This window comes from Cupressus sempervirens, chromosome 9, assembly GCF_028749045.1.
Source record: "Cupressus sempervirens isolate cs-2001-9-10 chromosome 9, ASM2874904v1, whole genome shotgun sequence".
Taxonomy (NCBI): domain Eukaryota; kingdom Viridiplantae; phylum Streptophyta; class Pinopsida; order Cupressales; family Cupressaceae; genus Cupressus; species Cupressus sempervirens.
Genome location: NC_143126.1, coordinates 545568679 through 545640767, shown reverse-complemented (window position 1 = coordinate 545640767; position 72089 = coordinate 545568679). Strand labels below are relative to the sequence as shown.

At 34.3% G+C, this 72089-nt stretch overlaps 1 pseudogene; it reads left to right on the top strand.

Annotated features, from left to right (window-relative positions):
• The first annotated feature begins 25773 nt into the window (after nucleotides 1–25773).
• Nucleotides 25774–51271, top strand: LOC149539800 (kinesin-like protein KIN-5A; annotated as a pseudogene).
• Nucleotides 51272–72089: the final 20818 nt, after the last annotated feature.

Below are 72089 nucleotides of genomic sequence, written 5' to 3'. Positions count from 1 at the left end.
TTGGGTTTCATTGCAGCCTCCAGATGATCTACCGCTTCCCCTTCCTCCTTGACCGTGCCCTCTTTGTCTTCCTTCAAACCTTTTATTCAGCTTCTCTTCAACTCGTAGGGCAAACTGGTATGCCTCTTCAACGCTGGTCATTCTTACCAGACTTAATTCCTCCTGGATGCTAGGTCGCAACCCACTGATATAATGAGCAACCTTCTCCTTATTTAATTCTGCATGCCCCACTCTAATCAAGAGTCGGTAAAACTCCTCTATATATTCTTGGACTGATCTTCGTACTTGCTTTAACCCATGCATCTTCTTAAACAGACCAAGCTCGTAGTCCATAGGAATGAACTGCTTCTTCAATTTGTCCACCATGCGATCCCATCTTGTGATCTTCTCCTTTCCTCTTCTAAGTCTTTCCAGTTGAACCTCTTGCCACTAGATTTTGGCATGGCCTTTCAGTTTGGCCTTTGCAAACTTAACCCTATCTGGGTCCCTTATATCCTCATACTCAAAGTATTCTTCCAGTTCATTGATTCAATCGATCAACTCATCTGGTTTCAGATTTCCTGAAAATATACCCACTTCAATTGTAGGTCTTTTCCCAAACTTAGTAATGGCCCTAAAAAGCCTTTCCTCTATAGGATTGAGAACTTCCCCGTCAACTTCCTCTTCTGGTCCCATTACTTCCTCTTCATTGTCATCCTCACTATTGTCACCTGCGGCAACATTTTCTCCTCTACGAAGCTCCTCTTGCAATGCTTGTACCTGCCTCTGGAGGGCTCTAACCTCCTCAGGATCAATAGCTCTAGCCCTTCCACCATGCTCTCTTTGTGGAGGCATCTTCTAACTCGAACCCACAACCACACAGTCCTAGTGCAAACTGCCTCACAGTCGGTGCTCTGTCTACACACTCAGGAAAACCCGCTCTGATACCACTTGATGGAGACACAACCCAAGAAAAGAATGGAAAAAACATAAAAGGGAAATTATATTAACTAAGAAAATAAGCTAGTACAACCAGTATAGGAAAATAAACTTCAAAACATGCCCTAAGGGCTTACAATAGCATAAATCTAGAGATAATTTCTCCTTATGGTACCTCCTCTCAAACTCCACTCTGAACTGCCTTTTACAATGCCAAAAATCTCCTTAAATAGACCCCGAAGGGTTAAGGACTAGGAGTATATTCTAGAAAGTGCTAGTAGGCATCCACCAACGAAATAGAAGGTTCCGGAAGCTGCGTTAGAAGTCGGTGCAAATCTAGAAGAATCTAGAAACAGTAACCGAACTTTCGGGAGGCATAACTTTTGAACCGTAGCTCCGATTGACGAACCATTTACATTTTCAAAAAGCTCTCTAAGCGCTCTATAGCCCTATGGACAAGCTTTGCTCGTCCCCCATTTTTTGACCCTTTTCGAGGTCATTTAATGCCCCAAACCTAACTTTGAAGCATTCTTAGGAGGTCTCCAAAACCCAAAAAACTGTAATAACTTTCAAACCGTGGGGCCTATTGACTTGATTCTTTTTCTAGAATGCTCTAAATCATGATTACATTCATCTGGCCAATTCACACCTTCTAGTTTATCAAAATGATTGCCCAAATACATGCTCCTATTTTTTAGGATTTTCAAACGCACTGATAGTTGAACTATGAGAGTTGGAACCTTTATTTGAGCCAAATGGGTATCCAAAAATGTAAAGACATGAAACAGAAACTAAGTCTAAGTACATTTTTTTGGGTGACACAGGATTGTCCTTATACCTCTGGATGCTCCTGCATCAAGTAGATTAGAAGAATGAATGATTTATATGGTTAAGTTTTGAATTAATTTAAAATTTTTTGAGGTTATTGTTTCACCCCTCCACTCTCAGTAACCTAGCTAGTCTTGATTATTTCCAACACCAATGTCCATCTAAGTCTCGAATAACTATCAAAATATCAAAGTCTTGAATATCAAAATATAAATAAAATATCCATGCTATGATGGGTTGAGGTAAGGCCTCACACATACATAATGCTAAGGTTTTTTTTGTGAGAAAATATTGTTAGAGGAAAACCCACAATGGGAATGAACCCACAAGATGATGTACTCTACTAAAATCACTATACTCTTTTAGGAGTATGACAATGGGTATTTACATGCATTCAAGACATTTCCTAGAGCTCATTACTAAAATTCAAAAATATGTTTTTTCCCTAGGCAGGCTCATTTCCTTACAAATACATATGGACAAAAATTCATAAATCATGAACTATACACTAGCATCTACAACATGACTAGATTAGTTTTATTAAAACATTATTTCCCACAATTATATCTACCTTTCTCTGCACATCCATACTCTCACATGCATGATTTCAATATCATTACATTAATTTACAAAAATTCATCAACCTTGGAAGAATCAACAAGTTTAGCTTTATTCTTACCACCTAGTTACATAAATATAATAATACATAATACAATATTTAAGGCGAACCAAGAAATGTTTCCAAAGACATAAAATAGTCCAAACTCACATACCTCAACATGAAATGACTCCAAGAATTATGGCTTGATCTATGTTACGTTCTATAATCATCATGTCCACCAAGAACATGAAGAACACAAACTCAACAACCAAAGTCATCAATTGTGAATAATACAATCATTGCAAGCCAGTAATATAATGGGAGCATGATCTAGAAACATCCACAAGTTGTTAGATAACTAATAGGGGAGGGGGTGTGAATTAGTTATGTTTAGTTATCCTACAATAACTTTTGCCAATTTTGGGACCAAACAACATTCATAATCATCATAAACTTTCACTCCTTGTATTCATTCATCTTTACAATTAACACATTCAAACATTTTTCTCCAAACTTGTCATTTACTATTCTTTTTTTAATAGGCTAGCAATAATATCTCTTAATTATTACCAATCATAAAATTAGTTGTTACCAAGTTGCACTAAAATGAAAATTAAAAGTGAAAAAAACTTACAACATAACAATGCCAACTCATTTGACACCAAGATTTTTGATGTGGAAACCCTATGAAGGGAAAAACTAGCTAGGATTGGCAACCCAAAAAAAATTCACTCTTTTAAAGTGAGCTCTATTAGAAGCCAACCTTGTAAAGGGTTATAAACACATTATTAGTGTGACCTTGTTAGAGGATTTAACCAAAAATCATCTATACCTTATTACTCCTTGATCCTGTCTAAAGAGTATCCTACTCTAAGGGACTTACAAACACCACTAATCAATGTTACCATATAGGATTTCAAAAAGTTTTTAGTTCTGATTGCTCTACAAGATTTTTTGCTACAATGATTATAAAGTAATATTATAAAAATTATATATTTAGGTATAAAAATACCTTGATTATTTAGATCTATGTTATGTTCTTGTCTCTATCCAAACTTTTTCTTTGATATATTTTCTCTGTTCTTTCATTTGGTTTGTTCAATCCTTTTTCTCCTTCCTCAACTCTACTCAGTTCACCTGGTCATAACTTGATTAGCTTCTAACTAGAAACCTAAAATTATCTTATCATCACTTGATCAACTTCTAACCAAAAACCTAAAATTATCTTAAACATCTCCTTAAATAGTCATATCTGTACTTCTAGATTCTTCCATTTATTGTCACTTAATCACAATCATTGATCTTAGATTCAATGAATTTAGCCACATAGAAAATAGAACTTTCATAGAACTTTTTTCTCTCCCTTATCTTTCTTTAATTTTCATCATTAGATCCTTATTGAATTTTCTAAGTCATTGATGTTGAAACAAACTTTGACTCGTGTCTTTGAAAATCTTGAACATTCCATATTTCTATCAAAAGTCAGCCTTTGGTTCCATTTCTTTCAACTTTTCCTTCTAGCTATCACTTGGTGAATTTAATATTTCACTCAAGTATTATAATAGTTGGTTAATACTAGACTCACTCAAGAAATACTAAATTTATAAATTGTTTTTTCCATCTACTCGATGAACACCATAGTCACTCATCAAATACAATATTCCTTCTTCAACCTTGTCACCTAGTTAAGCTTGTGTAGCTCAATACATTACAATATTACATGATTGTAAACTAATCAAACCAACATTAAATTATCATTTTCCAACTCATTCAATTTCCTATTGAATATCTTACTTTTCAATTCTGTCATCAACATACTTTCTTCAAATCCTCTTCATCAATCAAATTGATATAGCACTCTACTAAGTTAGCATAATGTCTAGCCAAAAAAGAATTTGACATCAATGACAACATAACAATTGATATGAATCTTTAACATACATCCATACCATTAGAAATTACATTATTAGTTGGGGCTAACAATCTCCCCCTTTGGTATTGATGGAAACACATAATATATGGTTTTACATTATAAAGCCTTACATAAGATAATCAAATATATGCATTGACAAAAATACAATATTTTAGCTCTTTGTCTTAATCAACAAGTATGTAACTGGGCATGTAGCTTTAGCAGCAAAAATCTTCAAATTATGTCCCCCTCTAGGTATACTTCACCATTTGATAATCTTCTCATACTTCTCCTATTTTGTCATCAACAACTATGATATTATCCTTTAATATTTCTCTACTTATTTGTACTATGCTAGTCTCCCCCTTTGACCTTGGATAATATTCTCCTTTTCTAGTTCTCTCTTCTTTGATAGTAATTCCAAAGGTCATTATTATTTTCAATATGAAACTTATTAAAATTTGTAGTTATTCATGTATCTTGCATGTATAGTATCCATCAGTTTCATTATAGTCATCTTCACAACTTCAGAAGTGGTCCTAAAGTTTGAACTCTTGCATGAACTCCACAAAGATATTACAATTCATCCATCAATTTATGTAGCATGCAATGTCACCTAGTGAATTTTGGACAAGGGAAGGACCCCCAATTTACCTAGGTATGTGCAGGATCATGGTGGTGCAAAAACTGATGATTTGAAAAAAAACTAGTCCAAAAATGTCCAAAAGTGATTTAAAATTCTCTTTGACCTTTTTCCCCCAGTCGCAGTACCAATGAAAAAAAAAGCTACCTAGGCATATTAAGTATCCAATGTATCAGATACATGAAACCTATACATAGGGTTAAAAAAATGAGTTCACTAATTTTTCATTTTCCTTCAACAACAATGGCCTCTAGTATCAGGTATAGGATAAAAAATTGGGTATACAAAAAATATCTTGCCATTTTATCACTCCATCTTACATCCAACCACAAGTAGGTTTAATTTTTATAGTTTTTAAATTGATTTAATTTGTTTTTGTGTTTTTTTAATTTAGGTTTTTGTAATGAAAATGGAAGTTTTTTAGTTTGATTTATAAATTGTTTATTCGAATTGAAATTATATGTTTATTTGCATTATAGACATGCATGGCAGGCCCTAGCCGAACTCCAAACAATCCCCCTCCAAATGAAAATCCTCAAAATAATCTAGAACCACCACTACCACCTCAAAACCATCCCCTCAAGACACCTAATTGAAGAAAATCTAAATCAATTGATAGTTGTGCAACAAACATATAACACTACCCCTAGTTTATCTCCCATGCTAGCCACCCTTAATACTATTATGGATAATATTCAAACCCTGATCAAGCAACATGATGCATCTCTTCATTGGTATAATGAGATGCACTACCAATTTGATGATGGATTGGATTATGATGGGTTGCAGCCCTTAATATTAGTAAACAAGAACTAACCAACCTATTTGTTGACCCCAAAACTAGTAAAATAGTTGACCCTAAAAAACCAAAAATTGTCAATCAAATGGTGCACTAATGAGGCCATTAGATTTGGTATTTTTGGTGGGTGGTTTTTGAAAAACCACCAACCAAAAGTTTGGACGTGTCCATATATTTCTTGAGAAAATTATATATTGAGTTTATCAAATGGGCTAATGTTATGATGCAGGGCCATCCTTGGTTACTTATCTTTCCTACTCTTTTGAATCAATGGTTTTTGAGTAAGAGTTCTTATTGAGTTTCTTCATTATTAACCAAGATGATTATTGTCGACCAAGTTCTTGCAGTACTTACCAAGTGGCTATGTTGGCTGAGTGAAAGTCTTGACTGAGTTTATGTATCAACCAAGTTGCATTATTTTAGTGTTCACCAAGTTCTATCCTAGTTGCAGATGATGTCGAGTTCCTTTGTCAATTGAGTTAGAATCTTGATATCAATTAGTTTGTTGTTGGTGTTGAGTTCTACTTTCAAGCAAGTTGTGGATCTAATTGATTTCTACGTTAATTGAGTTTGTTTAGTGACTGGGTTTTTTCATGTGTCAATTAGTTTGGTGATCCTTCTAATGGTCGATCATGTCTTGGTTTCTTCATTGAACAAGTTTTTTGTGATCAATTTCTAGTTTGAGTTGACCTTTTCATTTAATTTTGTGATAGGTAGTTAATATTTTTTGTAACGCAACTTGTGGCTTAGATATGCATTTAATATAAGGTTTTATTTAGTTGGTAATTTGTAATAGGACAATTTGTGGTCATGCAAGTATTTAAGGGGGTCTTGGGTAGAGTCTTAGGATCATTATGGAAAGGAGGATTCTTAGTGTGAAGTATCTTTGAGTTAGAAGTTCACTTTTGAGTGTAGAGATCTATTCTTCTTTGAGGATCTATTCTTTTTTGTAATGGTCATAACTTGAAAGGCCATATAACTGAGCATGTTGGATGTAAACTTCTTGATTTGAATATATAAGAAATATTGGCTCTATGGATTTAAATCTCATTCCTCTTGTTCATATTATATTTTGTGTTTATTTTTTGGGAGTTGGATTACCTCCATTAGGGGTACATCTAGATTTCTCATTCATCAGATGGTATTAGAGCCCAATTATTCTTGAGCATGTAGATAGATCACCAAGTGTGAGGTAGTTTGCACTAGGACCTTGGGTTGGGTAAAGTTTATTAGAGAAGAGCTTGTTTCATAAGTCCTAGCTAGTTAGTGATTTTGGTTTAGGGTGATAGATTTATAGATTTGGCTTACTTGCATATAAATCATCATTCAATTTTTGTTTGGATATGAAAAGATGGTTCATGGAAGGACAGATGTAGATCTAGAGTTATTTGACATGTTGAGGCTAATTGTAGCTGGAGTTGAAGCTATCAAATAGCACAAGACCATGGAAGACATATTGATGATGTTGAGAGTAATATGAAGGATGAGTGTGATTTTTTTGGGATGAAATTCATGAAATGATTGGTGGTTTGGAATAGTCTAATCTGAGTTGGTATTTGAGAATTTGAGAGAAGATTGTTTGGCCAATTAAAAAAGATTGTGTGGAGAAGAAGAAAAATAATGGAAATGCATGATTATTTCACTAAAGTTGATAAGGTATCTTTAGGTTTTTATGAGAAGATGGATGGATCTGACACTAGTAAATTTGAACTCAATTTTTTGATGAATTTTGGTCAAAATTTTGACCCAGGTTGTGTTGGAAATGATTGAAAAGATCATGAATAAAGAGAAATGGAATTGGTAAAGAATGTTTCAATTATTGTTTTGTCATTGATGTCAAAATTGCTACTTTTAGGAATGACAATTTCTTTAGTGATCCAAATACTATTAATTGGTTGATTGACAAGGAGGTGGAAATCAATAAGATATAACTAGAGTACCTAGAGAAAGGTTGAAGTTATGATGTTGTAATGAAGTATAAGGATCAGCTAAGCCCTTGATGAAAGAGTGTATTGATGACATACTCTAAGACACAGAGGATAGACACACTAAGATATATCAAAGATGTAAGGATTAACTAAGTTCATTAGAAAGAGCTGAGCAAGCTAGTTAGAGTTGAACAGATTCTCAGTTGAAGCTGAGCAAGTTCAACTTTAGTATAAGCTGAGTGATTACGCAGATGCTGAGTAACACAGAATCCTTCAGGTGTCGAGTAGAAAAAAAAGATAATGGATGTCGAGTAAGTTTTCAAGTGCCGAGCAAAGCCAAAATGCTTTAGGTGCCAAGTGCCAGTAAATAACATTAAGAAGCCGAGTAACATAGAAGGTGTCAAGCATCAGTAAACCAATAATGTTGAGTTGCTACATTATTTGTTAAGACAAGATTTTCCAGATCAGAAGTGATAAGGTTGTTACATCAAATTTTGTGAAGTAGTTGGAAGTTATGAATGATGAGTAGATGTCACAAAATTCTATGTAATCCATGCAAACCAATCCAAGGCAAATGCTAATGGATTTATCATGAAGTTTCCAGAATAAAAAATTTGGAGGGAAAAACAATACCATTTTCTCAAGACCAAATTAAGATTTGAGTGGGAAATGAAGAACATAACTTCTTTATAAGGAGTTACAGGTCAGAGATCAAGTGTGCATGCAAGAGAGGGAGTTGGTCATAAGTGTAATCATGCAAAGAAGCCTAGAGGAGTAAGAACAAAGCATCAAGACTCTGAGTTGATCAAGTGACCAGAGATTGCATTTGCATAACGAGTGGAAGAACTCAAGGAGACAGATCTTGAAGGGTGAACAAACTATCAGCACTACAAGGAAGAGAAGCCAAGAAAAGAAAGGAATTGAAGAGTGATCTAAAATTTGCACAATTAGGGTTGCAATTTGTATTAGGTCAAAACCTTTCTAATACTTTCTTACCATTGTATTAGATATTGAAAAACCTACATTTCTAGGTTAGCTTAATAGCTAGGTGGATAAGCCTTAGGAAAAGAATAGAAGATCCCCAAGAGAAGGATAAAGAGAACCTTAGGAGGAGGATAGGAGATCCTTAGAGAGGGATGAAATATTCTTCTGAGAAGGTGACTGAAAATTCCATGGACCTAGGTGAGCCTAATAGCTCTATGTAAATCCTTTAAAAGGGTCACTTTCCAAGTTGAATGTTCTTAAATCTTTTAACAAGGTCACATTTAACAATGTGTTGTAGCCTTTAACAGGGCAGACCATCAGAAGTGGTTGAAATCAATTGCGTAATTATTTTGTGGTTATCATCCCCACTCCATTTTTACCTTCTTATTCTTGGAGGGTTTATGGGTTATCAAATCCTTAGTGTTATGGTGTGATGCAAGTTTACTTTTTATGGTGGTTTAATGTTTAATTGCATGCATGATAATTTCAGTTATGTGCCATTAAGGATTTTTAGAAAAAGTTTTATTGGACATCATTGGACCTTGGATAACTGATTCACACCCCCCCGCTCTCAGTTATTCTAAATAATTCTAACAATTGGTATCAGAGCTCACTGCTGATTTGTTTGAAGGTACTAGCAGCAGGAAGATCAGGATGTCCAAGAGAGAAGTTTCCAAGCTAAACAAAGACAAATTTGTTGCATGGAAAAGTCTGATGAAGCTACACCTCAGATCAATAAATGACTATGAATAGACCTCAATTACAGTTGATCATGTAGACCCTGTAGGACCCCTCACTATAGATGATATGCACAAGAAGAAGGAGCACAATCAAGAAATGTTAGATATTGCTTCAACACTAAGCTATGCCAAGTATGATGACATAAAAGGATGTGATACTTCACATCAGATGTGGAATACATTATCAAGAATCTATGGAGGAGATGACAATGTCAAGAGAGCCAAAAGAGAAAGCCTAAGAGGAAAATTTGATGATATGAAAATGGAAGAAGGAGAGAATGCTAGTCAATATGGTGCAAGGATGAAGGAAGTAGTCAGTGCCATAAGAAGCCTAGGAGGATAGCTAGCAGAAGAAATAGTATGTAGCAAATACTTGAGAACTTTGCTTCCCATCTATGCTATAAGAGTATTAGCCATCCAAGAGCTAAGGTCTATACCAAGAAACACAGTGACATTTGAAGGAATAATTGGAAGACTCACTGCCTTTGAATTATCCAACTTTGAATCTACATTCAAAGCTAAGATGACGATAAAAGAGAATGATGAGGTGCAAACAAAGAAAAAGAATGGAAAATAAAAGTATGTATCTAGTGACAGCAGCACTGATGAAGATGATGTAGACCAATTGGAGGCAGTACTAGCAAGAAAATTTCATAGAGGAAGAGGCAAATTCAAAGGTAAGCTACCAATCATTTGTTTCAATTGTAATGAAATTGGTCACATTGCAGCCAGATGCACACAAAAGAAAAATTACAAGGATGGAGGTAAAGGAAAAAGATGCTACATTGTTGAAGAAGACTCTGACGAAAATGATGATGAAGCAATCTATGTGGCTATGAAGGATGAATCAGATGAAGAAGAAGCAACTGCCCTGGTAACCTGTATGAACAAGAATGATAGATGGATCATAGACAACGAATGCTCTCATCACATGACTAGAGACAAAAGTAACTTCATTAACTTTATTCAATATGAAGGAAATAGTGTTAGATTTGGTAACAATGCACCATGTTAGATCAAAGGGAAAGGTAGTATCAAGCTTACTGAAAAGATATCATGTGATAATGTATACTATGTTGAAGGCCTGAATTATAACTTGTTAAGTGTCTCACAATTAGGCAACATAGGATGTAAGGTTGAATTTGAAAAAGGAATTGCTAAGATTTATGATTCTCAAGGAAGTCTAATAGGAAAAGGTGATTAGACTAGGAGTAACTTGTTTTATCTAGACATGAAAGATGCTTCTTGTCTTATTTTTCAAACTGATGATGTATGGTTATGGCACAAGAGGCTATGTCATGTAAATTTTGACAATCTAATAAGCATCAACAAGATGAAGAAATTTAGAGGACTACCAAAGTTGAAGAAACTTGATAACATCATGTGCAAACAATGCCAACTAGGGAAGATGACCAAGTCAACTTTCAAAAGAAAGACTTATACTTCTAATGAAGTATTAGAGCTAGTTCATAGTGACTTGTGTGGTCCTATAGAAGTACAAAGCTACAAAGGTGACATATACATAATGCTATTTGTAGATGACTATTTAAGGATGATGACAGTCATGTTCCTAAAAAAAAAATCAGATGCATTCCAAATGTTCAAATGGTCCTTGGTTAGAGTTGAGAAAGAAACTAGAAAGAGCCTAAAATGTCTCAGATCTGATAAAGGAGGTGAATTCACATCAAGAGAATTTGAAGAGCTCTGCAATGAAAGAGGAATCAAAAGACAGACATCAACACCTAGGACTCCACCTCAAAATGGTATAGTAGAGAGAAGGAATAGATCAATTATTGACTATGCCCAGACCTTAATGATGGAGAAAAATGTTGCACTCAAGTACTGGAGAGAAGCTGTAAGTACTGCAGTCTACACACTCAATAGAGTTCAAGTCAAGAAAGGTACAAATGTAACACCTTTTGAATTATGGTATGGGCAATCTCCTAATGTAAAACATTTCAAAATATTTGGATGCAAATGCTATGTATATAAAGAGTCTAGAAATGGAAAGTTTGATGCAAAAAATGAGGAAGGCACATTTCTTGGTTATTCTACTAGAAGCAAAGCTTATAAGTGCTTGAATGTTAACACTAACAAAATAGTAGAAAGCACAAATGTGAAATTTGATGAGCTTGCAGAAGTTCAAAGTATTGAAAACACCAAGAAAGAAAAGGAATACAAGACCATTGTATACTTTTATGAAGGTATACCTAATGATGGTGAAGTTGCAACTTAGAATGACCATTAGCAACAAAATCTAGTATCTGTCGAGTCACAAAGAGTGAATGCTAAACAATAGACACATTCAGAAGCTGAGCCGCAAAATACAAAGAAATGTTCATTTAGACTTTGAGAACAGCCAACATGAAGAAAATGAACAAATACCTAATGAAAATATGCATGAAGATTCAGGTTCTGAAAGAGATAATATGCAAACAAGAAAAGAAATAGTATTGGCAAAGTATGTAAGAAGACATCATCAAGTAGATCAAATTATTGGAAATAAAGAGGCAAGACCAATGACAAGGAATAGACTCAGAAATGAAACATGTCTGCTCAGCAAAATGGAACCAAAAATAGTAAGTGAAACCATAATAGATGATGACTAGTATAATGCTATGGAAGCAGAAATAGAACAAATTGAGAAGAAGAAGACATGGACCTTAGTCTCAAGACTAGCTGACAAGAATGTGATTGGAACCAAGTGGGTATTCAGAAACAAGTTGGATGAAAATGGTGAAATCACAAGGAATAAGGCAAGAATAGTTCATAAAGGGTATGCACAAGAAGAAGGACTAGATTATGGAGAAAATTTTGCTCCAGTTGCCAGAATGGAAGGAGTAAGGACCTTACTAGCATATGCAACCTTCAAAGGATTTAAAGTCTATCAAATGGATGTTAAGTCCACATTTTTGAATGGTATACTTGAAGAGGAAGTTTACATAGAGAAACCAAAAGGTTTTTTTGATGAAAAGAACAAAAATAAGGTATGTAAACTGCATAAGGCTCTATATGGATTAAAGCAAGCCCCTAGAGCTTGGTATGAGAGACTTCACAAGTATTTGGTGCAAATAGGATTTGAAAGAGCTGATGATAACAACAACATGTACATCAACTTAGAAGAAGGTAAGGATATTCTTGTATCTAAAATATTTGTGGATGATATAGTTTTTGGAAGAAAGGAACTATTGGAATTATAGATGGAGTAACTGAGAGGGGGAGGGTGAATTAGTTATTAAAAAAAATCCAAAAAATCCCTTAGATGTCTATAATTCTTACTTACTGCTAATGTAGGAATACTATAACTCGGTAGATTAACTAGTTATTGATCATCTAGCATTCATAGTTATTGATATGCATGAAAAGGTTAAATAAATGAAAACTAGAGACACCAAATTTAATGTGGAAACCCAATATGGGAAAAACCACCAAGTAACTAGTCACCAATTTTTCACTCTTCTAAAGTGAGCCCTATTAGGAGCCAACTCTGTTAAAAGTTACAATACACACTTTTAGGTGTGACCTTGTTAGAGGATTTAATCACCCTGTTAGGAGTGGCCTTGTTAGACGTCTTTAGAACAATTCAACTATTCTTTCTGCAAACTCATCAATTTTCACATGTGCACTTTCTATAACTTTGTGTGTAAATAAGTTCAAACATCTATATGCTTTACTTTTCCAAGAGTGTCTCAAAAATATTCCTTCATCATTTTTTACATCAAATTTTCCTTTTCTAGATTCTTTCAAAATGTAACATTTTCTTCCAAATACCTTTACATAACTTATAGTGGGTTTGTAGCCATACCATAATTCATAGACCATTTTGAATGAGTCCTTTTTCAGCTATACTCAGTTCAAGGTATGAACTATAGTGCTAATAACTTCCTTCTAGTATTTGATAGCAATGCCTTTCTCAATCAATAAGGTTCTTTCACAATCCATTATAGATATGTTCCTTCTTTCTGCTATTCCATTTTGTTCTAGAGTTCTAGGTGTTGAAACCTATCTTTTGATTCCTCTTTCAATGAAAAAGTTATTGAACTCATGTGAAATGAATTCACCATCTCTGTCAGACCTTAAGCATTCCAGTCTTTTGCCTGCTTCTTTTTCTGCTCTAGCCAAATACCATTTGAACTTTTCAAACACTTCTAATTTCTCTCTAAGGTACATGACAGCCATCATTCTTGAATAATCATCAACAAAAAGAATTAAATATTTTTCACCAGTATAACTTTCAATGTCAATAGGTCCACACAAATCAGTATGCACAATTTCTAGAACTTCTTCAGACTGATAGTTCTTGCTTTTGAAACTTGTTTTTCCCATTTTTCTAATTTGACAATTTTTGCATAGACCAATCTCAGGTTTCTTGATGTTAGGAATGCCTCTTACTTTCTTGAATTTACTTATCTTTACTAAGTTATCAAAGTTTACATGACACAACCTTCTATGCCATAACCAACTTTCTTCAACTTGAGTAATGAAACATGAACATTCACCAAGTTCAAGATGAAATAAGTTACCTTTTTTTTGAGTGCTTGATCTAATCAATTTTCCTTTGCCATCCAACAATCTTGCTTTTCCATGCATGAATTCTACCTTGAATCCATTATTGAGTAGCTGTGCCACACTCAAAATTTTTTGTTTTAGTCCTTCTACCCAATATCCATTGTCACACACAAGTTCCTTGGTTAGAGAGATTATTTCTTTTCCTCTTATACAAAAAGGTTCATTGTTACCAAATCTTACACTGCCACCATCATAGTCTTCAAAGTGTTCAAACTTAGTTTTATCAATAGTCATGTGATGAGAACAACCAACATCTATGATCCATGTATCATTTCTGCTCATATGGGAAATTAGTGCCATTTCTTCATCATTATCAGACTCATCTTCCACAACAATGTAAATAATTTCATCTTCTTCTTCATCATCAGAATCATTAGAATTTTTAGCTATAAAACATGTTTTCTTACCTTTATCTTTGAATGATTTGAAGTCTCTTTTGCCATTGTACTTGTTACCTTTCTTTTCATCCTTATTCTGCTTACTTGGGCACCTAGCAACAATATGTCCAATTTCTTCACAAGAAAAACAAATTAGAGGAACCTTACCTTTGTAGTTTCCTTTGCCTCTAGAATATTTCCTTGCTAGCAGAGCTTCAACCACTTCAAGATCACTATTTGAACTCTGTTCATATTCTTCATCGCTATCTGATTGTAGATCCTTGAAATTTTTCCCTTTTTCTTTGATTGAAAGCTTGGCTTCAAATGTTGATTCAACATTTTTGCAGCTAGCACATAATTGTCAAAGTTGTCTAATTCAAATGCAATCAATCTTCAAACTATGGCTTCTAAATTTATCTTATTATTTTCTTCACATCATCTTTCTTGAATTGCAAAAACTCTGATTGCATAACTGTCTCCTCCTTGATATCTCCTCTAGATGCTTTGATTGCACTGACACATGCTTTGACTCTTTCAACATATTTTGCAATGTCTTCATCCTCTCTCATCTTCATATGATCAAATTGTCCTCTCAAACTTTTTGCTTTGGCTCTTCGTACATTATCATCTGCTCCATAGATTTCTTTAAGCTTTTCCAACATTTCAAAGGCAGATTTGTAGTCATTGATGTCATCAAATTCTTTATAACTCAGAGTAGATGCTATATCTATCATCATAATGTTGTGAGTCTTCTTTTTAGCAATATCATTGATAGATAGTGTACCAACTAGTTCTGCATATTTTCCATCAAGGTATTTTAATCCTATATCTCCAATAGAAGCTAGATGAAGTCTCATCAATCCTTGCCATGCTGAGAATTTGTCCCTGTTAAGTCTTGGAATTTCCCTCTTATAAGACATCCTGATCTTTGGCTTAGATCCTTGAAATCTTATCTTGCAAGCACCAAAAGCTCTGATACCAATTGTTAGAATTATAAATGGAGTAACTCAGGGGGGGGGGGGGGGGGGGGGTGAATTATTTATTTAAAAAATTCCAAAAAATCCCTTAGATGTCTATAATTCTTACATGCTGCTGATGCAAGAATTCTGTAACTCAATAGATTAACTAGTTACTAATCATCTAGCATTCATAGTTAATAATATGCATACAAAGGTTAAATAAATGAACACAAGAGACACCAGATTTAACGGGGAAACCCAGTATGGGAAAAACTACCAAGTAACTAGTCACCAATTTTTCACTCTTTTGAAGTGAGCCCTGCTAGGGGCCAACCCTATTAAAGGTTACAATACACAATGTTAGGTGTGACCTTGTTAGAGGATTTAATCACCCTATTAGGAGTGGCCTTGCTAGAGGTTTTTAGAAAAATTCAACTGAAATGTCACCTTGTTAGAGGATTTACAAAATGATTGTTAAACTAACTCTTTTAAGAGATTTGGAATCACTGCTACAATGGTTAGAAAGCAACAATGAATTGACTTGAACAAGATGCAACTGAACTTGCTAGATATAGGTCTCTGTTTAGCATTATTAGATCCTCCTTGATCAAATATGGTGTTGGCGATCAAAATTGCCTTCCCGATTTTGAGCACCATTGAAAAATCAAGCCCTTAAACACTTTTAAAATGCATGTGCTTGGTTGTACCCGACTATCCAGTTGAGACCCCTAAGGTGTTTAACACTTCTGGCACCTTCCATTTAGCATGCCTAAGCATTTTGTAAAGTTAGATTGACTTTCTGAGTTATTTGGCAAAGTTTTGTTTTGAGCTAGTATCAATTTTGCATTTTCACCAAGTGTCAAATAGCGACAGGAGGCTTTGTTTGTAAAGGAATATCTTGCACCCAGAAATGTTTTGTGATCCACCACTTTGGGAGTGTCTAGTGTCCATACCTAAGAACCTATGTTTCAGATTTCAAGTCATTTTGAGTCTGTTTAAATAGGTTTTGAATCCCTCAAAGTTGGTCAGTTACTGTTTTTAGGCTTTTGCACTTTGCACACATTTTTGGGAAGCCCTGTTTGACGTGCTATAACTTTCACCCAGTTTACTAAAATGCTAAATTTCTTGTTGCATTGCATGGTAGACGTCAGAGACTTCCTATGTTTAAATTTTTAAGTCTTGACGACTCCATTTGATCAGTTTTCAAACGCGATTCCAAACGCAATTTATGACTTTTTACTAGTGTCAGCATTTGCAGATGTATCAGTACCCCTGTTCGTGGGATTGTAACTCCTAATCCATGATTGGTGAGATCAAATGGATTCTACCACTGTGTTTTCCTCCAAAAATACTCCAGGTGTGTCTGTTTGCAAGTCATGCCGAATCCATTTGCACACTTTTCCAAGTCATTTCCATTCGCAAAAATGCTTTCTGTCAGCATGTCCAGTTTGCAAAATTCTGAGTAGCCCATTTTGACTGATCGCCATTCGCACCCTGGTTATTCTTCATGAGCCAAAATTGCATAGTCATACTCACCTCATGAAAGAGCTTTAGCGCCCCAGTTTTCATCTCCCCATGTGCTCATTTACCCAGTTTTCCAAGCCAAATCCGAACCTTGTTTGTTGTTTTTCTGACATGTTTTCTTGCAGGTAAATCTGAGAAGGCAACTTTGACAACGAATATCTTTTGACCCTGAATTTGTCATGAGATGAGATTCGACAGGCTGAGAGTGTGTGGAACAGAGATTCAGTGTGCTAGTTTTCAGAGCCCGATCAGTTGATTTGGTCAGTTTTCAAAGCCAGTCAACGGACCTCTTGGCGCAAAAGTTGACAGTTAGCAGAAAATGATAAAATAAGATTTTAATGATCAATTGATGATCGAAATCAATTCTAGTGGATATTAAAAGGTCAACAGATCGGTTTGAGAATATCAGTTGTTTGAACATAAAATTTTTTTTTCTAGTCGGACCCGCTTTGGGACCCGACTAAGTTCGCCTGATTGCATAGATATTGGCTTAGAACCAGGGGGCCCTTGTTTGGAAAATTGTTATGATATTTGATAGTGATTGGATGCCACTGAATGATCTGCAGGCTTTACAGAGAACACACATTGATACAAAAGTTGAGTTCCTTAAAGTTTTCGATTTTATTCCCCTTACACAGTGGAGGAGAGATCTCTAATTGCTGTCAAACTAGACATTGAATATGACACCAATTTGGAGAACTTTAATACCACTATTTGCCAACAGATGCTTAGATGGGGTGTGGCACACTTGTTTGAAAACTATGACAAGTTTCACAGCTCGTGAAAGTGGGGATGGTTGTATGTTAGTTTTCCCGCATCAAAATATTCATTTGAGAACAAAGCCAGAGATATTACAACTATGCAATGCTATGAAATTTTTGGGTGAAGTTGTGAAGATGGTAGAGCAGTTTCATTCCTATGTGATGAACAAATTTCATCATCCTATTAGAAGGATTGCCTTAGCACAAGGTTTGGAAATATCATTGTTTCTCGCAGCAGCCGATTGCTTGAAGCATGCAGTGGACATTGAATCTTCACTTGAATATGCCAATGTCTTATAACAAAGAAATCCATGCAGGCAGCTAAAAGGAGTATCCGACTGAGGATTTTCACCCAGCACAAGATGCAAACAAGAGAGCAAGACCAAGAAGGTAAGTGGGCGGCTAAAGCAGGGGCAATGTTGAAAAAGATGCTCTCTTTCACGCCATTAAAATAGAGCAAGCCACGTTTTCATGAAGAGAAAACAACACACACATGAAGAAGATTACGCATGAAAAAGTGCCAACCATTTGAAGAAAGACCAAAGGACTCTCACGTAGGAGAGCATAATTGAAATCAAAAAGAAAAACATTGAGTGGAGCCATTATTTTAACAGGAGCTCTAGAATCAAGGAAATTAAAGAAATTCATCAGTAGCAGGGTAGGTCCGGTGCAAGGTCTAAAAGCAGAAATTTGCCAAAGATGACGCCCTGTACTGATTCTATCTCTGGATGAGATACTTTACCCGAGTATGAAATTGGCACCAAAACTCCTTCTTAAGCCACTGGCTGCCGTGATATAAAGGAGACGCAGCAGCATAGAATACGGATAAAACATGATTAATCCCACATTGGAGATGTGGTGCCTTCCAAAATGGTTTAAATACAATTTTAAACAATAAACATAATGTCTTAAGATAAAAGGCTTTTGGAAAGCCAAGCCCGTGTGGTAGGGCTCACCATCCAATCCGACCCTAAATGACAAAGGTTGAATTTTGAGGAAAGATGCATGTGCGCTGAGGTGGATTCGCGAAAGGAGATTGTGACACATGTCTTGATCGTGTGGCCATCATTACCTCGCCATGCAAAAATGCTCGCCAGTTAACTATAGCGAGATAGCGAGGTTGATATGGCAGGGGTGAGGTGGAGATGACGTGGCAGCAATCAAGATGATGATGTGGCACCCAGCTGTGCAAAGCTCGAACTAGTTAAAAGATGACACGTGGCAGCTGGTCAAAGTCAATTTAACCCCAGATTCAAAGGGCAAGGAAAAATTTGTAGAAAATAAAAAGGGAGTCATTTTTCAAATGGCAATTTCAGGCGCTTTCGGTAACCAAAATATGAGGTGTTATATATCGCCGAAATCGGGAGAAGACGAACTTTCCAAATTTGGAGTTGGTTTTTGCACAGGTATCAGTCAGTTTGAGCTACACGAGGTTTTCTATCAGATATTTTGGCAAGTAAAGGGTTTTCATCATTAGGCAAGAATATTTTGCAAGTTTGTTACAGATTAATGATGAAACAAAATCAAATCAAAATGGGAGATGGAAGGAAGAAGTTATTCAGTTACAGAGGATTGGATTTCAAGTGGACACCTGGCAATTGCATATCAGATCCAGGAATTCATTTCTTGCTATATCTTTCTTTCTTTCTTCATTTGTAAGGGTTCCAGTTTTTGCACCGAGAAACCATTCTTCAGCATTTCTTCTTGTATTGAACAGCATTTTAAGTTTTGTAGATAGTTCTTTTCTGTTAGGTGATCTATGGGTTATTTTCTGTACATTTCATGTATTTGATTTCAAGGAAAACAAATAAAGTGCAGCAAAAGTTTGAAGTTCAGTTTGAATCTTGTCTCCTGATTATGGCTCTGTTATTTCTTCTAATTTGTGATCAAAGAGCATGAATTAGGTTGCATTACATTTTGAAATGTATGTGGTTAAAATGTCTTGCTTATGGAACAAAGAACCATGTAATTGCTTAATATTTGTCACAGGGTTTGCAGATTTCATGATAGGATTTTTTGAGTATGAGATTCATTCTGTAGAAGATGTCTATTCACAAGGTGAAAGATAGATCAGGGATCTTAATGTAGAGATACGTTTGAGGTTTCCAGAAGATGTATGGTTATGATTCATTTAATTGCCCAATAGATAAGGCACTGGTCAGAGATAGGATCATTAAGTTCTATTGCTCATACTTGGGTCTTGCTGATATCAACATATTAAATCACTTTTCCCTTTTATGTTGAAAGCTATTCAATGTTAACCCGCACTTAGCTTGCTAGTTTCATGAGTTATGTTCTTAGCTATTTCATGTTTGTGATTCTTGGTTGAGTGTAGAAGAATTAGGGGTTTCATCTGCTTTTATAGATCTTGAATATGGTTATTGCACTAGTCACATAGTCAGATCTAAAGAGGTTCACCCACCTAGGTTTTGCAGAGCCTGAAGTGCAGAAGGAGTATAGCCTTATAGTTGGCCTGGTGCCTGAATGGATGTGTTGATAATGGGAGTTAGTTGCCCCTAGATGCATCTTGTTCTCATCAGGGTAATTGGAAATGGGTAACATTTTCAAACACCAACAAAATGGAAACTCTACTAGGGACTCTATGAAGAAATTCATTGTTGGAACTACTGGAATTTTTGGTATAAATAGCAAGGTCATGAAGTGTTTTCCATTTCTTTGCTGAAGATTCATGTCCCCCAGTGTTCTTATTCATTGACAGCAGAAGTTTAATTGAATTGAATGATTTGCAATATCAAAGTCACTTGAAGTTTTGATAAGTTGCTGTCAAATTTTAGAGTTAATGTCACGTTCTTTTAGTATGTCAAGAATGTGAAGTTCCCCTGTTGTTAAATACAGTTTGCAAATACCAGTTGTAAGTTCTGGACCATCTTGTTTTGTTTTGCAAGATTGGTTAATCTTTTCTCACTAAGTGAGTGGCGACTCTAAGTATATCTCTGCACCAATGCTTCAAAATGTGAAGGTATTTTGAAGGAAACAACAGTGGGAAGACAGGTTTGAAGAATTCATTTCAAGTTCTTGACACTGGGTAAAAGAATGAAACGAGATGCAGTGCAAGTGTTCATAAATCTAGTTAAGATATGAATCTGCTGTTATTTGCAGCATTGATGTAGTTGCAGGCATCCATATTAAAAGGTATTTTCCACTTTTATGTGTTCTCATTTACATGAAAGTAAAATTTCAAAAGTTCTCTCCATCAAATGGTTTATAGCATTAAATAGGAGATTGGTTCAGTATAGTTCAACGTGCTTTTTGGAAAGTAGATTCAGCAAAAGTGTTTTATATGCCAAAGTATGTTTGAAGTTTTGAATTGGTAGAAAGGACTCCAGATCTGCTGCAATTAATAAATTCTGGAAGTGTTTAATGGTGAATGAGTCTTGACTTTGAAGAATGTTAAGTTTTATCTCATCTAATATGCAGCTCGTTAGTGAAAGTTTTAGATCTGTTTCTACCAGGAGGTATATGCCATTGAATTTTAATGGTATTCATGGTTTCCCCAATACTATGCCTTGTAACCTCAGAAAGTATTTGCCTAAGTTTGGTGGGAACCATGAAAATTCAGCCAGTCATCATGTTCAGTTGTTTAGTGACTTGGTTGGTGATTTTGAAATTGCTCATGAAGACATTCAGATGAAATTGTTTGTTCAGACTTTAGAAAATGATGCTAGGGACTGGTTTTGTTTTTTACCAGCATGTTCAATTTCATCTTGTGATGAATTAATGTCAGCCTTCATGATGCAGTTCGGGGAAAGAGTAAGCATCTCTGAATATTTTGATAAGTTTTTGAAAATTGAAATCAGGAATGGTGAGTTAGTTCCTGAATTTAATATCAGATTTGCAAAGATTTTGAGTGAATTTCCTAAAAGTTACAAGCCGGATGATCAAATGTGTTTAGTGGTTTATCTCGGTGCTTTTGATAAAAAGATGAACTAGAGAGATAAGGAACCTAGAACTTTACATCATGCATTCATGATAGCTATAGAGATTGAGAATAACATAAAATATGGCTTAACCCGTAGTTGCTTCTCTAGAAATATTGGCTGGCAATATGAGGTGCAAAGCACAAGCCAATGTCATAAGGAGTGTTTGATTTCAGATCAACAAATAAGCACTCCTGCTGTTGTAAATAGTTTTGTTGAAGCCTCAGAAATAAAAACATGTAAACATGAAATTTCTCTATTGGAAAAAAGAAATAATTCCATTCATGATGAAGTGAATGCACATGTTTATGGTATTACAACAGCAAATGATAGAATTGATTCACTTGATGAGTCATCCATGCAAGATATAAATCCGGCCATTCATTTTCCCATTGATAATTTGCATTATGTTGAAAACATAATGAATCAAGAAGAGGAAAGGTATTCATCTCAGTATGAGTGGAAAGAAACCAGAAGTGATTTATCAAGTGATAAAGGTGAAATTGCTGATCCGACACACCATGGAGAGATGACACAAGATAAAGAATGTAAATCATATGTATCTCAGTCACAGTTAGAAATACTAAGCTCATATGTTGATAATATTTCAGTAGTAGAGATGCATTCTCTTGACCAACAGGATAGGCAAGAAATGAATTATCTCATTGAGAGATTGCATCATGTTGAGAACGTTATTAAATCTGAAGTTGAAAGACAATCATATCAATGTGAGTATGATAAAGCTGAGAGTCATTTTCCAAGTGATAATTATGTTGCTGATCCAATATATTATCAAGAGGTGTCATATGAAGCTGATGATGAGATTTATCACTCAAGTCAAGAAGAGGATAGTGCTAGTGTGTGTTCGTCTTCATGTGAATCAGATGCTGATTGGGAAGAAGAGAGCAATGATGGAAGTGAGTGTTCTCTTACTAGTAAAGGTATGAATTCTTTTCATAAATCTGAAAGTGAGTGTCCAGTTCAGAATTGTGTAAATCAGTTTGAGATTGAAAGTTATGAAGAAAATGTGTCTACACAATATGAAGACAAAGAGGTTATCCATAAAGACGTATTACCTAATTGTGTAGAAGAGTGTCTTGAGGATGAGTGTAATGATGATCAGTACGTGATTGACTCTAAGATTAATGCATCAGCACCTATTGGTAAGATAAATGATAATTTTCTTGCAAGACATTTGAATCACCTATATGGAGACAATGAAAATAACTTTGATCTAAATTCTACATGCTTCGTTGACGGAGTGGATGTTGAGTCTTCATATGATTCTGATTTTTCTTCTTCATATGTTGAAAGTGTCCATGACAGTGATGTTAGAAATGATTTTAAAGTTTTCACTAATCCATTATATGGTGAGGACTTTGATGTTGATCAGCACATTACTTGTCCTAATGTCTACAAAGGCACTTTGCATGGAGTTATCAATCCTCTTTTTGAAGAACACATGGAAGTTTCAGATTTAGCAGAGAATAAGTTTGATGATGATACTTTATCTTACTGCTATAAGAGATCAGAATGTTCTTCTTCCAAGTTTGATAGTGAAACTAATGATTATGTTGCATCTGAGGAGGTAAATGACAAGGTGTTTAATGAGACGGTTATTGAAAATCTACCTATACCTTATTATGATTTTCATGATGAACTCTCGGATGTGAAGACTAATTTGTTTGTTGATTGTGAAGAACCATTTGAAGGTTATGGATTAGCTTCAGATTCTGACATTGATGATATATGTGAGTACAAGTCAGAGTGCTCATTTGAATATCATCTGGTTATGCATAAGGATACACATTTTCAAGGTATGTGTGATCCCTTTCCCCAAGTTGAATATGAAGCCTTCATATTCAAAATTGATAGCATGTATGAGTCATTAAATGAGGAGAGTTTTCAGTTTCAGTTTGATATGTTCAAGCATGCTGATCAGAACTTTCATAGTGAGCAAGAGAATGAAGCAAGTTTTTATATGCATTATGGAAGTAAGAGTGCTGATTTTGTTTTGCCAAGTGATTTTTTATACGATGATAATATGATTGGTGAAACTAATAGGAGAAGAAAATTCAGTTTACCTCATGAAAGTTTAGATGAGAATCATGTTTATGACAGAGGTAAACAATTTTGCTGAAGTTCGGTAGCCCAGGGCCATCGTGTGTACATAGTCTTGGTAGTTGTAGTTGTTTCCTTGCTTTCAATAAGCTGTTCGAGAGAAGTTCTGAAGTTTTTGGGAAAGGTCTGCTTCCTCCAAAGATCTGAATCCTTGCTATTCCTGCAAGGGACATGCATCCCCAGACAGATCCACTGTTGGCGCTCAAAATTGCCTTCCCGATTTTGAGCACCATTGAAAAATCAAGCCCTTAAACACTTTTAAAATGCATGTGCTTGGTTGTACCTGACTGTCCAGTTGAGACCCCTAAGGTGTTTAACACTTCTGGCACCTTCCATTTAGCATGCCTAAGCGTTTCATAAAGTTAGATTGACTTTCTGAGTTATTTGGCAAAGTTCTGTTTTGAGCTAGTATCAATTTTGCATTTTCACTAGTGTCAAACAGCGACAGGAGGCTTTGTTTGTAAAGGAATATCTTGCACCCAGAAATGTTTTGTGATCCACCACTTTGGGAGTGTCTAGTGTCCATACCTAAGAACCTATGATTCAGATTTCAAGTCATTTTGAGTCTGTTTAAATAGGTTTTGAATCCCTCAAAGTTGGTCAGTTACTGTTTTCAGGCTTTTGCACTTTGCACACATTTTTGGGAAGCCCTGTTTGACGTGCTATAACTTTGACCCAGTTTACTAAAATGCTAAATTTCTTGTTGCATTTCATGGTAGACATTAGAGACTTCCTATGTTTAAATTTTTAAGTCTTGACGAATCCGTTTGATCAGCTTTCAAACGCGATTCCAAACGCAATTTATGACTTTTTACTAGTGTTAGCATTTGCAGATGTATCAGTACCCCCTGTTCGTGGGATTGTAACTCCTAATCCATGATTGGTGAGATCAAATGGATTCTACCACTGTGTTTTCCTCCGAAAATACTCCAGGTGTGTCTATTTGCAAGTCATGATGAATCCATTTGCACACTTTTTCAAGTCATTTCCATTCGCAAAAATGCTTTCTGTCAGCATGTCCAGTTTGCAAAATTCTGAGTAGCCCATTCTGACTGATCGCCATTTGCACCCTGGTTATTTTTCATGAGCCAAAATTGCATAGTCATACTCACCTCATGACAGAGCTTTAGCGCCCCAATTTTCATCTCCCCATGTGCTCATTTGCCCAGTTTTCCAAGCCAAATCCGAACCTTGTTTGTTGTTTGTCTGACATGTTTTCTTGCAGGTAAATCTGAGAAGGCAACTTTGACAACGAATATCTTTTGACCCTGAATTCATCATGAGATGAGATTCGACAAGCTGAGAGTGTGTGGAACAGAGATTCAGTGTGCTAGTTTTTAGAGCCCGATCAGTTGATTTGGTCAGTTTTCAAAGCCAGTCAACGAACCTCTTGGCGCAAAAGTTGACAGTCAGCAAAAAATGATAAAATAAGATTTTAATGATCAATTGATGATCGAAATCAATTCTAGTGGATATTAAAAGGTCAACAGATCGGTTTGAGAATATCAGTTGTTTGAACATAAAAAAAATTTTCTAGTCGGACCCGCTTTGGGACCCGACTAAGTTCGCTTGATTGCATAGATATTGGCTTAGAACCAGGGGGCCCTTGTTTGGAAAATTGTTATGATATTTGATAGTGATTGGATGCCACTGAATGATCTGCGGGCTTTACAGAGAACACACATTGATACAAAAGTTGAGTTCCTTAAAGTTTTCGATTTTATTCCCCTTACACAGTGGAGGAGAGATCTCTAATTGCTGCCAAACTAGACATTGAATATGACACCAATTTGGAGAACTTTAATACCACTATTTTCCAACAGATGCTTAGATGGGGTGTGGCACACTTTTTTGAAAACTATGACAAGTTTCACAGCTCGTGAAAGTGGGGATGGTTGTATGTTAGTTTTCCCGCATCAAAATATTCATTTGAGAACAAAACCAGAGATATTACAACTATGCAATGCTATGAAATTTTCGGGTGAAGTTGTGAAGATGGTAGAGCAGTTTCATTCCTATGTGATGAACAAATTTCATCATCCTATTAGAAGGATTGCCTTAGCACAAGGTTTGGAAATATCATTGTTTCTCGCAGCAGCCGATTGCTTGAAGCATGCAGTGGACATTGAATCTTCACTTGAATATGCCAATGTCTTATAACAAAGAAATCCATGCAGGCAGCTAAAAGGAGTATCCGACTGAGGATTTTCACCCAGCACAAGATGCAAACAAGAGAGCAAGACCAAGAAGGTAAGTGGGCGGCTAAAGCAGGGGCAATGTTGAAAAAGATGCTCTCTTTCACGCCATTAAAACAGAGCAAGCCACATTTTCATGAAGAGCAAACAACACACACATGAAGAAGATTACGCATGAAAAAGTGCCAACCATTTGAAGAAAGACCAAAGGACTCTCACGTAGGAGAGCATAATTGAAATCAAAAAGAAAAATGTTGAGTGGAGCCATTATTTTAATAGGAGCTCTGGAATCAAGGAAATTAAAGAAATTCATCAGTAGCAGGGTAGGTCCGGTGCAAGGTCTAAAAGCAAAAATTTGCCAAAGATGACGCACTGTACTGATTCTATCTCTGGATGAGATACTTTACCCGGGTATGAAATTGGCACCGGAACTCCTTCTTAAGCCACTGGCTACCGTGATATAAAGGAGACGCAGTAGCATAGAATACGGATAAAACATGATTAATCCCACATTGGAGATGTGGTGCCTTCCAAAATGGTTTAAATACAATTTTAAACAATAAACATAATGTCTTAAGATAAAAGGCTTTTGGAAAGCCAAGCCTGTGTGGTAGGGCTCACCATCCAATCTGACCCTAAATGACAAAGGTTGAATTTTGAGGAAAGACGCATGTGTGCTGAGGTGGATTCGGGAAAGGAGATTGTGACACGTGTCTTGATCGTGCGGCCATCGTTACCTCACCATGCGAAAATGCTCGCTAGTTAACTATAGCGAGATAGCAAGGTTGATATGGCAGGGGTGAGGTGGAGATGACGTGGTAGCAATCAAGATGATGATGCGGCACCCAGCTATGCAAAGCTCGAACTAGTTAAAAGATGACACGTGGCAGCTGGTCAAAGTCAGTTTGACCTCGGATTCAAAGGGCAAGGAAAAATTTGTAGAAAATAAAAAGGGAGTCATTTTTCAAATGGAAATTTCAGGCGCTTCCGGTAACCAAAATATGAAGTGTTATATATCACCGGAATTGAGAGAAGACAAAATTTCCAAATCTGGAGTTGGTTTTTGCATAGGTATCAGTCAGTTTGAGCTACACGAGATTTTCTATCAGATATTTTGGCAAGTAAAGGGTTTTCATCATTAGGCAAGGATATTTTGCAAGTTTGTTACAGATTAATGATGAAACAAAATCAAATCAAAATGGGAGATGGAAGGAAGAAGTTATTTAGTTACAGAGGATTGGATTTCAAGTGGACACCTGGAAATTGCATATCAGATCCAGGAATTCATTTCTTGCTATATCTTTCTTTCTTTCTTCATTTGTAAGGGTTCTAGTTTTTGCACTGAGAAACCATTCTTCAGCATTTCTTCTTGTATTGAACAGCATTTTAAGTTTTGTAGATAGTTCTTTTCTGTTAGGTGATCTATGGGTTATTTTCTGTACATTTCATGTATTTGATTTCAAGGAAAACAAATAAAGTGCAGCAAAAGTTTGAAGTTTAGTTTGAATCTTGTCTCCTGATTATGGCTCTGTTATTTCTTCTAATTTGTGATCAAAGAGCATGAATTAGGTTGCATTACATTTTGAAATGTATGTGGTTAAAAAGTCTTGCTTATGGAACAAAGAACCATGTAATTGTTTGATATTTGTCACAGGGTTTGCAGATTTCATGATAGGATTTTCTGAGTATGAGATTCATTCTATAGCAGATGTCTATTCACAAGGTGAAAGATAGATCAGGGATCTTAATGTACAGATACGTTTGAGGTTTCCAGAAGATGTATGGTTATGATTCATTTAATTGCCCAATAGATAAGGCACTGGTCAGAGATAGGATCATTAAGTTCTGTTGCTCATACTTGGGTGTTGCTGATATCAACATATTAAATCACTTTTCCCTTTTATGTTGAAAGCTATTCAATGTTAACCCGCACTTAGCTTGCCAGTTTCATGAGTTATGTTCTTAGCTATTTCATGTTTGTGATTCTTGGTTGAGTGTAGAAGAATTAGGGGTTTCATCTGCTTTTATAGATCCTGAATATGGTTATTGCACTGGTCACATAGTCAGATCTAAAGAGGTTCACCCGCCTAGGTTTTGCAGAGCCTGAAGTGCAGAAGGAGTACGGCCTTATAGTTGGCCTGGTGTCTGAATGGATGTGTTGATAATGGGAGTTAGCTGCCCCTAGATGCATCTTGTTCTCATCAGGGTAATTGGAAATGGGTAACGTTTTCAAACACCAACATATGGCTTTGCTGCTCCTTAGTGATCTCTGATCATCTTTCAAATTCGCTTCCACAACAATCAGTCTTCATATCATATTAACTTCTCATACCTCCAAACATACATCTTTGAATTCGTAGCTTAACTTCTTACTTATACCATTCAAATTGTCAAGTCGGCTCATTTACATGTTACATTTACCAATAAACCATCTATCAGTCAGCTACAGATATTATTTAAAAATATATATATATCCTTTACTAGCTGACCCTGCTCAGTAAATATTGCTTCCAGGAATTTTCAGAGTTAACCTTGTTGAGTCAATTAACATTACAATATTCTTGAAATCCTTTGGCTACCGAGTTCGCTCGGTAAGAACTGAATCTTCCAATTTCCTTTGATGACCGAATGAGCTCAGTAAGAACTGTTTCTATCATATTTTCTTTGATAATTGAGTTAACTTGATAAGAACTAAAATTCTTTGATTACCTTGAAAGCTCGATAATCGACTGTCTACTTGGTAGACACTGCAAACTATCTTTACTAATCTTTTGGACTCGATAGACACTGTTTATTTCCTTGCTGACCTTCTAATCTCCATAGACACTGTTCTTTTGTTTGCTAACCTTCTGAGCTCAGTAGACACTATTTGTTGCCTTGCTGACCTTCTAAGCTCGATAGACACTATTCTTTTCTTTGTTGACCTTTTGAGCTCGGTAGACACTGTTTGATGACTGATATGACATTTGTGTGACATCAAAGACAACACACAATTGAACTATTGTATCCAACAATCTCCCTCTTTGGCATTGATGGCAACACAACATGTCATAGTAGAATGAAATTTGAAAAAAAGTCTTTTAATGACAGAATACAAAACTTCCTCTTACATAAGTTCTTATTATTTACAAATTTCAAGAAGATATGACAGTATATATTCTCCCTCTTTGACAACACATGCCAAAGATAACTCAAAACAACTGAGTAGTATTGTACCTGATGTACTAATTCATATGCAATGTCTTTATTGGTTTTCTACATCAACTAATAGATCTTCAATTCTGTTCCTGTTGATGCATCACTAAAACTGTATTTTAGTGAGCTTCAGATAGGGGAATGGCCCCTAACTTACCTCTTAGATACAAGAATGCATCCTTAAGTAAAGGATTTATGAATATGTCAACAATTTGTTCCTTTTTATGCACATATTCCAATCTTATTTCCTTTTTTTGCACCAATTCTCTAACAAAGTGATACTTTATGGCAATATGTTTAGTTTTTGAATGCATCACTGGATTATTGAAGATATTAATTGCACTGGTGTTATCACAAAACATAACAACCGGTTCTATGATTTCTTGTTTCATACCTTTCAATAATTGTTTAAACCACACAATGTTTGAGCAATTTACTACTACTGTAACATATTCAGCTTCCATTGTGGATTAAGATGTACAATTTTGCTTTTTGCTTGTCTAAGAAACCAACCTTTTTTCGAGAAAAAAAGCTCCTCCACATGTGCTCTTTCTGTCATCAATATTTCCTGCCCAATCTACATTAGTGAACACCTTTAGATGCATTTTTCCTCCAAGTTTATACCATAATCCATATTCTTTAGTTCCTTTTAAGTATCTCATGATTCTTTTGATTTCCATCATGTGATTTTCTTTTGGTTTTGTTGAGAATATTGCTACAACCCCTATTGCAAGGGCAATGTTTGGTCTTGTGTGCACTACATATTACAACTTTCCAACCATAGATCTATACAATGTCTAATCTACTTCCTTTGATTCATCATCCTTTGTGAGTTTTAATCCAGTACACATAGAAGTCCCAACTAGTTTGAAGTCTTCCATACCAAAAATTTTTAGTATCTCCTTGATGTATTTGGATTGAGTGATGTAAATGCCATTCTTATTCTACTGAATTTGAAGACCAAAAAAGAAATTGATTTCACTAAACATTGACATTTCAAATTCCTTGTTCATTTGTTCTAAAAATTCTGTGCAAAGATCATAATTTCCTGCGAACAAAGTATCATCTACAAATATTTCTACCAAAATAATTTTATTATCTGGTCCTTCCTTTTTGTACAAACTATTGTTGTCATTAGTTCTTTGAAAACCAATCTAAATAAGATAGTTATGCAATCTTTCATACCATGCTCTAGGAGCTTATTTCAGACCATATAATGCTTTATGCAACTTGCAGACTATGTCCTTCTTGTCTAGATCAACAAAACTTTCAGGCTGCTCAATGTAAACCTTTTCCTCCAATATTCCATTGAGAAATGCTGACTTGACATCCATCTGATAAACTTTGTATCCTTTGAATGTAGCATATACAAGTAAGGTTCTGACACCTTCCAATCTTGCAATAGGAGAAAAAGTTTCTCCATAGTCTACACCTTCTTCTTGAGAATATCCTTTGCATACCAGTCTAGCTTTATTTCTTGATACCTTACCATCTTCATTTAGTTTGTTTCTAAATACCCACTTTGTTTCTATCACATTCTTGTTTTTGGTTTTGGTACAAGAGTCCATTTCTTATTTTTCTCTATTTGTTCTATCTCTTCATTCATAGCTTCAATCCAACTTTCATTGTCTAGTGTATCTTTGACATTTCTGGGTTCGAAATCAGCAAGTAAACAAGTGCCTTTCAACTTACTTCTTGTCATTGTTCCTTCTGATTTATCACCAATGATCTGATCTGGTGCATGATACTTTCTGACATACTTGGCTAACACGGGCTCCTTTCCTTTTGAATGACTTGCATTGTTATCCTTCTGTATCTCAACTTCTAGTTATAATTTTGGTTGCTAGAGCTCAGTAGATGCTAACTTGGTAGCTATTGTTTGCAACTCAGGTTCTTTTAGTTCGGTAGATGTTGACTCAGTTTGAACTTCTTGTGACTCGGTTAATGAAGACTCGGGAGTTGAAGATTCCTAATTGATAGGTATACTTGGTATTGTATCAGGTGCAACATAAACAAATCTTTTGTAGTTTTTAGGTTCCTTCTTGCTTTCTTCTTCTGTTCTTTTTGCAAACTCATCAATTTTCACATGTGCACTTTCTATAACTTTGTGCATAGATAAGTTCAAACACCTATATGCTTTACTTTTGCAAGAGTATCTCAAAAATATTCCTTCATCACTTTTTACATCAAATTTTCCTTTTCTAGATTCTTTCAAAATGTAACATTTGCTTCCAAATACCTTTAGATAACTTATATTGGGTTTGTAGCCATACCATAATTCATAAGGCATTTTGAATGAGTCCTTTTTTAGCTGTACTCGGTTCAAGGTATGAACTATAGTGCTAATAGCTTCTTTCCAGTATTTGATAGCAATGCCTTTCTCAATCAATAAGGTTCTTGCACAATCCATTATAGATCTCTTCCTTCTTTCTACTAGTCCATTTTGTTCTGGAGTTCTAGGTGCGGAAACCTATCTTTTGATTCCTCTTTCAAAGAAAAAATTATTGAACTCATGTGAAATGAATTCACCACCTCTGTCAGACCTTAAGCATTTCAGTCTTTTGCCTATTTCTTTTTCTGCTTTCGCCAAATACCATTTAAACTTTTCAAACACTTTTGATTTCTCTCTAAGGTACATGACAGTCATCATTCTTGAATAATCATCAACAAAAAAAAAGAAATATTTTTCACTAGTATAACTTTCAATGCCAATAGGTCCACACAAATCAGTATGCACAATTTCTAGAACTTCTTCAGACTGATAGTTCTTGTTTTTGAAACTTGTTTTTCCCATTTTTCTAATTTGACAGTTTTTGCATAGAGCAATCTCAAGTTTCTTGATGTTAGGAATGCCTCTTACTTTCTTGAATTTACTTATCTTTACTAGGTTATCAAACTTTACATGACACAACCTTCTATGCCATAACCAACTTTCTTCAACTTGAGCAATGAAACATGAACATTCACCAAGTTCAAGATGAAATAAGTTACATTTTGTTTGAGTGCCTGATCCAATCAGTTTTCCTTTGCCATCTAGAAATATTGCTTTTCCATGCATGAATTCTACCTTGAATCCATTATTGAGTAGTTGTGCCACACTCAACAAATTTTGTTTTAGTCCTTCTACCCAATATGCATTGTCACACACAAGTTCCTTGGTTAGAGAGATTCTTTCTTTTCCTCTTATACAACAAGGTTCATTGTTACCAAATCTTACACTACCACCATCATAGTCTTCAAAGTGTTCAAACTTAGTTTTATCACTAATCATGTGATGAGAACAACCACTATCTATGATCCATGTATCATTTCTGCTCATATGGGAAATTAGTGCCATTTCCTCATCATTATCAAACTCATCTTTCACAACAATGTAAACAATTTCATCTTCTTCTTCATCATTAGAATCATTAGAATTTTTAGCTATAAAACATGTTTTCTTACCTTTATCCTTAAATGATTTGAAGTCTCTTTTTCCATTGTACTTGTTACCTTTCTTTTCATCCTTATTCTGCTTACTTGGGCACCTAGCAGCAATATGTCCAATTTCTTCACAAGAAAAACAAATTAGAGGAACCTTACCTTTGTATTTTCCTTTGCCTCTAGAATATTTTTTTGCTAGCAGAGCTTCAAGCACTTCAAGATCACTATCTGAACTCTATTCAGATTCTTCATCACTATCTGATTGTAGATCCTTGATATTTTTTCCTTTTTTTTTGAGTGAAAGCTTGGCTTCAAATGTTGATTCAACATTTTTGGCAGCTGACACATAATTGTCAAAGTTGTCTAGTTCAAATGCAATCAATCTTCCAACTATGGCTTCTAGATTTATCTTATGATTTGATTCGCATCTTCTTTCTTGAACTGCAAAAACTCTGATTGCATAAATGGGAAGTAGAGTTTTGAGAACATTACTTATAACTGTCTCCTCCTTTATATCTCCTCCAGATGTTTTGATTGCACTGACACATGCTTTGACTCTTTCAACATATTTTGCAATGTTTTCATCCTTTCTCATCCTCATTTGATCAAATTGTCCTCTCAAACATTCTGCTTTGGCTCTTCTTACATTATCATCTCCTCCATAGATTTTTTTAAGTTTTTCCCACATTTCAAAGGCAGATTTTTAGTCTTTGATGTCATCAAATTCTTTATAACTTAGAGCAGATGCTATATCTATCGTCATAATGTTGTGAGTCTTCTTTTTAGCAATATCATTGACAAATAGTGTACCAACTGGTTCTACATATTTTTCATTAAGGTATTTTAATCATGTATCTCCAATAGAAGCTAGATGAACTCTCATCAATCCTTGTCATGCTGAGAAGTTGTCCTTGTTAAGTCTTGGAATTTTCCTCTTATAAGACATCTTGATCTTTGGCTTAGATCCTTGAAATCTTATCCTGCAAGCACCAAAAGCTCTGATACCAATTGTTGAAATTATAGATGGAGTAACTGAGAGGGGGGGGGGGGGGTGAATTAGTTATTAAAAAAATTCCAAAAAATCCCTTAGATGTCTATAATGCTTACTTATTGCTAATGTAGGAATACTATAACTCGACAGATTAACTAGTTACTGATCATCTAGCATTCCTAGTTATTAATATGCATGCAAAGGTTAAATAAATGAACATAAAAGAAACTAGATTTAACATGGAAACCCAATATGGAAAAAACTACCAAGTAACTAGTCACCAATTTTTCACTCTTCTGAAGTGAGCCCTGTTAGGGGCCAACCCTATTAAATGTTGCAATACACATTGTTATGTCAGACCTTGTTAGAGGATTTAATCATCCTGTTAGGAGTGGCCTTACTAGAGGTTTTTAGAAAAATTCAACTGAACTGTCACCTTGTTAGAGGATTTACAAAATGACTGTTAAACCAACTCTTTTAAGAGATTTAAAATCACTACTACAATAGTTAGAAAGCAACAATGAATTGACCTAAACAAGATGCAACTGAACTTGCTAGATATAGGTCTCTGTTTAGCATCATTAGATCCTCCTTGATCGAATATGGCTCTGCTACTCCTTAGTGATCTCTAATCGTCTTTCAAATTTGCTTCCACAACAATTAGTCTTCATATCATATTAACTTCTCATACCTCCACACAAACATCTTTGAATTCGCAACTTGACTTCTTACTTATACCATTCAGATTGTCAAGTCGGCTCATTTACATGTTACACTTACCAATAAACCATTCATCAGTCGGCTACAGATATTATTTTTAAACAAATAAATGTCCTTTACTAGCTGACCCTACTCAGTAAATACTGCTTCCAAGAATTTCTAGAGTTAACCTTCTTGACTCAGTTAACATTATAATATTCTTGAAATCCTTTGGCTGTCAAGTTTGCTCGATAGGAACTGAACCTTCCAAATTTCCTTTGATGACTGAGTGAGCTCAGTAAGAACTATTTCTGTCATATTTTCTTCAATTATCGAGTTAACTCGATAAGAACTAAAATTCCTTGATTACCTTGAAAGCTCAGTAATCAACTGTCTACTTGGTAGACAATACAAACTATCTTTACTAATCTTTTGGACTCGATAGACACTATTTATTGCCTTGCTAACCTTCTGAGCTAAGTAGACACTGTTTATTGCCTTGCTGACCTTCTGAGCTCGGTAGAAATTGTTCTTTTCTTTGCTGACCTTCTAAGCTTGGTAGACACTATTTGTTGCCTTGCTGACCTTCTAAGCTTGGTAGACAATTTTTTTTGCTTTGTTGACCTTTTGAGATTGGTAGACACTATTTTATGACTGATATGACATTTGTGTGACATCAAAGATAACACACAATTGAAAAATTGTATCCAACAGGAAGTACATTGCAAAAGTTTTGCTGACAAAATGAAATATGAGTTTGAAATGTCTATATTTGGAGAAATCAAATTCTTTGTAGGATTGAAAGTACACCAATTAAAACATGGTATATTTGTGACACAATCAAAATACATCAAGGAGATACTCAAGAAGTTTGGATTGGAAGACTCCAAACTAGTTAGCACACCAATGGCAATAGGACATAAGCTATCTAAAAATGATGAATTAGCTTATGTCAATCAAACAATGTATAGATCCATGATTGGAAAACTACAATATGTTGTACATAGCAGACCAAACTTAGCACTAGCAGTTAGTATACTGGCTAGATTCTCTACCAATCCTAGAGAAAATCATCTCATGGTAGTAAAAAGGATAATAAGGTATCTCAAAGGAACTGATGATTTTGGCCTATATTACAAAAAGAATGTGAAGTTTGAGCTCAATGCATACACAGATGTAGATTGGGGAGGCAATATTGATGACAGGAAAAACAAAAGTGGAGGAGCATTATTCTTAGGTAAAAGACTAGTTACTTGGACTAGCAAGAAACAAACATGCACATCTCAGTCCACTGCAGAAGCAGAATACATAGCAGCAGCAGTCAATTGCACAAACATTGTGTGGCTCAAACATCTATTGAAAGGAATGAAAGAAGAAGTAACCAAACTTGTGATACTGTATTGTGATAATATAAGTGCTATAAACATATCCAAGAATCTAGTAATGTATGCAAAAACCAAGCATATTGCAATCAAGTATCACTATGTTAGAGAATTGGTGGAAGAGAAACAAGTGAAGATGGAGTACATTCACACAAAGGAACAAACTGTAGATATCTTCACTAAACCATTTCCCAAGCATGCATATGAATATCTTAGAGGCAAGTTGGGGGTAATGCCCCTAACTCAACTAGTCTAAAGCAACATAAAAGCTACCCTACATCAACAAGAGTAGATCATTGAAATATCAGAAGAATGATGCAGAGGATGATAATAGGAGCAGAAACTCTAGATCAGTCACAAGCATGGTGATAGAAGGAGAAAACATGAAAATGCAAAGCTTATATTTAGCATGTTGAAGATGCTACATCTTTGGCATTTATGTCAAAGAGGGAGATATATGAGAAACTGATCAATATAAAGTAAGAGGGAGATATATATGAAAAATGTATAAGAAAGAGGGAGATTCAAAAGAAATAAGATTCAACAAGCAGATATGAAGGATCAAGAATACAGAGTAAGGATGCAGTAGCCCAGAAGGAGAAGCAGAACAAAGGATTCAGTTTGTATCAGTTATATACCAAGTGGGAAATGTATGTAATTTTGGTGGTAACTAAGTTGATTAGCTTAATCATTTGATTAGTTTGGTTTGCCATCAATGCCAAAGAGGGAGATTGTTGGAAATGATAGAAAAGATCATGAATGAAGAGAAATGGAATTGATAAGAGAATATTTCAATCATTGTTTTGTCATTGATGTCAAACTTTCTACTTGCAGGAATGACAATTTCTTTGGTGATCCAAATACTATTAATTGGTTGATTGACAAGGAGGTGGCAATCAATAAGACTTAACTAGAGTACCTAGAGAAAGGTTGAAGTTATGATGTTGTAATGAAGTATAAGGATTAGCTAAGCCATTGATGAAAGAGTGTATTGATGACATACTCTAAGACACAGAGGATGGACAAACTAACACATATCAAAGATGTAAGGATTAACTAAGTTCATTAGAAAGAGCTAAGCAAGCTAGTTAGAGTTGAACAGATTCTTAGTTGAAGCTGAGCAAGTTCAACTTCAGTATAAGTTGAGTGATTACTCAGATGTTGAGAAACACAGAATCCTTTAGGTGTCAAGTAGTAGAAAAAGATAATGGATGCCGAGTAAGTTTTCAAGTGCCAAGAAAAGCCAAAATGCTTCAGGTGCCAAGCACTAGTAAATAACATTAAGAAGCCGAGTAACATAGAAGGTGTTGAGCATCAATAAACCAATAATGTCGAGTTGTTGCATTATTTGTTAAGACAAGATTCACTAGATCAGTAGTGATAAGGTTGTTACATCAGATTTTGTGAAGTAGTTGGAAGTTATGAATGATGAGTAGATGTCACAAAATTCTATGTAATCCATGAAAGCCAATCCAAGGCGAATGCTAATGGATTTATCATGAAGTTTCCAGAAGAAACAATTTAGAGGAAAAACCAATACCATTTTCTCAAGAGAAAATTAAGATTTGAGTGGGAAATGAAGAACATAAATTCTTTATAAAGAGTTACAGGTCAGAGATCAAGTGCATGTGCAAGAGAGGGAGTTGGTCATAAGTGTAATTATGCGAAGAAGCCTAGAGGAGTAAGAAAAGAGCATCAAGACTCTAAGTTGATCAAGTGACCAGAGATTGCATTGGCATAACGAGTGAAAGAACTCAAGGAGATAGATCTTGAACGGTGAACAAGCTGTCAACATTGCAAGGAAGAGAAGCTAAGAAAAGAAAGGAATTGAAGAGTGATATAAAATCTGCACAATTAGAATTGCAATCTGTATCAAGTCAAAACCTTTCTAATACTTTCTTACCATTGTATTAGATATTGAAAACCCTACATTTCTAGGTTAGCTTAATAGCTAGGTGGATAAGCCTTAGGAAAAGAATAGAAGATCCCCAGGAGAAGGATAAAGAGATCCTCAGGAGAAGGATAAAGAGATCTTTAGGAGAAGGATAAAGAGATCCTTAGGAGGAGGATAGGAGATTCTTAGAGAGGGATGAAAGATTCTTTTGAGAAGGTGACTGAAAATCCCACGGTCTTGGGTGAGGCTAACAGCTCTATGTAAATCCTTTAACAGGGTGACATTCTAAGTTGAATGTCCTTAAATCCTTTAACAAGGTCACATTTAACAATGTGATGTAGCCTTTAACAAGGCAGGCCTATAACAAGGCAGGCCTTTAACAGGGAAGACCATCAAAAGTGGTTGAAATCAATTGCATAGTAATTTTGTGGGTATCATCCCCACTCCAATTTTACCTTCTTATTCTTGGAGGGTTTCTGGGTTATGAAATCCTTAGTGTTATGGTGTGATGCATGTTTACTTTTCATGGTTGTTTAGTGTTTAATTGCATGCATGATAATTTTAGTTATGTGCCATTAAGGATTTGTAGAAAAAGTTTTATTAGACATCATTGGACCTTGGATAACTGATTCACCCACCCCCCCCCCCCCCCAGTTATTCTAAATAATTCTAATAGGTTGGTCAAAATTTTGACTAAGCAGTTTGTGGTAAATTTTCTTGTCAAAATTTTGACCAATACATTCATCAAAAAAATTTAATTTTTGCTAGCTCTAATTTGTCATTATTGGTCCAAATTTCCACCAATGTTTGGTTGAATTTTTTATAGAATTGGTGGAAGTTTCAACTAATTCTTGGTAGAAAACTATCAAGAATTGATCAAAATTTCCACCAATAATGGGTCAATTTTTTTTATAATTGTTGGAAATTTTGACCAAGACTTGGTAGAAAAGTATTGAGAATTGGTCAAAATTTCCACCAATGTTTGGTTGAAGTTATTTTATAATTGGTGGAAATTTTGACCAATTCTTGGTAGAAAACTATCAAGAATTGGTTAAAATTTCGACCAATGTTTGGCCAAATTTTTTTTTATGCTATATCAAGCAATTGTTTCTGATCCAAGCCATTTAATTTGCAACCTATCAAATTAAATGGCTTGGATATGAAAAAATTTCTTGACACAACATGGAACAATTGGACATTTATGCATAGGGCACCATCACTTATGTGAGTGATGCAAATGTAGACAAATTTTTTTGGGGTCAAAGCCATCAATAAATATAAGGTTTCTAATCTCCACAAGGTTGACATTGTGGTTGTAAGGGATGTGGAGAGGGTACTTCTTCATTGTCCATTTCATCACTGATTAACTTGCACCATAGACTAAAATTCTTCATCTTTGTTGTGGGCTCCTATCCCTTATGTGAGTGCTGATGTAGAAGCCAAAGTGGAAAAAATAAATGAAAGCATGTTGAATAAGGTTTCTAATCTCAACTTGGTCAACATTGTTGATTTAAGGGCTATGGACTAGGCAATTCTTCAATGTCCAATTAGGGATAGCATTGCATCCTCTTTAACTAGTACATGTACAACCACTAGAGTAAATAGGTTGTTGGTTACTTATTCTAGCCTTGCACTTTCTTCTAGTTATTTCCCATCATCATGGATTTCTGGAGGAGTGGTTATTCCTATCGTAAAATGTACATTAAACACCTTGCATATAATAAAATAGTAATGCGAATGAAGTAAAATAATACTTAACTGGGTAAATCAAAGTCTTAGACATTCTTGGAGAAACTATATTTAAATCATACTCTAGAAGGGTAGACCTATTGGAGTTCATTGTCTAGTATGGACTCAGCCACAAATGACAAGAGAAAGCTTGGTGAGTAGGGCTAGCAATCAATGGAAAACTATTCCAAGGGTATGTGTCTCCCTTGTTGGGATATTCTCAGTTTTTGACAGCTAAAGGGGTGGTATTTTTATTGTGGCTTTGAGTTCTTCGTGTGGGCTTATATATGGGTAGCACCCTATCCCAATAGTGCCGATGTCTCTCAATGCTAACTTTTAGAAATACAATGCATTAGTGTGAGATGGGATTTCCAATTTGTGTGTTTTAATGGTGGCAATTTTTCAAAATTACATTGTCCAAAGACTATTATATATAATGATCCTTTCATCTCTATAAATATTATTTATCATCAATTAATACAAAATGTATCCAAACTTTAATTATAAAGTTCCTCTGCAAGTAGTCTTTATATGAAATCATATTAAGCTACAATTTTTTCTCACTCTATTAACTGGAACATAATTGTAGGTAGCAGTGCAATACAAAGACAAAACCAGTATATGAAATTCATTCACCTTGAGTTATCATTTTGAATTTTTTTTACATTGCCAAATGTCTCTAGAAGTGGATTTGATTGGAGAAATAAAAAAACCAACATAAGAACAGAGACACCCAAACAAACGTTTAGCATATAATGAACCAGAAGATTAGATATATGTGGAAACTTTAACTCCTATCAACAAAGGTTTAGTTGGTATGCAAAGAAAACATGCTTCAACATGGATCCATAAAAACTAATGAAAAATTCTTACCTCTATAACTTGTTGGTCAACTATTCTATGATCTGTCATAGACCAACCACCAATATAGGCTAAGTACTGCATTATGAGTTTTGTTGTTTCTATTTTCTTGCTCCACTTTCTCCACTAACCAAGATTGATTGGCTACATTGTTCATTTATCATTGCCCTATAATGACAATGTCAAAATGAGAAAAAAGAAAAGTAAACTTGTCTATCATCAGTAATCAGCCAACAAAACATAGTATCTGATGCCATTCAGTGATTGAATAGTTTATCGATATGAAGCATCAACAATTGCAAAAACATGGGGGCTCAATTCTCCAAAGGAGGCATATCCATACTACTCCATCATGTGAGCATCATATAGATGTGGAAGCTTTGTAAATAGGTTGACAATAATTAAGATATTTCCTATATATGTCTACCTCCATTGCAAAAGAAATCATTAGAGACAAAAAAATGCTCTATCATTAATTATTCAAGACATTATAGAAATAAGCCATCCAGGAAGCCACTTGACATGGAGAAAACCATATGAAAACATGCCAAGATAGGGATGAAACAACTATATATTTCTTTTAATCTAAAATTTGAATGTCATTTATTGCAATGGTATATAAGATTTCCTATTACCACAAGTTCATTACAATAGTAATTACTAAATTCTCACAAGACATGAATACAAAATTACATATTTATCAAGATGCACACACAAAGGCCATGTAAGGAGTGTTCTCCATGATGGCACATCTTTGAATATTTAAAAAATTACTATTGCACTACAAGCTAATTTTACAAAAACAACAAAAATTTTATTTTCTAGGAACCTTTGGAACTTCTCCAACAAAATAATGCTATTGGCATGACCTCATGAATGCTAGAATATTTTTATTCCATTGCAACAAAAAGAAAGATTACATATTTAGATCACTCACATTGATGTCACTCAATTCATATCTTCTCTTGAGATTATATAAAACAACTGGCTCATTTGAGTAGGCCACTTTGGTCATATCATCTACTCCTCCAAGTTGTATATCTAGATCCCTAAGATGCACCTTTTGAATAGTAATGAACATCTACATTAAAAGTTAAATAACCAAAAAATACAAACTCTTCAGCCCCAATCATGGCAACCTAGAACCCATATGTAACAATAAAGCATTTAATATCATCCATAATTACAAATAGAAATTGAGACTTCTGTAGCGATGAAAAGGATCATGCATATCAGAACTAGAGGACATAGCACAAGATGTATCAAGACTATTTGCAAAAATTGGTAATTATTGTTCTATGGAATAATAAAGAACTTTTGTTGCTTGAAAATTGATACCTATCATTCATATGAGGACTTTTGATCTTAAAATAAAAAGTTCCTGGTTGGATGCTAACTCCAATGCTTTTATTTCTTCAAAGTAGAAGGATAAGGTAGAGACAAGAAATAAATTTCTTGTCCAAACTTTTCGTTCATAGTTAACTCAGGAACCTGAAGTTTTGCATAAGATTGTTGAAGATTATGCAAACCAACAACATCTAACAACTATGGAAGAGCATATGCAATCCTTTGTATCAACAAAAAATGATTTAGGGGTCAATAACCTTACTTTTTTTTAACTCATTCAAATTATTACATAATTCTAATGTAAGGTCATACTATCTTCCAAGATATAGAAGAACTTAGGAGTGGGGTTGAGAAATTGAAGACAATTTATGACTTTAGAATGAAAGGCCTACATGACCTAGCAAGTTTGTTGGATAGAAGTTCTCTCTCTACTTTTCTTGAACTCAGCACAATAGTATCTGTGCATGCATCTACACTTGAGAATGTAAGATTTCTTGATTTCTAGTCTGAGGTGTATGATCTAATGAATAACAAGTTTATGTTTTTTTTTTGTTCACATACTTAACCATTCATCAGGCTTTATGAGTAACAAGTTTATGTCTATTTTCTATTTGGTATAAAGTTGTTAAGAAAAGTTGTATGAGATGTTGAATATTTTCCGAGTGAACTTCATGACACTCTTTCCAAGCAAGAGTGCACAATGGCTTCATATGAAGAACAAAAAAGAGAGGTTTTTACATTTATCATCTTACTAATAATATGTATTGAGAAATTTTGTGGGATGCAAAGTCTTTTACATATTCATATTAAACTACCAAGATAAATTTTTGTTTTAGTTAAATATAGGCTATTCAAAGAACTATAAATTCCACAAGGGTTATTTCCAAAATCAATACAGATTTCTTTGCAACCCTTGAAAAGCACACATCTAAGCTCAATTATTTTGTGGAAGACATGCAAAGAGTTCATGACAAGAAAATAGAGGATCTCGAAAAAAGATATCAGGTAACTTCAAAAAAATCCAGTCCTCTTGAATTATTTTTCTTCTTTTTGATAATAAGATTCTCTATGCCTTGAGGTATAACAAAAATAATACATATTCTTTTTTCGCATACAAGAGTGTGCTATAAATGAGGAGAAACAACTTTTGGACAAATTTGTAGAAATGCTAGCAAGTTCAACTGCTCAAAAATCACAATTAGTGAGTCTTCTCTTACAACACACTTTTAATAGTGAAAAAAGTTCTTTTGAAGTTTAACATTATGTTCCACACCAGTTCTTAACATCTCATTAATTTCCTACTTGTAGTATTTGTTTTAAAATGGAGCTAGTTGTGCACTATTTTCATAAACAAATTGAATAGCTTTTTGTAAATTTCAGAAGCCTTCTAGTTGTGCATTGAATAGCTTGTTGTGCATTCTATAATTCTAATTAAGATATGCAACTTCTAAACTTCTTATTGATTTATTATCCTTCAGGTACAATTTCTTATGCATGATCTGCATAAAAATACCATCAATACTACTCATGAGTTACAAGAATGAATGTCAAATATGTGACATGACACATCTGGTGTACTGAATCAGTGGAATATATACTGTTGGAAATGAGAATGGAGTAACTGAGAGGGGAGGGGTGAATCAGTTACTACAAAAACTTTTCCCACAAGTCCCTTAAGATGTCAAAGGAAATACTCATTGCTGATACTCATATAATCAAACTGAAAACACAAGAAACAAGAGACAAGAGACACCAGTTTTAACGTGGAAACCCAATATGGGAAAAACCACCAATGTAACTAGTTACTATTTTTCACTCTTCTGAAGTGAGCCCTGTTAGGAGCCAACCTTGTTAAAGGTTACAAAACACACTGTTAGGTGCGACCTTGTTAGAGGATTTAATCACCCTGCTAGGAGTGGCCTCGCTAGAGGTCTTTAGATCAATTCAACTGAATTGCCACCTTGTTAGAGGATTTTACAAAAGGCTGTTAAACCCACTATGTTAAGAGATTTGAAAACACTGTTACAATTGTTAGAAAGTAACAATGAGTGATCTGAAATAAATACAACTTATCTTTGCTGATACAGATCTCTGTTCTGTTCCTCTGGATCTTCTCTGATCAAATGCAACTCTGCATCACTGGTCCTTCAAAAATTTGCTCTGACCTTTCTTATAATTCGCATATTAGATATTCAATCATATCTGCTAGCTTGTTCACATTCATACATCCATACTTGAATTTGCAACTTGATCCTTCATATATACCTTTCAGATTATTAAGTCGGCTCAAATACAAGTTACAATTATAAATAATTGTGCTATAAGTCGGCTTCATACATTACATAAAGTAATTAACTTTAATTATTTAACCTTCGAGAAATCCTTCGCTGGCTGACTTAACTCGGTAAATACTGCACAGAAAATAATTCTTGTGTTAACCGACTGAGCTCGGTTAATACAGAGAATTTCGTGAAATCCTTCAGTCGCCGAGTGAACTCGGTAAACACCGATTTCTCCGACTTTCCTTTGATGACCGAGTGAGCTCGGTTAACACTGTCTGTTGCTTTTCTTCGATGACCGAGTGAGCTCGGTTAACACTGTCTGCTATTTTTCTTCGATGACCGAGTGAGCTCGGTTAACACTGTCTGCTACTTTTCACTGTCTGCTACTTTTCTTTGATGACCGAGTAAACTCAGTAAATACTGATAGCCTATCTCATATCCTTTGTTTACCGAGTGAGCTCGGAAAACACTGAACTTCCTTTGTTTACCTTGCAAGCTCGGTAAACTCTGTCAACATCTGTACTTACCTTCTGAGCTCAGTAGACTCTGTCTGATGACTGATATGACATTTGTGTAACATCAAAGACAATCATGCAATTATCAATTGTATCCAACAATCTCCCTCTTTGGCATTGATGGCAACACAACATGTCATAGCAGAAATGAAATTTGAAAACAAGTCCTTATCAGCACAATGTGTCATCACAACAATTCTCCCTCTTTCAGTAATCTCCCTCTGTGAAGGAATTACATAAGAACTTTCTTTTTCACACAAATTTCAGAAAGATATGATAGTAAAGGAAATCTCTCCCTCTTTGACAACAAATTCCAAAGACAATAGAACTTAAATGAATTGGAATGTACCTGTAGTACTGATTCATATGCAAAGCTTTCAGATTTGACTACATCAACAGATAGATTTTCATTTTGGTATGCGTTGATGCATCACTAAAACTTGTTTTTAGTGAATTTCGGATAGGGGTGTAACCCCTAACTTACCTCTGAGATACAATAATGCATCCTTAGGTAGTGGCTTTGTGAATATGTTAGCAATTTGTTCCTTTGAATTGACATATTCCAATCTGATCTCCTTGTCTTGTACCAATTCTCTGACAAAATGATATTTGATTGCAATATGCTTGGTTTTAGAATGCATCACTGGATTCTTTGATATATTGATTGCACTAGTATTGTCATAGAACATAACAACTGGTTCTTTGATTTCCATCCTCATTCCTTGCAATAACTACTTAAACCAAACAATATTTGAGCAATTTACTGCTGCAGCAACATACTCTGCCTCTGCTGTAGATTGGGATGTACAGTTCTACTTTTTGCTTGTCCAAGAAACCAATCTCTTTCCAAGAAAGAATGCTCCTCCACTTGTGCTTTTCCTGTCATCAAGGTTTCCTGCCCAATCAGCATCAGTAAATACTTTCAAATCCAAATTACCTCCAAATTTATACCATAGCCCATAATCTTCAGTTCCTTTCAAATATCTCATTATTCTTTTGATTGCCATTATATGAGTTTCTCTTGGTTTTGCTGAAAATCTTGCTACAATACCGACTGCAAGGGCAATATCTGGCCTAGTATGTACTACATACTGCAACTTTCCAATCATAGATCTATACAGTGTTTGATCCACTTCTTTGGATTCATCTTCCTTGGTAAGTTTCAATCCAGTACACATAGGGGTTCCAACTGGTTTACAATCCTCCATACCAAAATTTTTTAATATCTCCTTGATGTATTTTGACTGTGTGATGAAGATGCCATTCTTACTTTGTTGGATTTGAAGACCTATAAAGAATTTAATCTCACCAAACATAGACATCTCAAACTCCTTGTTCATTTGTTCTAAAAATTCTTTGCATAGATCATCATTGCCTGTGAAAACAGTGTCATCTACAAATATTTCTGCCAAAACAATCTTATTATCTGGACCTTCTTTTATATACAAGCTACTATTATCATTAGTCCTTTGAAAACCAATCTGAATAAGATAGTTATGCAATCTTTCATACCATGCTCTAGGAGCTTGTTTTAGACCATATAGCGCCTTGTGTAATTTGCAGACCATGTTCTTCTTATCTAGATCAATAAAACCTTCAGGTTGTTCAATGTAAACTTCTTCATCCAGTATTCCATTGAGAAATGCTGACTTGACATCCATCTGATAAACTTTGAATCCTTTGTGAGCAGCATATGCAAGTAAGGTTCTTACACCTTCCAATCTTGCAACAGGAGCAAAGGTTTCTCCATAGTCTATACCTTCTTCTTGAGCATATCCTTTGCATACTAGTCTAGCTTTGTTTCTTGATACCTTGCCATCTTCATTTAGTTTATTTCTGAATACCCATTTTGTTCCAATCACATTCTTATCTTTGGGTCTAGATACAAGAGTCCATGTTTTGTTTTTCTCTATCTGTTCTATTTCTTCATTCATAGCCTCAATCCAACTATCATTTGCCAATGCATCTTTGATATTTCTAGGTTCAAAATCAGCAAGTAAACAAGTGCCTTTTAACTTACTTCTTGTCAGAGTTCCTTCAAATTTGTCTCCAATGATCTGATCTGGAGCATGATGCCTTCTGACATATTTAGCTAACACAGGTTCTTTACTTCTTGAATGAGTTTCATTGTTGTCCCTTTGTACTTCAGATTCTTGCTGTTCTGGCTCGGTAGATTCAGACTCGGTAGATACTTGCTTGGTAGAGTCTGAAAGTGACTCGGATTCTTTTAGCTCGGTAAAAACTTCCTGTATCTTGGTTTGAACTTCCTGCAACTCGGTCATTGATGACTCGGGAGTTGAGGATTCCTGATTAACTGGAGTACTTGGTATAGTATCAGGTTCAATGTAAATAAATCTTCTGTAGTCTTCAGGAACCTTCTTGCTTTCTTCTTCTGATTTCTCTGCAAACTCATCAACTTTCACATGTGCACTTTCTATGACCTTGTGAGTAGATAGATTTAAACATCTATATGCTTTGCTTTTACAAGAGTAACCTAGAAATATTCCTTCATCTCCTTTTACATCAAATTTACCTTTTCTAGATTCTTTCAGAATATAACATTTGCTTCCAAATACTTTCAGATAACTTACATTGGGTTTGTAGCCATACCATAATTCATAGGGAGTTTTGAATGAGTCCTTTTTCAGTTGTACTCGGTTCAAGGTATGAACTGCAGTGTTGATAGCTTCCTTCCAGTATTTGATAGCAATGTTCTTTTCAATCATTAGGGTCCTTGCACAATCCATAATGGATCTATTTCTTCTTTCAGCTATCCCATTTTGTTTTGGAGTTCCTGGTGCTGAAACTTGTCTTTTAATTCCTCTTTCAATGCAGAAGTTATTGAACTCATGTGAAATGAATTCACCACCTCTGTCTGACCTTAAGCATTTCAATCTTTTCCCTGTTTCTTTTTCTACTCTTGCCAAGTACCATTTGAATTTCTCAAAAGCTTCTGATTTATTCCTTAGATACATAATAGTCATCATTCTTGAGTAATCATCAACAAAAAGAATGAAGAACTTTTCTCCAGTATAACTTTCAATTCCAATGGGTCCACATAAATCAGTATGCACAATTTCTAATATATCTTCAGACTGATAGCTTTTACTTTTAAAACTAGTCTTTCCCATTTTACCAATCTGACAATTCTTGCATAAACCGACCTCAGGTTTCTTTATATTAGGAATGCCTCTTACCTTTTTGAATTTTCTTATCTTCACCAGATTATCAAAATTGACATGACACAACCTCTTATGCCATAACCAACTTTCTTCAATTTGAGCAATAAAACATGAACATTCACCAAGTTCTAGGTAGAACAAGTTACCTTTAGTTTGTGTGCCAGATCCTATCAGCTTTCCTTGCTCATTTAATAGTCTTGCTTTTCCATGCATGAATTCTACCTTAAATCCAGTATTGAGTAACTGTGCCACACTTAGCAAGTTATGTTTAAGACCTTCAACCCAATAGGCATTGTTGCATATAAGTTCTTTGGTTAGAGAGATTCTTCCTCTTCCTTTTATGAAACGAGGTTCATTATTACCAAACCTTACACTGCCACCATCATAATCTTCAAACTGATCAAACTTAGTTTTATCACCAGTCATATGATGAGAGCAACCACTGTCAATAATCCATGTATCATTCATACTTATATGAGAGATAAGAGCCATTTTATCTTCCTCATCACTATCAGAATCATCTTTCACAGCAATATAAACAATTTCATCTTCACTATTATCAGAATCCTTAGAATTTTCAGCCATGAAACATGATTTCTTACCTTTGTTCTTGAATGATTTGTAATCTTTCTTTCTATTCCATTTATGACCCTTCTTTTCATCATTGTTCTGCTTGTTTGGGCACCTAGCTGCAATATGACCAATTTCTTCACATGAAAAACAGATTAGAGGAACTTTACCTTTATATTTTCCTCTGCCTCTGGAGTATTTCTTTGCCAGTAGAGCTTCAATTACTTCAAGATCACTATCTGAACTTTGGTCTGATTCATCATCACTTTCTGACTCTGATTTCTTTTTGCCTTTATCTTTGAATGAAAGTTTGGCCTCAAATGTTGATTCAGTGTTTTTGGAAGCTGGAACATAGTTGTCAAAATTGTCTAGTTCAAATGCGGTTAGTCTTCCAACTATAGCCTCCAAATTGATATTATGATTTGCTTCACACCTTCTTTCTTGAATTGCAGAAACTCTGATTGCATAGATGGGAAGCAAGGTTCTGAGAACTTTGCTTATAACCATCTCTTCTTTGATATCACCTCCAGATGCCCTGATTGCACTGACACATGCTTTGATTCTATCAACATATTTGGCAATTTTTTCATCCTCTCTCATTCTCATTTGGTCAAATTGTCCTCTTAGACTTTTTGCTTTTGCTCTTTTCACATTGTCATCTCCTCCATAGATTTCTTTCAGCTTGTTCCACATGTCAAAAGCGGTTTGGCAATCCTTGATATCATCAAATTCTTCATAGCTTAGTGCAGATGCAATGTCTATCATCATATTGTTATGAGTCTTCTTTTCAGCAATATCATTGATAGATAATGTGCCGGAAGGTTCTTTGTATTTTTCATCAAGATATTTCAGTCCTGTATCACCAATAGTAGCCAAATGAAGTTTCATCAATCCTTGCCATGCAGAGAAGTTATTTTTGTTGAGTCTTGGAATTTCTCTCTTGTAAGACATCTTGATCTTTGGCTTAGATCCTTGAAATCTTTTCCTGCAAGCACCAATAAGCTCTGATACCAATTGTTGGAAATGAGAATGGAGTAACTGAGAGGGGAGGGGTGAATCAGTTACTACAAAAACTTTTCCCACAAGTCCCTTAAGATGTCAAAGGAAATACTCATTGCTGATACTCATATAATCAAACTGAAAACACAAGAAACAAGAGACAAGAGACACCAGTTTTAACGTGGAAACCCAATATGGGAAAAACCACCAATGTAACTAGTTACTATTTTTCACTCTTCTGAAGTGAGCCCTGTTAGGAGCCAACCTTGTTAAAGGTTACAAAACACACTGTTAGGTGCGACCTTGTTAGAGGATTTAATCACCCTGCTAAGAGTGGCCTCGCTAGAGGTCTTTAGATCAATTCAACTGAATTGCCACCTTGTTAGAGGATTTTACAAAAGGCTGTTAAACCCACTCTGTTAAGAGATTTGAAAACACTGTTACAATTGTTAGAAAGTAACAATGAGTGATCTGAAATAAATACAACTTATCTTTGCTGATACAGATCTCTGTTCTGTTCCTCTGGATCTTCTCTGATCAAATGCAACTCTGCATCACTGGTCCTTCAAAAATTTGCTCTGACCTTTCTTATAATTCGCATATTAGATATTCAATCATATCTGCTAGCTTGTTCACATTCATACATCCATACTTGAATTTGCAACTTGATCCTTCATATATACCTTTCAGATTATTAAGTCGGCTCAAATACAAGTTACAATTATAAATAATTGTGCTATAAGTCGGCTTCATACATTACATAAAGTAATTAACTTTAATTATTTAACCTTCGAGAAATCCTTCGCTGGCTGACTTAACTCGGTAAATACTGCACAGAAAATAATTCTTGTGTTAACCGACTGAGCTCGGTTAATACAGAGAATTTCGTGAAATCCTTCAGTCGCCGAGTGAACTCGGTAAACACCGATTTCTTCGACTTTCCTTTGATGACCGAGTGAGCTCGGTTAACACTGTCTGTTGCTTTTCTTCGATGACCGAGTGAGCTCGGTTAACACTATCTGCTATTTTTCTTTGATGACCGAGTGAGCTCGGTTAACACTATCTGCTACTTTTCACTGTCTGCTACTTTTCTTTGATGATCGAGTAAACTCGGTAAATACTGACAGCCTATCTCATATCCTTTGTTTATCGAGTGAGCTCGGAAAATACTGAACTTCCTTTGTTTACCTTGCAAGCTCGGTAAACTCTGTCAACAGCTGTACTTACCTTCTGAGCTCGGTAGACTCTGTCTGATGACTGATATGACATTTGTGTAACATCAAAGACAATCATGCAATTATCAATTGTATCCAACAATATACATGAAGCAAGTTGAAACTAACTACGTCAAGGATAGAACATTAGTGACAAGGGGACACAACTCTATGAAAGAAACTATATAGGAATGGTAGGGATTTAATTAAATTGTTCCTTAAATTTTAATAAATACATTCTATGAAATTTTATGTGCCATCACTTGAAACACCCAATTTTTGTGTATAGTATGGAAACAATAACTATTGCTGGATTACATAGGAAGAGTGCACAAGAATCAATGCAGAAACTTGAGAAGAGCAATTTTGAAGTGGTTGCTTCAATAATCAAGTACTAGGCTATACTAATCTCTCAAATATTTTTTCTTTTCCCATTTCATTTTTGAGGTTGCATTTTGACATAATTGACATAATTCTGGTCTTGTAGGAGTGGCACAGAGGCAAATCAACTTATTTTGGCTAATTCTACACATTCTTTATCTTCCACCAATGACAAATTTCAGACTAGAAATAAAACCTCATGTCATCCATTGATTGTAAGTTATGGCTTGGTTTGAAGATAAATTTAATTCCAATTCTCTCTCTTTGTGTGTGTGTGTGTGTGTGTGTGTGTGTGTGTGTGTGTGTCCATAATTAACCTATGACAACTGTGCATATAGGTATACTAGAATTGGATCATGAAATCTACACAAACATTCAATCCACACTAGTGCCTTGTTCAAATGAATTCAAACAACTTAGAAAGATTCACTATGGAGAGGTGGCAAAAATAAGCAAAAAAGAACACAAATATCTTGAAGAGGAATAAATGGTAATTAAAACATTTTCTTGCCTAAGTTAGTGGAAGATTGATTTATTGCACTTCACATTTCTAAATCATGGTATTTTTCAATATATGAATAATCAGGAAGATCAACCTTCTTGTACAACACCAAGGAGATGGCCTATCAATATACCAAGCATGGATTTAATTGAGGAGTTGTAGACTCCTCCTTTTGATGAATTATTGCAGGAATTTCAAAAGATGAAATTTGAGAATCGCTTAAAGCAAGAAAATGGAGAGCTAAAAAATTTAGTATCAAACTTTTCATCCACGAGAGAATCAAGAATTCCTCTCACAATCATAAATTGATGGGTTAGGGAAATGGGAATTCTTTTTAGTAATTTAAAATTGTTTTTTTAGTTATTCAAAAGGAGGAAAAATGGGATTGATTGGGGTTTGGGATTTATCCAGTTCTATAAATTATGTACAACATGCAAGGACAATAAAAATGAGGACTTCTAGCATCAAAGAAGGGAACACACTAGACCCTTAGTGTTTTCTAATCATCCATTTAGGAACAGAAAGGACTAAGCAATTGGAACACTATTAAAAGAGAATGTGAGTCCAAAAATGGGTTGCATTTTACCTTGTGGGTTTTACATATTATGGTTCCTCTTCTATAGTGAAGCAGATTCATTTCTAGAATTTCTTGGAATTTATTACCATACTTTAATATACATTATCATAGTTAGAGATTTTTGTATGAGATTTAACATCTTACAAATGCCTAGGCTGTTTCAAGTATTAATATGCTTTGAAATTGAAGCAAAGCTGAATAAGAACTAATGCTACTATATATCGATCTAGAGGGTATTTAAGGTTTAATACTCATCTTTTTGCAAGATCTGTCCTTATCTTCTAATTATCTACTCTATGCTTTTTTAATCAAGAAAGTAAATGTATGCTATAAAAAAACATAGGTGAGGTAGATTTAGGTCTGTATATCCATGTTTCAGAGTATCTGTGGCATTGTTTTGATGGTGAAAACAATACTAATAATTTTGAGTACCAATATATAATTTTAGAGAAGAAGAGAAAGCTTCAATATAAAGTTAATCTCATCATTTAATTCTACCATTTAAAATAATGTTGGACAGTAAGAGAAAGTCTAAATGTAAAGTTGATTTCTTGAATCTTCTATTAATTCTACTTTTGAAGTGATAATTAGGCACATTCAATGGATAATGTAACAAAAAGGAGAGTGGTTATTGTGAACTTACCCTAGATCTCTTCTACACTAACCTAACTCAAGCTAGACTTTAGTCTTAGACCAATCCCTATACTAAAATGGTTGGAATTCCTTTAGGTTCTCATGTCCTACTTAAATGCATTTTGGCCCTAGCTTGCTCAGCATTGTTTGACTTTAGACCTGGAGAAACTACTAAACAACCATTTAAATAGTTGACAAGTTTGAAATTTGAGTTACTTTAGGGAACACCATAGGAAACTACAAGGAACGTCAAATCTCATCCACAATTTTGAATCTTTCAAGGTAGAAATTTTGTATAAAGCAATCTTTTAATCCCATATAGCTATATTTTGAAAGAAGTGCCCACATTCTGAAATACATAGACAATATATAAAAATTGTGACTTACATAACAAGAAACAATTATATTGAGGATTAACAATGTGAATAGTAACACATTATTCTCAATGTTCTTTCTATTTAGGCTTGTTGATGTAGGTCATTTTCTTTGACTTCTTTGTCAACTAGTCCTTGGCCTTCTCAATACATAAGCAAATAGAAGAATTTAACATTGGGCACCCCATTTAAGTTGACAAGAGAATGACATGACAGAGAATATCTAGTTAATGCATACAAGTTTTGGTATGTGGAGAAAATTCTTAAAGCTATGGTACTTAAGAGTTCTATTACTTTCAATTTCTATATTCATATTTGAGTTTTAATTTCCAACTTACCAGCAAACTTGTTAAAGCTAAAACACTGAATAATGTTTCATATTGAGAAGCTCCTTCCATATGGCTCTACAATAAGAGCAAACTAGAAATTACTTTTGGACAACCAAGAAATTTCATACCATCAGGCACCATATAATACCACCAAATAAGTGTTCAGTAGAAAGTGAAGGCATTTTTTCATAGAAATTCAAATCAACCATTAGGCATTTTAGAGACACTGCATTCAAGTAAAATGAGAGACCAAGAAGGAAATGACATATGGCTTTTAGTGACATGACCTTCAAGTAAAATGAGAGGCCAACAAGAAAATGACATATGGCCATGCCTCCTGATGAGATCTATTGACAAAACAATAAAATGTGTTAGTTCTCTCCACCATTGAATCTTTGTTCCCAAATGACACAATACAAAATCATGATAACTGCAAGATTTTTCTCACCATAAGGAGAAGAAGTTGACCAACTTTGTCCATTAGGCATACAGTAAGCCTAGTCATGAACACCTATAACATTATCCTTTATTCATAAGCAACATGAGACTAGATCATGATAGGAAAATTCATGCAGGACTTCAAGAAAATAACTAAACTTGAACAACACCAAGTCCAAGTGATGTAGCACTAGCAGATGAAATCCCTTCAATTTTGAGGATAGCAAAATTTTTAGTTTAGTGATTTTTTTAAGAAACAAGATTGACATAGACACCATGAACTGAAAATCACTTCCAACAACTTTTTATCTCATTGACTTTAGATTTTTGAGATAATTCTCTGTTGCCAAAGGCTATAGAAAAGCATGCTATAGATTCCATAGTTTATAATATGATAAATTTGTACATGAATAAAGACATGATATAGAACCTCAACTTTAGATACCTATAGGCTAGAACTCACCAATAGATTTGAAAATGGAAGTATTGTAAAACATAATACCATTAACTCCACTTAATTACTACAAAAGTAGTAGCCCAATACCAATCTATAGTGTCCTATTTCAAGACAACATCAACATAAAAAATTGTGATTTTTCTCCATTTTGGAAGAATGAAGTAGTTGTTAACCTATAAACTTGCTTGTGTAAATTGGCTAGAAGGGGAAAACTTAAGATGTAACTTATAGTGAGAGGAAGGGCATATCTCCTCTCAAAGACTTCACATAATTTAATTCTACTTTGCTGACTATTCATCTCCATTATTCTCTAGACCTTAGAATATTTCCATTAGTTAGAGAAGCTTCTAACATTTCAGAGGTGACATTAACTAATAGACAATTAAATCCCATTCACAATAGGAAAAGCTTAATAAACAAGAAAAAGCTATACAAAAGTAGATGGCAAACTGGTAGAATATTGAAAACACACTAAGAATTTTGATGATGCAATTAAAAATGCACTTTATTTTGGAGGAATCATAACACCTTGATTTCAACTACTTCAAGGGAGACAACAATATTAGATCCTCAGAGTGCTTGTAGTGAAGCTTCAAAATTATCATTACCAACTTTTGGTTGCACTCAAGTAATTATAAATTTACCAAATAAGTTTATTTATATAGTATATGTCATTTTAAAATTATTGGAAAAATTTGAATAATATCATTTCAAAATGTATCTTTATGTGAAATATTCTCACCAACCATCTAGGGGATTCTGGGATGAAGAAGAGGTTGAATACCAAAAGGGCACAAGGGATCATACTTGCCTAGCTAAAGTTGTCAACCTATCATTTCTTTCATAAAAGTTAAAAATCTAATTTTTTTTTTTTAATTTACCCAAAAAAGGCTTATATAAAGTGTACATGTAACTACAAGAGGATGTCATGAAAGGAACATACCAAATAGATATGCCACCGTAATACCAATTGTCACAAAAAGCTGTTGAAAAATCAATTAAGTATAAGATTCAAAATTTTATCAAATTACTCTTTATATTAGGACTATTATCATGATTAATATACAAAAGAATTTTGAGTATAAAAAATAGACCTAATTTATTGCCCCAAGACCTCCTCACAAATTCTTTGGTGCAACCTAACTATTGGTGGCCCTTCAGTACATCCAACATAGTAGACACGTGTAGCATTATATAAGACTGTGAGTTTATGATTAAACTCAATAAGGCTCCTTATACCTTAATATATATCCTCATTCCTTTTACTCCATAATAGCCAAATAATTTCAAAAAACATATCAGACCAAAAATATTAAGGATTTTATCAAAGAAATCAATGAAGCTAACAAGTATTTCAAACCATGAGAAGCCAAGACAAGTGCTCCAATTTAGGTTGGACCCAAGAAATATGGACTAGACATGAATAGCTAAAGGGCACTCAAAGAATAGGTGTTAGAGGGACTCCATGGATGAATAAATAGAGTAGACAATAGGGGCAAGACCAATATATGACAATGCATCACCCACAACAACCCTCTTAAATTAGACTTACCACACAAGCTAACATTTGTTAGGTTCACCACTATTCCAAAACCTATTAAACACAAAGGACCATCTAGAGTCATTGTTGCTCAACCCAAAAACTGATTGGAATCTATTTTGTGAGTGGAGAGAAAAAAAAAATAGTGGTATACTCATTTGATCAAAGTTGTTGTGACTAACTTCTCCCATTTCAAGATTGCAATTTGTAGCATGTTTTTCATCATAATATCATAAAATGAGTCTTAAAATGTGATAGAATTGTAATCAATTGAATCACTAAAATAATTTTATCTGGGTGAAAATATAGTTTTTTTTCCCAAATATTCCCTTAAATTGCCACATTAATTAGGGCTTTATAATCCTTGTAATTATGTATTGTCACCTAAAGAAGAAATTATGGAAAGCTACTACCTTAGCATATTGATCAAAGATGAAGAGCTAGAGATAGTTCATTGAATGAATGACCCTATTATGCTCTACACTAGTGCGACCTATGATAGGCAGAGCATTGAGAAGTGGATGTTCACAATGGGGAACAACACTTGGCCTCTCACAAAGAAACTCCTTCAAAACACCAAGCTCACACCAAACCACACACTGCACTATCTCATCCAATACTAGTGCATTCTTAACTACTCTGTAGGAGTCTAGTAGATTTCTATGCCTTGGCTACTACTCAATATAGATCACTTTGAAATCATGTCTTTTGAAAGTGTTGAAGAAGCTCAGATCTAAGGCTAATGAGAGCAAGAGCAATAGATGGTTCATCACATCATCCATTGCACTGATTTCCCTAATCTCCATCATTAAAAGTTATTTTATAGAGTGATGAAGAAGAGGGTTGTTGCTACATCCTTTCTAAGCATCTACAAAAATTTTACCAACTCAAGAAGACTTAGGAAAAATTTAACCATTGCGGGGATGAAAACAAAAAAAAGATGAAATCATAACTTTGGTCAAAAATTTTGGTAGAAAAACAAGTGCAAATATTCTAGTGTGACATGGGAATGTTGGAAATAACAATTGGAAAGTAAACTCTAAGAGGGGGAGGCAGGTGAATCAAGACTTCACAACTTTAACCATAAAACATTCAACACACATCCATCTCATAATTTAGCATATAAACTAAAATAGAGAACTACAAATTTGCATCCATAGCATGAAATAATAACGCATGACACAATAAATTTGTTACCCAAAAACCCTTCAATCAGAAGCTAAATTTTAGGTGGGGATCGATGACACTCACAAATCTTCACTAGTACAGCTATAAAGTGTAGCCAATTATGGTTACAATGAGTTTGACCATAAACTATAATCTACCCTTATAGGGGTTTTCCCTATTAAAGGCTTACAAAGATTCTTAGGTCTCACCTTGTTAAAGGATTTCAATAGCCTATTAAAAGTGTCCCTTGTTAGAGGACTTAAACTTACAATAAAGAAAGCACTCAAGTTGTTGGCAATATAGTCAGATAGATATCTTGAGAGTTTTCATTTATGGCAACATATATTCAATATTTCATTTATGCATTTAGAGTTAGAAAATTTTCTAAGTGTTAGATAGTTTGCAACAGCATAGAGAAATATGAGATGTGTACAAACGAAAAACTTTGAGTTAGCCTATGCATAGTTCAAGAAATATTTTTAACAATGTCATGATGATGTGGTAAAGTCTGCAAATGTGTATGGATAGTATGGCGTGAGTTATAATTGAAATACTAGTACGAGTATTTGACATAGCAAAATAGAGCATAAAAAAGAATTGAGTTGTACCACTTAAGGAATTATTTTGGTAACAAAATAATTACTAAGTCTAGATGATTCAACTATGTCGATATTGTTCCATAAGTTATTTTATATTATATCAAGTGTGTGAACACATGACGACTGACTGATCAAAGAATTACTAATTTGCAAAGTATAATTAAAGATCTTATCTTGCATAGATAAGTGTATGACATATCTGCTAGATGTGGAAATTATATGATATGAAAACTATTGTATGGAAAGATTAAATGTTATATGAGCCTTATGTGATGTGAGATTTTATGTATGATTAGAGCAAGTGTGAATTACAGTAGTGATAAATTATTGTGTGTATATCTATTCTTGTCAAGAACTTTATTGTATAAATGCATGTTAGGGGAGTGGGCTATTTTTACATACATTGTATTTGATCTACAAACTCCTAACAATGTTGAAGCAACTCCTAATAGTGTTGAGGCTTCTAACAAGGCCTTGTCCTCTAACAAGGACTCAAGACACTATATGTACTTCATAAAATCCTAACAAGGTCAATATCCTTAATAAGGTCCTTTTGTTTATTGAATCATCTCATGGGTATCATCTCCACCAAGGTTTTCCCTTGGCTAGGGTTTGGTTTCTATAGTTAAAAAATAATGGTGTTACGAGTTCTCTATGTGTATAGTTATATTTACTATTCAGCATTGTTGGTTTACTTTCATATGCAAGTTATAAAGTAACTAAAAATATTTAGTTGTGAGTAAAAGTTTGTAGAATATTGATTCACCCCCCCAGGTATTGTCTATTTGTAACAATTGGTATTAGAGCATAGTTACTCTAAAGAAACTTAATAGCTTGAGTAAGATCCCTATGAATATGGAATAGTTAAAGAAAAACCTTGAAGAAGCTCTTGAACAAATTGACCTTCTTACAAAAGAAAGAGATAACATGAAAGATAGGTACAAAGATGCAAAAGTTTACATTGGAAAATTGAAAGGCAAGATTAATGATCTAAAATATGGCAAGGAATCAATTGTGAAGACTAGTGACAATGATGAAGTAGGAAATTTCAAGAAATAAAATGAGATCTTGGAACATGAACTAGAAATTGTTGAACTTAAGTCTTAATAAAGATGGTAGTAAGAGTGAACCTGATTTGAAATATGGGAATGCAGACCTTAGATCCTAGTTGAGTCAAGTAAAATCTAAATTATATTCTATTAAGATTGAGAATTAAAAATTAGTAAAGTATAATATCATTGTGAAAGGAGAGTTGACACAAGCTAAGCAACAGATAGACAAACTTTATTCCAATAGTGAGAGGATTGATGAACATATATTTCACCAATGACCTTCTTATGATAAGATAGGACTTGTATATCTTATTGGTGAGAAATCAACCAAGAAAGTTGAAATTAGAAGAGAACTAGATCCAGTTGTTGAATCTCCTAAAGAATTTGACCTGACTAATGTTAAATTAAGAATGACTACTAAAGTATCTAAAGAGATTGAATGAGTTGATTTATCAAAAAAACTTGATGAACCCAAGAAAATAGAGAAAGTTGATAAATCTAATCAAGATAAACCACCCAAGGAAGTAAGACATGATTTCAGAGGTAGATGTTTCATATGCAATGAAGTTGGACATATGAAAAGAGATTGCACAGGTAAGTCTTTAAAACATATTACTAATTTCTATTGTTATAATTGTCATGGTTATGGACATAAACTAGCAGATTGTAAGAAACCTAAGTTTGATAGTAATAATGCAAATAGTATAATTTTTAGGAATACTAACCCTATAGGTATCACAGAGTAGATATGATGATAGAGAAATATCTAATGGAGAAAAGAAATAATTTGTGTGTTACAAGTGTAACAAACTTGGCCACATTGCAAGAAATGCCAGAGAACCTAAAAGTCAAAATGGAACCAATCAGAGAAGAAATGCACCTATATGTCAATTATGCAATAAATTTGAACACATAGTGGGATATTGTAGAATGTACAAAATAAACTTCAATAGGAATCCTAACAATAGAAGGAACAAAAATAGAAATGACAAAAGGAATGGTAATGGCAATGATAACAATCAAAAGGAAGCTATTAAAGAACATGTTAATGAATTCAAGGGAAAAAATTTGAAAGATAAGGATCTAGAAAGTTCTTATACAATGTTGGAGGAGTAGTATTTCGATGCACCTCATGAGGTATTGAAGTCAAAAATTGTTTGTGACTCATCCTACCTAGATTAAGTAGTTTTAGAAGAGGCAAATCATTAGTTGGTCAGAACTAGTGTTAGAGAGTGATTTGGAAGTTGCATAGTTAATAGGAGGTAAATGAAATAGAAAGTAAGCTATGATCAAGTATGTAAGTAAAGATATGTTCTAAGGAATATTTGAGAAAGATAACAAATTTACTGGTAAATAGTGACATTTTGTAAATTTGTGGTCAAGTTTGGAAAGTTTTAGAGATAGTAACATTGATAGAATGATACTATCTGAAGACTGGACTCTTGGTAACTCAATGCTATAGGTCAAGTTTGGAAAGTTTAGAGATAGTAATATTGATAGAATGATGAAGGACTTCTAGACTAAGATAAAATAGAGGTACAGAATACCTCCCTCGATAGTAGAGAAATTTAATGATGATATATGCTTCATGGTGGAAACTAATAGTACCTATATGGAAGATGTGGAACCAAGGGTAAGGTTCATAGAACCCATAGGATATGAGATGAGTACAGAACTTATTAAAGGATATGCATAGATCATACTTCAATTTGAGAAGGACATTGAGTGCCCTAGATGGAGAACCTATGAGGAGAAAATGAGAAAAAAATATTTTGAGCTACATAGCAAGGAGATAAAGAAGAAAGTGGAAAAGATAATTGATTCCATCCTTAAGGAATTAGGTATGACCTTTGAAGAATTCAATGAGGTAAAAGGAACTGGACTAGAGATGAAGGTAAGTGGAAAATTTGAAGGGATAGTAGAAACCCCAATTATTGTTGTAGGACCTTCAAAAGGTGTAACAATTTCACAGCCATGTGTACAAGCCCCTATTGCACCATATGCAACAATTTTTCTAGTGCGACCAGCAAGGATGCGAAGTGACCAACCTTGAAGGCAGCCAAAGGTGGAAGCACCTATTGTACATAGGAAGTCAGAAAGACTAGTGAAGGTTAAGAAAGACCCAACACCATCTACTAGAAAAAGGGTCAAGAAGACCACCAATTGACCTAGAAAGAGAAGGAAACCAATGCAAGTCAATGATTCTGAGGAATATGAGGATAAAGCTGATAAATAGGACCACTGAAGGAAGCTGCAAAAGAAGGGAGGACACATACAGGCAAGAAAGCATAAATGTGTGAGGTAGAAAGCATTAACATGGAAATCATTAATGATGATAGTTTTGTACAATTGAATAAATATTATAGTTTGTATAGTAACATGGATAGAAGGAATTTAGAGAATTCCATAGTAAGAAACATGATACTATAGAATAAAAATTTTGATAGTATACAAAATGAGATTCTAGAAGATTTGTTTAATAGGTTGTTGAACATAAAAAAAAGAGTGTTAGAAGAAGACACCAATTTGAGGATAACAATGATGAACAAGATGTCTGAAACAAACTCAAAGAAGGATTCATAATTTTTTTTGAAGGGTATTGAGCCCTTTCTGAGGAACAAAAGAAGAGAAATTCTTCTGATGGGAGGTAATTATGAAGATGTAAGGAAGGAAATAGAAGAGACCATTGTGAAATACATGACCTTAGTGCCTATAATAGCAAAGGTGAGTTTGCAATCCAAGCCTAAGAGCCTAGTGTATGTACAAGCCAGTACACCTTCCAGTGATGAGGAAGAAGTAGAAGAGACATAATAGCCACTCTCACCACCGCATATTGTTATGGGTATTGAATCCATGCAAGTGGATAGTACACACATGAATAAAAAGGAGAATCCCTTTGCACCTTTTGGCCAATCCATTGTTGGCAATATCACATCTTATTCAAGCTTTGAAGATGATAAAGAAGAGGAAAAGAAAAATAAAGAAGAAGAAGAAAGAATGAAGAAGAAAGGAAGAAGAAAGAAGATTAAGATCAAAGGAAGAAAGTAGTAGAAGCAACTAAGAAATTGGAAGAAGAAAAGAAGAAGGCCGAGGAAGAGAAGAAGATTGTAGTTACACCCATTCCAATTGTAACTTTAGTAGTAGTAACAATAGTAGCAGTACCATTAGATGATGATGATGATGATTAGAAGGGTCTAATGAGTTATTTGAGAAAGTTGCTCCAAAAGAAAAAATCTATAAAGTCTTTGTAGAAAACTCTAACTAAAGTCTTGGATAGAATGTAGAAGATAGTTACTACAACTGTAGCTAATCCAAACTTGTAGTCAAAAGAAAAAGAATTGGTGAATACCTTTGATGAGGAATTCACAACCTTAGCTGAGGTAGCTTCAATGCAAGCAAAAGTTAATAATGATGCATCACTATTTGATACAATATGCACAAAAATAAAAAATGATCTAATTTTTTTAAATGTGTACATCAAATAATTGAGGAAGAGCATAGATGAAGGTAAGAAGTTTTATGGATAGTGTGCAATGTCATATAGTTACCTAATAGATTTTGATAATAATATCAAAGGCCTAATGAGTGAGCTTCATATACTCACTACAAGATTACATCAACCAGAGGCCAAAATTGAAGATTTTGAAAGTGAGATGCAAAAGATCCACAATGCAATCAAAAGCATTGAGTTTGAGAAGGAAAAAGTATTAAGGAGATTCTCTATCCTCAAAGAATACTTATTACCCAAAGTTGTCATTTTGCAGAGGCAATTGGTGGAGTGTCTTGCAGCTAAGATATTCTATGATAAATTTTCCTATACTAACTTGAGCGTAGTGGAAGTGGCATCCTATGCACTATGCACAAAAATTAGTATATTTGATTCAATAAAGGAGAATTGGAAGAAGGAAGTAGAATGACTAAAACTTGTATATGCAAATTGTTTCTCTAGGATATCAAGTTGATCAGCAGTAGGCCACAAGTTTTTGTATACAATTTTTTTTACACCTTTTCCACTGATTTCAAAGGGGGAGTAATATGTAAAGGAAAATTGAATAATTGTAATCAGTAAGGAGGAGAAGTAATATAAGTAAGGAAATTGTATGTGTGTGTGTGTGTGTGTAAGGGGGAGTACACTTATGTATCAATGTAAGGAGTGATAAGGAATATAATGATCCATCAAAACATGAATAAAATTATTATGTTCTGAAGACAAATTTTTGTAGTTACTTTTATTTGTTTTTGTTATGTATGACTTCATTTTGGGACTTAGCCAATTTTCCCAAATATTTCCATCAGTGCCAAAGGGGGAGATTATTGGCAGTATAGTTAGATAGATGTCTTGAGAGTTTTCATTTATGGAAACATATAATTAGCATTTCATTTATGCATTTAGATTTAGCAAATTGTGTAAGTGTTAGATAGTTTGCATCAACATAGAGACATATAAGATGTGTACAGATGGCACAATTTGAGTTAGATTATGTGTAGTTGAGGAAATATTTATGAAAATATCATGATGATGTGGTAAAGTGTGCAGATGTGTATAGATAGTATGACTTGAGTTATATTTGAAATACCACTATGATTATTTGACAAATGAGAATAGAGCATAGCAAAGAATTGAGTTGTACTTAAGGAATTATTTTGGTAACAAAATAATTAGTAAATATTGATGACCTGACTTTGTGGATAGTATTCCATAGATTATTTTATATTATATCAAGTGTGTGAATGCATGAAGGTTGATTGAGTAGAGAAGTACTAATTTGCAAAGTATAAGTAAAGATCTTATCTTGCGCAGATAAGTGTGTGACATATGTACTAGATGTGGAAATTATATGATATTTGAATTATTGTATAGATAGCTTGAAATCTATATGAGCCTTATGTGATGCGATATCTAATGTAAGATTAGAGAAAGTGTGAATTAAAATAGTGAGAAAGTAGTGTATTTATATCTATTCTTGTGAAGAACCTTATTGTATAAATGCATGTTAGGGAAGTGGTCTCTTCTTGCATACATTGTATTTGATCTACCAAATCCTAATAGGGTTGAGGCTTCTAACAAGGACTCAAGACACTGTATGTACTTCATACACTCCTAACTAGGTCAATATCCTTAATAAGATCCTTTTTTTAGTGAATCATCTCATGGGTATCATCCCCACTAGGGTTTTCCCTTGGCTAGGGTTTCCCTAGTTAAAAAATAATAGTGTTATGAGTTCTCTATGTGCATGGTTATATTTACTATTCAACATTATTGGTTTAGTTTCATATGCAAGTTATAAAGTAATTAACAATATTCAGTTATGGGTAAAAGTTTGTAGAATACTGATTCACCACCCACCTGCCCCTCTTAGTATTATCTATTTCTAACATGGTTAAGAAATTTAAAAAAGCCTATTAAGACTACTCTGTTAGGAGATTTTCTCTACATCACCTATTAAAATGATTCAATACCATGATCCTTTGATTAGCATATTGTTTCAAGATGTTAGATTTTCTCTTTTCTAATAAATCCTTGATCCTTCGGATCAGATATGTCTCCTCTATCCTATCTCTACTTTCCTCTATTCTCTCTAACTAATTCTACAATTTAGATCAATATCACAACTTCCATAGCCACCATGAATGTTCTCTCTACACTTAGCATTCATCTCCTTGCACTCTCTTTGCATTCACACAAACTCTTTAGGGATTTCCTTATTAAATAAACATAGGTGGAATGAGTTAGGTAAGAATCAATGGCTATGGTTAATCTGTATTTCCACTTAATTCATCCCTTAATTTAATTGGTTACATGTACTTCATAAGGATTCACAATATGCCTCCATACTTATCTTCTAGAACCATAAAAAAATCATTATTTTGGCCCAAAAATGGTTTACTTAGAAGTTTGTGCCATAACAAACAATTATGCCAAAAATTGTTCACTTGGCATCAAAAGGATCCTATTCTTGGCCATTACTATAATCTCAATGTTGTAACTCAATTTCTAAATGGCTTGGCATACACTATTTACTCGTCACCTAAATCATTCAACATGTATATACTACTTGACACTTGAGTGACTCGACACATACTATCTACTCGACATGTATTGTCTAATAACTAATGCTCAACATGTTTTGATCACTAGGCTTGCACTAATTGCTTAGCTTGATCTAATCACTCAGCGTGCATTATAATACTAATAGAAAATGACTAATTTTTTTTTTCACTTCTCTAATCCCTATTATGAGCATAACTTAGACAATATGCATGTTGGAGTTCATACTGGTAAGGAACATATCAAGTGGGTTTAAACATAATACTAGGAAGCATAAGACAGGGACAAGCCTAAGGATTCGCTAAATCTTATAATCAATAGGGCTAAATCTTAATTCTGGGCCAATATTAATAGACTCACTAGGACTCACTTCACTTTGGACTCTACAAGGCCAAGACAGGAAAACATTAGGGATTAATCTTGTTAATTTGATATTCTTGTTCTTCAAAGATTGTTCGCTACAGCAGAAATGGTCAATATTCTTTTATGATTTGCTGAATAAAATTCTTGGACATAGTAGATAACTATAACCAAAAAAACTAGATGCAAATAAGTAATGACCAACACTTTTAGTTTTAAGTACATAAAATGGTAAATTAATTTTGTTTTTTTGTTATGTATTTCCTACAATTAGGTGAATCATCAACTTGTTCTTGAACTTTAAAATGATTAGTGTCTTATCCATGGATATATAGAGTCAATAATCCAAAAACTTGGACCTATTTAATCAACTTGTAATTAAATTTGTCAACAATGAACACTAAATTTCATTCTTACCATATCCATTTTATAAACCCTAAACCATATCAATTACAGAGAGCGATTATCTAATTCTTTGAATAGCAACAATCAGTAAGAGATATACAATTTGTGTGAATTACATTAAACTAAATGAAACTTGTTCATTTCAATCTTAAGATTATAGATATATAAGAAAGACAACAAAACTCAAAAAAAAAGATATATATAGAGAAAATCCTTCTTATATTAATTTCCTCTAAAATTTTCTTTAAACACTAATAGAGACTAAGTGAATACTCAAAGACAAGTCATTGATACTAGATGTTCATTAAATTCATTCAAGTATCCAAGAAAAGATTACATTCACTAGTTATAGAAAATAATGGATGGAATTGTAAAAAGACATGAGAATAATAAAAATTTACAGATAGCCAACCTCTACTGCACATCTTGCAAATCCATTTATAGGATTGCAACAAGCTACAGATGGGAGGAGGACACATGTCTAAATGAGAATGGATACAAAAGGTGGCAAGATAGGAACAATAGATATACAAAAACATTCTTCAAATGTTTGATAAGAAAAAAGTTTAGTTGAGAAAGTCAGCAAGTGAAAATTGAAGTCATGCTCTTTGGCTTTACTCCCCTTTGTCTTTTTCTCTTCTTAGCAAGTAATATCTCAGCTACTTCTTGTTGGCAAGGCTTTGATCTCTCGCACAACTTCGCAAACATAAATTTCTCTTTTTGTGGGCCACTCCATATTTTTGACCTCTTCTAAGTCCTAAGTGGCCTTAGTCCACCTGTAATCCAATGTGGCTTTAGATTCAACAAAAAACTTGTTCAAGTCTACTTCTACCTTAAAAACTGAATCAATTAATTTATTATATGGGACATCAAAATTATCTTCAAAAATTTCCATTATGTCTTCCTGGGTAATAATGGCATCAAAGGAATTAGACCATTTCTGTAAATGCATCACTGTATTAGTGGCATCCAAAATTTATGGTATACAGGGTTGTATTCCCTGAGATAAAACTTTCAAGTTTCCTTGTATAGCCTATAGTTTTCCAATGAAGAAACCAATAAATTCCTTGACTATATCCAAGCCCTCCTTCATTGAGATTATATTTTCAAGAAAATCTGGCTTTTTAGCCATCAGTACAATCAACCTCTCCAAGAATTGTATATATGGCCCCCAAAGAATAAATGTGGGTGATAGCCATGAAAGTTCCTCATTGCAAAATTGCTCAGCACTTTGTAAAGCAATGCAAAAATTATGAGCCTGTTGTGATATATTCTTCAAAATTTCAATTCTATGGCTCATCAAACTCTTAAGGATAGTTGTCCTTATCTCATCTCCTTGCTGAGTAGATGGATCATTAATGCTCATTCTCCTTGGTTCTAATGTATCCTCTTCTAGAAAATTATCTATTTGTGTTGGGGCTTCAGTTGTATCCCTGGTTGGTTGTTGTTGATCTTCTTATTCAAATTGTGGTCTTGCAACTATAAACACTCAAAAATGGTTCATGCTAACTCTTTTATCACCTTCACGTCATATATTGTCCCATTTTATCATTTCACTAACTTTGATCTTTTGGCCAACTTGATCATCATTCAATCAAAATGTAGATCATCTCAAAATCAATTCAAAACCATTTCAATGTCATCTTATCACCATCAATCCTTTAGGCATTATTATGTCCTTTAGTTCCTTATCAACATTCATTAATACATGTCATGTGTCCTAGGCATGTTCTCATTTTATCAATTCAATCCTTGGAATTGTCACATCTTTCAATGCCTTGGCAACATCATCAATCTTTGTCATGTGTCCTTGACAAGTCATCATGTCATTTTCCTTCATCTAGCATCATTTATTTCATCAATTTAATCAAGTCCCAAATTTAATCCAATGTCATCACATTTGATCTACATTTTCATTTTAATCCTTTAATAGGGTTATTCCTTGTATTTATTTTATCATTTGGCCAATCATTTCTATTAATTTTCCTTATAGAAATAAATAACCCATGCTTTATTCCTATGACTTAGTCATTTAATCAATCTCATCTTATTAATCCATCTTCTTTTATTAATTATTCCCAATTAATTAATATTAATTAATTAATTAATTCTATTTCCATGAATTTTTGAAAATTTCTATTTCTTAAATTCCAATTCTCCATTTTTTGATGGATTTATGAGTTTTTAAATTCTAAAATCCTAACTCTCACAAATTCCTACTAATTGTGCTTCCACTTCCTATTTTCTAGCTTGCACTCTTACACCTTCCTCTTTTCAAACTCTTACACATTCTATTCATTTTCTTACACCTTCCCTTTCATTTTCCACTTCTTCTATTTAATTTTTTTGCATATTTCTATGCACATCTCTTACAATTTGTCATAATGTGCCATTTTATGACACATTTTCTATTGTAAATCTCTTAATCATGACAATTTTCCAATTTGTGCAATTTAACTATGATGGTTTCTGATTGCACATTTTCCTTCCATTTTTGCATTTTTGTTCTCAAAATTTATAAATTGAGCCTCTTTGCACTTGTTTTGGCTAACCACATTCTTTCAACCATATTATATCAACCACATTCTTCTAACCACATTCTTTCAACCACATTCCTTCAACCACATTCTTTCAACCATATTCTTCCAACCATATTCTTCTAACCACATTCTTTCAACCACATTCTTTCAACCACATTCCTTCAACCACATTATTTCAACCACATTCTCCTATTATTCTCATTATCTTTTCATTTTGTCATATCATATCATCATCTTGCTTTTAATTGTAGGTACATCTTATCAAGATAAAGAGCTACAAAAAATTCAAATTTATGGAGAAGAAAGGAGAGCATAGGAGCTACACTTGAAGGGTGTTTTGTTATTTTAAATTATTTTATATTTCAAGTGGCTTTTATGTTTGGATTAGATTTGTTTTCATTGTTCTATATGAGATTAGTGGTTCTCTCATTTATTCAAATTTACTCTTTTTCTAGTCCTACAGTAGCAACTACTTGCTCTACCTATGTAAGTTGCTCTCTGAGAGATGCAACCTCATTCTCAAGCACTTGGACCTTAGCCTCAAGCTCTACAACTCTCTCCTTGTACAAATGTCTCTTTCTAAGCTCATCTTCATAGAGCTTTCTCACATCAATATAATCATGTATGGACTTAGAAAATCTAGTCTCCATCTCCTCTACCTTGGCTTCATTCATAAATGAAAAAATGTTTCATGGCTTTAGAAATCTATGTGCCAGAGGTGCCTTGTAGAGTCCATATAATCGTATTACCTTGTTCAGTACTCTATACATCCATTAATTTTGGGTTTTTTGATGATGGAGACATACTCCAAATTGTCTAAGATTTGATATCAATGTTAAAACTAGTTCCTCTCTGCAATCCATCAGCACCAAATGCCTCATATGAAATGGAATTTTCCTTCCTTCTTATTTGATCAAGCATAAAAGCTTGTTCCAAGTCCCATCTAGGCACCAATAATATACCACTCCTTTGTACAATCCCTTACATCCTCTAGAGTAATGATTTCACTCTTAGGATCATAGGCCTGCAACTTCTCCACCAGTTCTAGTTTTTGCTCATCTGATTCTCAAGGCTTCATTTTTAGTACTAGCTCACTCTATTTTATCTTGTATAGAAAACTCTTAAATTTAGTGGATTTGATGAATTCATCATCTTCCAGGAACTATTTGGGCTTGAATGATTCTATCATCAAGCCTTGCTGCTTGTAATTCCATATTACTGAGTGTACTCTTAGCTGTATTAATCCTATCTTGGATGTAATTTTTCCTTAAGTCAGTAAAATACTAACTATTGCTAGGTAAGATCTGCAACATCCTTTATTTCATCTCTATAGGGATATGGACAACCTTCTATCTCTTATTTCCCTTTGTGATCCATGATGCTTCAACAACATCATCTTCTTCTATCTCTAGGGTCACATCAGGTTCATGGCTCTCTAGAAATACCCTTTCTTCCTCCCCTATAGGTCCTTCAAGCATCTTAGCCATAATATTAGCATGGTTAGTGACCATCTTCTTGATCCTTTGAGGATAGAAAATATCCATGTAAAATCCCATAAATTGGGGATCTACTCTCTTCAACTCTCTTTCCACCCTCAAAACATCATCTAGCTTTGCTAGCCTATTAGTTGCCTCACCCTCTGCAACTATGTTTGGAATAGCATCCTCATGGGGTAATTCCTTGGTGCTAGGCAATGCATAATTTCTCATCTCCTTAAGGGTAATCTTCATCTAGTTGTTAGGGTCATACATTCTATAGGGGCCCATTTAGAAATTGTAATGGTGGAGGAAAGTATGGATATGGTCAAGGGCCTCTTTTCCAATTGTAAAATCACCCACCCTAAAACACCTACACAAGAAAGTTTCCTTATGCACTTTTATGAATTCAATTATACCCAATCTAGGAGGGATAAAATTTGGCAATATGTGGGGTGGTTGAGGACAACCATAGACTCTCATTAAAAAAGAAGTTGGAAATAAGAAAATATCCCCCTAATTATGGTCTAGTCTTTTTCCTTCAGGAAGCATGGCTGGTCTCAAAAGGCCTTTTAAAATCTCAAATGCCCTAAAGCAACCTAGATCTAACATTCTCATTATCATAGCACTAAAATTATTCAAGAAAAAAACAAAATTAGAAAAATGATAATTTCTATCCCATACCTATTCCATAATTGAATTGGTAGGTCTTCATTTGCTTCAAAAGTATGGTCAATGAAATCAAAACACTACATTCTTGTAGAGGATTAGGTGCATTAGCAATGAATGGTGATGGAATTTGAAATCATTTAGTTCTCCACTCTGATCTCGTACAATATTTTCTTTCATCACCTCCAGAATGTAATTAACATAATCATACTCCCCTCTTTGGTAAGATTCTTGTACATCCCTAGAAATTATAAATTCAGCTCCATAGAACATGTTAGTTACATCTTTTCCAACCACCTTATGGACACCATATACTATCTTTACAAAATAATTTTAAAACCTATCCAGAGGCATCATTTTTTCTACCTTTTTAGGGTAATCACCCACATTCTTCAAATCCATGGGAATATTTGTAGCATATATTTTCCAGTGTAGGCCTTGGTATTCAACTCAAATTTCCTTTGCAAATCCTTTAAATCCACAAGCTTACCCATAGCTCCATCTAGTCCAAAAGCCTCAATGAATGATTTAAGGTCAAGTGTACACAAAATAGTTCCATCTTTTCTATGGAATGATTTTGTGGCTAGATTGTAGCAATGAAATAGGGCCTTCATCAAGTCCACATCCACAAAAACTTTTGGAAATATGAATTTGGCTAAGTTCTTCTATGGATTACACAAAAGAATCTTCTTCTCCTTGTTATATTAGAAGTACTTGAAAAGTTTGGAATCAGTAACACTAGGTTACACAACATCTCTACAAAGAGAATATGGATCAACAAAGGTATGGTCATCTGCAACATTGGCATTGGAAGACCTAGGGAAAAGTTTAATCCATTCTTCAACAAACTTATTAGGTTTATTTTGTATTGTTTTTCCTTCTTTAGAAGTTGAAGTCTTTGTAGCTCACAAAAATTCTTGAATCTCTTCAAACTCTTTATCAGACATGGACTTCAATCTCATACTCTAAAAATAATAGTCTATATACACTAAAAGCTCTACAACTACTCAAATTCTCTTTCTTTGTAAATGGTGAACTATAACTAGTAAATATAAAAGCTTGAAACATAAGATCAGTTGATTGTGTCACCTTAGGGGAGCATCGCCATTACTATCCAACAATGCACTTTTTGTACTACTATATTCAAATATCATTGGTTGAGAAGCTTATTTTCATTTCTAGCTCAAAAAAGTGACTAGCATGTTTTATGCCAAAATAGGGTCTATGATGTTATAATAATTACTAAAGGAAATGACTCTTTGTAATATCTTATAGTTGATGAAATAGTTTCCTAATGTTACAAAACCCTTTTGAAACTCTTATTGAACAATTGGAAGCCATGACAAAACCCTTTACAATCTTATGATTTGTTAGTTGTTGTAGCATCAACACTGACTTTTTCTTCGTCTACAATCTTACGGTAGATAGCTTATGTTGAAATAGTGTAGCATCTTACCGTAACCCATTTCACCTTATAATCTTAAAATCATGGTCATCTTTGTTACTTCATAACATCTCTAGTTATCCTCTGAAACTTTGATGATACTATGAGAAACTGTTAACCCTCTCTATCCTAGCATCATGGGCCTCACCTTTTTCATTTACAATCTTACGATTGTAGCTTACTTGTAACATCAGAGAACTTTATCAATTACCCTAAGATCTTATGATAAACTATCTATTGTTAGATAAGAGATCACCATATGCCACACAAAAAATATTTTTTGGTCCCACTAATCCAACTAAGCATCTAGTTGGTATATGCTTCACAAATTAATCAGTAAAAAATGGACACATGTTGCCTATCTAACAGTGTACTATTACTTTTTCTTTTCTTTTATCACCTTACAATCTTATGATCATAGCCATCTCATAGAATCATGATATACTAATATTTCCTTCATGATCCTATGATACCCATAGCATTATAACACCGTAACACCTTCTTTCTTAGTCATCGGTGTCCCGTTCAACTTCCTTGTTGTAGCATCGTAGAAGATGAATTAGAAACTATTCAACCTGACATAAAATCAAATGATACAAAGGGAATTGTAAGATTGGGGACCTTAGCTTTCTAAACTATGATGTTATGACACACTGATAATCTTAAGATCAAGAAGTTGAAAACACTTCAACGCGATCCTCCACAAACCCCTTCATCATAACATTGTAGAAGATGATGTAAAAGATAAGTAAAAACCTACTCAATTATAAAACCTAGGGTTAGGGATTAGATTCTAATTTTTATAAAGATTCCTTGTAATAAAGTATGGAATCAAAACCCCAGGGCACCAAATTTCACACTTGGGGAAAATGAACAATAACTGGACTAGAGAAAAAACTATGTTAGGGCTATCCTCTACAGATGGAGAAAAAAAAAACCCTAATATCACAATACTCTTTTTAGAACATTTTCATCATAGGTTTTGCAAAATTTAAAGTAGGTAAAAATAAGGGCTATCA